At 47.4% G+C, this 70,453-nt stretch overlaps 3 protein-coding genes across 6 annotated transcripts in view; 1 reads left to right on the top strand and 2 right to left on the bottom strand.

Annotated features, from left to right (window-relative positions):
- The window catches only part of Ak8 (adenylate kinase 8), a 115,072-nt gene extending 112,012 nt beyond the window's left edge, over positions 1-3,060 (bottom strand). Inside the window, exons 1-2 of the mRNA XM_021194642.2 lie at positions 2,829-3,060; positions 89-173 (exon numbers count right to left, since the gene is read on the bottom strand). Coding sequence (XP_021050301.1) covers positions 89-173; positions 2,829-2,912 — 169 coding nt within the window. The 5' untranslated portion in view covers positions 2,913-3,060. The remainder of the gene's footprint in view (positions 1-88; positions 174-2,828) is intronic.
- A 371-nt stretch (positions 3,061-3,431) lies between these two features.
- On the top strand, positions 3,432-11,739 carry Spaca9 (sperm acrosome associated 9). Its single transcript, XM_021194594.1, has 4 exons — positions 3,432-3,543; positions 7,606-7,782; positions 10,008-10,210; positions 10,761-11,739. The coding sequence occupies exons 2-4, from the start codon at positions 7,639-7,641 to the stop codon at positions 11,095-11,097; spliced, it is 684 nt and encodes a 227-aa protein (XP_021050253.1). The 5' UTR covers positions 3,432-3,543; positions 7,606-7,638; the 3' UTR covers positions 11,098-11,739.
- Positions 11,740-13,846: 2,107 nt separating this feature from the next.
- Tsc1 (TSC complex subunit 1) lies at positions 13,847-64,134 on the bottom strand. Of its 4 annotated transcripts, none has more exons than XM_029536216.1 (23): positions 64,049-64,134; positions 53,322-53,384; positions 46,495-46,680; positions 42,871-42,974; positions 41,709-41,861; positions 40,673-40,817; positions 39,333-39,487; positions 38,884-38,957; positions 31,943-32,118; positions 31,086-31,201; positions 30,646-30,757; positions 30,254-30,372; positions 28,058-28,118; positions 27,540-27,644; positions 26,749-27,307; positions 25,217-25,260; positions 24,334-24,500; positions 23,308-23,490; positions 22,216-22,326; positions 21,486-21,608; positions 17,938-18,125; positions 17,700-17,861; positions 13,847-17,237 (listed from the first exon to the last, which is right to left on the bottom strand). In XM_029536216.1, the coding sequence occupies exons 3-23, from the start codon at positions 46,598-46,600 to the stop codon at positions 16,718-16,720; spliced, it is 3,483 nt and encodes a 1,160-aa protein (XP_029392076.1). In that variant the 5' UTR covers positions 46,601-46,680; positions 53,322-53,384; positions 64,049-64,134; the 3' UTR covers positions 13,847-16,717. The 4 variants fall into 4 exon arrangements, with proteins under 4 accessions (XP_029392076.1, XP_021049482.1, XP_029392077.1 ...); XM_021193823.2 differs by having other exon boundaries at positions 24,334-24,485; XM_029536217.1 differs by having other exon boundaries at positions 64,078-64,126.
- Positions 64,135-70,453: the final 6,319 nt, after the last annotated feature.

Genomic DNA, 70,453 nt, shown 5'->3' with positions numbered 1-70,453 from the left:
GCAGGACAGAGGGCTCTGGGCCATGGTCAGGATGGTGTAGGGTCGCTGGAGGGGGCGGGAGCTACTCCACACTGGAGCGAGTGCTCACCATTATCATTGTTCCTGCGCAGGTGGCTGATCATGAAGGTGATGGGGTCCTCCGGCTGGTGGATCAGGAGCTGCTCCAGCATGTTCTGTGGGCACAAAAAGATATCAAGAGGTTAACACCTGCAGGGACCCTAGCTGCCATGGGGACCACCTGTTGGGACATCTGCTGGTGTCACTGACAGCAAAAGCCTGAGGAAGCCCAAGTAGGCAGATCCCCCACCTCATCTCCCTTTGTGTTTCCTGCACAGTCTTCCCGAGGTCCTGCACAGCTGTCCCGTTGCAGTGCCTCAGTGAATGCTAGTCTTCTGCCTAGAACTCCTCTTGCTCCTTGACCTGGCTTCTTGGTCATCAGCTCTCAGTGCACCAGGTAAACCCCTGCTGCCTGCCCTCTGCTCCTACACAGGCCTGCATGTGTACCTGTGTTCCCTGCCTCTCCTCATTCCTGCTCGACACTCCATGGGTTCTGTGGTCCTCCCTGTCTACACAATTACAGTAAGTACCCAGTGCAGATGCTAGCCGTGAAACGAAGCCCTCACTAGTGGCTGAGTCTCTCCAAAGTGGGACAGAATACTTATCAGCCAAGCGGTTAAATAGTCCTGGATATTCTGGCCATTTAACCAACTGAGCAAACACGTCAGAGGAAGCAATTTTCAGAGTGGCACACCAGGGAACTGGAGAGCTGACAGGAGCTGGGCTGCAGGGGAGATAGGAAGGGCCGATGAGGACAACAAGGTGCAGGGTAGTCAAGAGCATCAATGGGGAGTCCTGTTCAGACTCTAGATCTCATCAGCAAATCCCTCCTCTTCTTGGGGCCTCAGCTCTCCTTCCACAGTCCCCTACCATTCGTTCAGTGGCACAGCTGGGCTGGCTCTGTGCTTAGAGATATTGTTGATCACTTCTTGACTAAGAGGTTACACAGGGAACACATCTGCATGCTCCAAACTGGTAAGGCCAAGAGTCCCTCTCAGGACAAGACAAAAAGAAGCCGAGTCTGAGGACAGTCTGTTAACACGGATGAACAGCAGTGGATCTGTGAATCCCACAAGAGCCACAGACATCTGATAAACCTTCTCAGAGCTGTACACACTACCACAGAAACCCGAGAGCAGGTGAGAGGGGGTGAGATCCAGGAGAAGCCTGCAGCGCAGGCTCAAGCACTGCGCCCACTGCTGCTTCACGGATTTGAGAAGACCCAGGTTACACGGCCCAAGCCAGACAAGAGTTGAGCGCCATTTTTAAAACTTCCCGGGCTGGAGAGATGGCTCAGGAGTTAAGAGCACAGACTTCTCTTCCAAAGGTCCTGAGTTCAAATCCCAGCAACCACATGGTGGCTCACAACCATCTGTAATGAGATCAGATGCCCTCTTCTGGGGTGTCTGAAGACAGCTACAGTGTACTTATGTATAATAAATAAATTAAAAAAAAAAACTTCCCAAGTCTAAGATGATTTGAAAATAAAATGATGATAAAGTATTCTTGGTTATTGTCCCACCAATCCAACAAGGAAACGGGCCAGGATCATGTATGTCCCCTCTCGTGCCCCCAGATTTGCTGTTTTATTTGTGGCTGGCCACTCTCAGTCTCCCCTCCATGAACACTTTCCAAAGGAGCATGCTCAGTAGACTCAGGCTCCTTGGCCTGGGTTCATGTGCCACCACGGTTCCCCTCTCTCTCTGACTCTGTCTCTCTGTCTCTCTCTGTTTCTGTCTCTCTCTCCCTGTCTCTCTCTGTCTCTCTCTCTCTCTGTGTATGTGTGTGCTAGGGTTGCAGAATAGGGTGCTGGAAATTGAGTTCTAGTTTACCTGCGGCCCCCCAGAATCACTGAGTGTTAGCTCATCGATCCAGCCCCTAAAAGTCATTTTCACCTCTGGAGAGCACAAGTCAACAACTGGAGCACACATAGGTGGGGATATGGTTTGGCCTGGGAATCAGGACAGGCTGGGAGCCAGTATAAGGGATGAGGGACGAGGGACAGGGGCTTTCAAAAGGCCAATTCTAAGGCTAGAGGCTATGTAGAAAATATGCTGCTCTAGAGGAGTCACCTGGGTAGGGTTGCCATCTAAAACTTACAAGGTCCCAACAGAGTCAAAGACACCCTCATGAGACAAAACACATGTGTCCTTTGGCTGACAGCTGAGACCATCGGTTCCGTCCTGGGAACTGGAATTTCCCAGGAACCTCATGCCAGGAGAAGGAAAAGACTGACACCAGCCAAGGGGTGGGTCTTCTGGGAGGAGTTCCTCCAATTTGTCAGACCACCTTGCAAGGAGGGAGTGGAACGGAGACAGATATGGGTCAGTGAGGTGCGAGATCACACTTGACTTGCTTAGTTATGCACCTCTAAATCTAATCCTCACTCTGGACCCCAAAACTAGACCCAGGGAGCAGATCACTGAACTTCTTGAATGTGTTCCTCCTCCCATTGTGATCACAGGAAATAAATCTTTCTCTGACTTTTTTTTTTTTTTTTTTTTTTTTTTAATGGCTGGCTTATCTCTTTAACTGGTCTTGGAGTGAGGTGGGTGAGCCTAGCTTGTTAGGGCTTCCAAGGCTTAGCTTAGGTAAGACTCGGGGCTCGGGAACCTCCTGAGGTTTCCCACACAATTCGAGGGGAGGCCCCAGAGACTACTGCACCATTTCACAGGTGGGGAAACTGAGGAAAGGGATTCCCACCCACCCCCCAGACCATGCTGCCGGCCCGGCCCGGTAGCCGTACTCCCTAGCCTCGGGCGCCCGGTCACCTGCATCATCTCGAAAATGTGGTAGTCTTCCCCGTACTGAGGCATTTCCGGGGGAATGCGGTGAGGGGCTGTGGTTGCATCCATGTTTGGGACAGCGCACCGCTCCTTAGTAACGGCGTTGCTAGGACGCCAAGTTATGCGTCATCGGTGAGCGCCTCAGCTGGGGCGAGGCCTGGTCCCGGGTTCCATCCACCGCGGTCCTGACCTGCAGTCGGCACTCCCTCCTCAGGGCAGAGGAGCCGCGGACGGGCCACAACGCAAACCCCAGAACGCGCGTGGAGCTACAGAGCAATGGGGGGTGGGGGGATCGGATGACAGAAACAGACCCTGGTTCTGGTGTAGCCACGGTGTGGATCTGGGCGCTGGAAGCTGACCCTGCTCCCTGGATCTCAGTTTCCCCATCTTTAAACGAAAGACGCTGAGGCAGACGTGGGACGGGTTTCTACAGGAGGAAAAGTCATCTGCGCCCAGATCAGGGAGGAAACTGGGCGGACCTCATGGTTTGGGCGGCCGGCCGAGCCATGTGACCGGATTGCCATAGCACCTGTGGTCACAATCGGCCGAGCCCGCCTGGCCTCTATGGCCTCGACCCCGCCCACGCCCATTTCCTGAGACCTTAGGAGGGCCTTCCCGCCCTCCGGGGCCGCACACCCACGGAGGCACTGCAAGCTTCTGGGCACTCTGTGAGGCGAAGGCCAGTCCAAGTCAAACCAGGGTAAAGGGGGACGGGGCGCCGGCGACGAGCTGGGTGGAAAACACTAGGGAAGTCAGGGAGAAAGAGGTGGAGGTGGCCTGGCCTAGAGGGAGGAGAGCTGCGTGCAGCTGTGGAAGAGGCAAGGGTGGCAGCGTGGAGGAAGGACTCTGTGTAGTAACCCTGAGGGAGGTAGGCACAGCCTACGGAGATAGCCACAAGTCCAACTCTGGATGTTGTAAATTTGAGAAATTTGCCGTGAGCCTAAGTTTCTACCCTGAGCAGTGGGGAACACTCGGGCATTCCTCCCACAACTACCCTGAAGTCCCTGACAGTGACTATAGGAAGTGGACGGTGATACATAGTGATATCTCATTTAATCTTCAGACTAAATCTTCATCTCACCTCAGTCACTTTGGACCACAGTAGTTCCTGTCTCACAAGTTTTATCTTTATGTATTTATGTGTATACGGGTGAGACAGAGGAAGAGCAGGGGCTGGGAAAGGGAGTTTCGAACCCTGGAGCTCGAGTTGCAGGCAGTGGGCCAATAGATCTAGGTGCTGAAAACTAAACCCAGGCCCTCTGGAAGAGCAGCAAGTGCTGGGAACCAAGTCACTCCTGCTCCTGTAGGTCACCTGTTTGCATGGGTCAAGCTGGAGGAGCTTTCAGGGGCTCTGGGGGCCACAGCCCTAGGCAGTGTCAGATGAAAACCTGCTCCGAAGACAGACAAGACACTACAGAATAAGACAGGCCGGAGGAGTTAACTGGGCAACACTGGGCAAGTCGTTTCCTCTTTTTGGATTCCCTCCCTTGCCAGCTGCTGGGCAGAGAGGAAGTTTCAATAGCTTGAAGAGTTTCCATCCAAACCCCCACCTTTTACAGAAACATAGGCTGAGGCTTAGCAAAGGGGAAAAGTCTTGCCCAGGGGCTGAGAATGAAATCAGAGGGAGCCTCAAGGCTGAGAGCTGGCGTTCTGACCTGAGATTATGACACCTGTCTATATAAAGCCACAGCGCAGCCCTCCGTCCCCGAGACCTGCTTCCTCAAAGGCGTCGGGCCTCGGTAGACTTGTCAGCTGGGGAAGCAAAGACGAGGCCTCCCCAACAAAGAAAGCAGCAGCCACGCTGCAGCTTGCACTGGGGGTTCAGTGTGCTTCCTGGACATTTTTGAAGTGGCTTTCGTCTCCGCTCATTTATTTTAAGCCCTAGGCGCTTTTCATACCGTGATCTAATCTTCTTTAGCAGCCTGGAAAAATACAAATCAATTAAAGCCTCAAACCTATGGGGTAATCACCTTTCCCTCCCTTCTCCCCCAGAGAGAGCAGCGCCTGCACCCAGGCCTTTCAGCCACTCTAATTTGGCTGCAGAGGCCTGTGGTCAGGGGCCAATCACTTTGGATAGCTAGTTACATCCCCTTCTGTGACATCCCTGACGTGTTCGTGTCACAAGTTGCTAGGATCAAGAACTGAGTCGGGTTTGCACTAGGGAGCTCGTGGGGCACAGCAAGCCAGTTAGCCTGGCTTCCATGGAGAACCTGGAAGCCCAGAGGATGGGCAGAGAGCTGAGCACAGTGGGGTGAGCCCCATGAGTGCTAGTTCTCATTGCTCTGGAATAGGAGTGGAAGTGAGGCCCCGAGTCCAGCTAGTGGGAGACCCTAGAAGTGGGTAACTTTGGATCCTTGCTAGCACCGCCCACCTGTTCCTCAGCAGTCACAGCCAACCTGATCCCTGTCACCTTGTCTCTAAGGAATATAAGAGAGGGAGGGTCCAATCAAAGAGCTACCCTGAATCAAGCAGGGATGTGACAGACCCCGGCTTGCCCACTTCCTGTGAGGGTTTAGCTTCTCCCTCAGATCATCTTTGTGGTTATTGTGGCCTCTTGTCCTGCACTGTGGCCAGCGATTGAGATGGCACATGCCCTGGTCTTCCCTAGAACACCATAGAGTAGAAGGCTATTCTAATACCATTGTCAGACCAGTATCTTGCAGATGTCCACAGGCATCTGCCCTGTAGATGCTCCTCTGGCCGACTGCATGGCCCTGGTCTCTGTGTACCCCCCCCCCGCCCCTCTCTGAGCTCTGCCCTGACTGCCCCAACTCCAGTAGAGTTCATCTAGGGCAGGGCCTTATATACCTGTCCATTGCTGCGGAGCCGAGCACCCGAATGCCTGTGGCACAGGGCATGAAGGATGAGTGTGTCCCCTGTCCTGGCCCTGCCTTATATCCCTGCCACCACCCACCTGCTCCCCTTCTTTTCAAGCTTGGGGTTTAACCCATCTATCAAGAAGGATAAGCTCCAAGCAGGCCCTGCTCCTCTTGAGACACTCAGCACACCTTTGTGGCAGTCCCCCATTGCCCAGATGCTGGGTAAACATAGCTCTGGGGTCTGTTGTGGATTAGCCCTGCACTCTAGGCTCTGAGCTCCCCTCCTCCTTTACAGCTGTCATCTCAGGACATATGCACCCCAAGACGGGGGTGGCTATTGCTGCCTATTCCTGTATGTTAGGGGACATGCTCAGACTTGTCATGTGAGGTCAGTATTCAGGGTTGAACAGGATGAGAGGACTTGAATCTGGGGCTGGTGGTTGCAGAACGGCCTCGATTAGTAACACTAACCACAGCACTGAGCAGCATCGGCAGAAGCCAGGCTGGTGAGGCACATTCCCTGTCTCCCCGGACATCCACCACTGGGCCTCTCAGACTTTCCTAGGTTACAACTTGAGTCATTTGTAAGCTTCAAATTCAAGCTGGAGCACTGGCCTCTGGATGGAACTACAGGGGGCCTTGAATCTCAATAGTCAAAATAGATACATTAATGCACTATTCTTTAAAATTCAAAATGAATGGCAAAAGATCCATTTAGAGTAAGCTATCAACACTTATTAAAGACAAGCTTGTTACTACAGATTTCTCTTATTCAGGTTTTTTTTCCCAGATTTTTGCTACAGGCTCTGCTAGGGGAAGGCACAGTACTTCTCTAAAATTCTATTATTTTAGTCTGTGGACTTTTAAAAAAGTATTTCTTTACTCTCTTGAATGGCTGCTGAGGTTTTTGGCACCCAACCCTTAAATTTTGTCTTCCTTAGTGCTTCACCCTCAACCCTTCCCTGGTGTGTCAGAATTCAGGGGAGGAACAAGAGAAAAACATGTGTCTCAGTGAGTGAGTCTGCTCCACAGAAAGGAGGCAAGGACATGGCGGGCCCCCAATAAACACGACTCTTAGCCCCGTTCTCACCCTGTGTCCACAGCAGTGAAGGCTGAGTGCAGGAAGGCTGGTAATGTATATGAGCACTCGCTTGGCTTAACAGAGTACTGTTTGGGACAACCCTGGGTCTTTAAAGGACCGGTCTCCTCTGGTCATCTCCAGGTTCTGTGATGTGCAGGCCAGCATCCACGGAGGCCATGTTCTGGTCTGTTCTCCATTCTTTTTTCTTTTCTTTTTTTTTTTAAATGGCTTTACAGCTTTATTGTAGAAAGGCAGGGAGAGAGAGAGAGAGAGAGAGAGAGAGAGAGAGAGAGAGAGAGAGAAGGTACAAAGAGAGAGGCTGGCCATGGCCATGTGGAGAGAGGGGGAAAGGGAGAGAAAGAAGGAGGGCTAGAGAGGAGAGTAAGAAAGGTGAGGGCTTAAAGAGCCTGTTCTCAGTTCTTACGTTCTCTGGCTGCCATTTATTTTGTCACAGGTGTATTCCTAGTTTCAATGTCATCACTAGGAAGCCACCAATGTCCCTCCCTTTATGTGCCTCCCTTACACTTCTCCTTGCATGGCTGGCCTCTTCCACTTCCAGCATCCTGGAATGGCCTTGGGTCATGTTATACGGGCTGGCATGCTGGAGCCTGGGCTCTGCGTGTACCCATGGAAGGGTGGTGGGATGTGGGGTAGTGAGGATGCTGTTTAGACATCAGGAAGCCTGGTCAGACTTGGTGCAGTGGTGAACAACTTGAAGGACTTAGAACAAGCATGTGGCTTCCAGACCCTGCTTCCTTTTCCACAAAGTAGGGACACATTGCTTTGGGAGGATGCTTCCGTCCAAAGCTGCATGGAGATTCTGGCCCCTGGGGCTTCAAGGCTCTTCTCTTCCTCCCAATAGACCCTTCCTGTCCTGTGAGACCAAAGAGCAACAATGAATGAGGTGAAAGAGTCCCTCCGCAGCATCGAGCAGAAGTACAAGCTCTTCCAGCAGCAACAGTTCACCTTCATTGCGGCTCTGGAGCACTGCCGGGAAAATGCCCATGACAAAATCCGGCCCATCTCCAGTATTGAGCAGGTGATGCCCGGCATGCGTGCATGCGTGTGGATGTGCCTGCGTGCATGTTCTCCCCAGCCCTGCCCATCAACCCAAACATGAACAGTGGAGCCCCAGAGAGGACAGGAATGTGTGAGTTGGAATGCGGACTCAGATTGATGGAGAGGGTCCCTCGGTTATCCCCCTCTACCAGACACATAACGGCGATTAAAGTTTGGCTTGGGCCACCCTGTAGCCTTGAGCCAGTGACCATATCTCACTAAGCCTCAGTTTCCCAACCTGTAAGGCATATCTAACGAAAGAATCCATGGCCTATACTAAGCACCCAGATGTCTGGGGTCATCTAGGCTAAGCGCTGTGGATTTGTTGATGAGCTGGTAGGGAATGGTCCCTCTCAACAGATTCTGCCACAAACTAGCTATTGGCCCAGCTCACTGATGGAGGGAGGTTCATCATTTTGTTTAACCCATTTCTTTCTTTCTTTCTTTCTTTCTTTCTTTCTTTCTTTCTTTCTTTCTTTCTTTCTTTCTTTCTTTCTTTTCTTTTCTTTTCTTTTCTTTTCTTTTCTTTTTTTTTGGTTTTTCGAGACAGGGTTTCTCTGTATAGCCCTGGCTGTCCTGGAACTCACTTTGTAGACCAGGCTGGCCTCGAACTCAGAAATCCACCTGCCTCTGCCTCCCAAGTGCTGGGATTAAAGGCATGTGCCACCACGCCCGGCAACCCATTTCTTTAAGGATAAGCTATTGTCCAAATTCACTCTGTGGGGTGGTGGAGGCCTTCCTGGACCTTAGGGCCCCCAGCCCACAGGGCAGTTAAGAACACATACACAGGCTGGACCCTAGAACTAAAATGTTAAGGCTACCGTAAGGAGTCAAGCCCCCCTGAAGGATTTAAAGGAGTCTAGGGGTGGGTGTGGTACAGGCTCCAAGTATTCAGGAGAAAGGAGACGGAGGAAAACAAAAATTTCTCTCTTTTTACTTGAAAAATGCTGACATGAAGAAATTCCACCCCTGCAACCACTGTCAGAATGGCCACTGCTCCAAGCTTCCGACCCTGAAGGTGCAGAGCCCCATGGCACACCACTGAGAGAGCCGTTGCTTACATTCCTCCAGTGGCTCAGCCTTCCAAGGGCATGGGGCAGGTTTTTAGTCTCTAATAGTGGCCCAAGTCCCACTTACCTAAGCACCTGTGTGGTGGGGCTTCCCACCTCAGGTTCAGAAGGGATCACCCTTGAACACCCAGGGTCCCCAAGGATGCCACTGTGTTGTGGTCACACTTTGAAGCAGCCCCACCCCAGGTGCCCAGATAGGTGAGCTGTAGGGAACCTCTGCCCCTTTCAAGCTTGGGAGGGGTCCCTTCAGATCACTAAGAGACAGTGGCCCTGTCTAGACACAAGGAAGTGGCTGTCCCCCTTTCATCACTCCAGAGAGTACAGTTGGCTGTGACATGGTTGAATCCATCACTCAGTCCTGTAGCTGAGGCAGCTTTTCCTTCAGATGAGACCACTCATCTCACCTGGACTATGCTCAGATGCAAAATCCCTGGATGGTCCCAAATAACTGGCGGAAAAATCCCCCACCAAGGAAGCAAGTGGGAGAGCAGATCAGGGAATTAGTGTTCTCAGCAGGCTGTGTGGCTCCTTTTGGCAAGGACCCCATGCTACCTGTACAGTCACATGGGGTCTGGAAGTGTACTTGCTCTATGAGGTCTGGTATGAACTTGTGCTCCCCACCAATCGTGTCCCCCTACACACACACACACACACACACACACACACACACACACACACACACACACTGTAGTTGTTCTCTGAATCTGCTTTGGTGTAGAGAGCACAGCTCATTGGTCTGTGGACAGTCATCTCCCCAGTCAGGCCTGTAGCACACTAGCTAGAATGCCAAAGGTTTATTTCTCCCCCACCTCAGTGGTTTGGGTAAGCAGCGTGGTGGAGCCCAGGGACTGTGTGAAGAGGCAAGTCAGTCAGACTACTTCTGTTGGCACCCAAGCAGGACCCTTTTCACTTGTCTGGACCTCTAGCATTTGAGTGTCTAAAAGTCCCTTCCTAGTGTGGAGGACTTAGGTGACGAGTAAGGGAGGTTAGACTTAGGAAAGTCTGTTTCTGCAAGGGTGCTGGGAACACAAACATTAGCTGTATGTCATGAGCTGCACATTCAAATGCGTTGATCTTGGGAAGCCTGGGGTAGTGTCCTCTGTCCCCCCAGCTCCTGACATGCTGGCCTTTGCAGGTGCAGAGCTACATGGAACATTACTGCAATAACTCCACCGACCGGCGGATTCTGCTCATGTTCATGGATATCTGCTCCGAGCTCAGCAAGCTCTGTCAGCACTTTGAGGCCCTGCACTCTGGCACCCCTGCCACCAACAGCCTTCTCGAGAAATGCAAAACCCTGGTCAGCCAAAGCAATGACTTGAGCAGCCTCAGAGCAAAGTAAGTCCATCTCGGGGCAGAGTCTCTGCTGAGAGGGCACGGACCTATGAGCCAGCTCTACCCCGCTGGCACAGGTCACAGTCTCCAGTTCATACAAGTCTTAGACCCCAACTACCTACTAGAATTACTTAATCAAAATGACCTAAAACTGGGTCACAGACACAGGAGGACAAAAAACAAAACTGTCTCCTGGGACTTAGGGCTAGACTAGTGAGATGGTGACTACAGAAGGGACACTGGAGCTATATCCCCTGGGAGTCCCTGTGATGCTGAAGGATCTCGAGTACCAGGAGTCCATTTCCATGGGCTCTTAAGATTTTAGCATGAGAAGGGTTAAAGGTGGTACCCAATATTTTACAAAGGACTGCTCCTGGTAGTGGGCAGCTCTTACCATCCAGTAACACAAGTACCTGGGGCTCTTGGCCTTGAACGTTATGAATCAGAACACATAAGGACAGAGCCTAAGTTTATGTGTGTCTAGTTCTTACACCTCTAGTCCATGAGATCAAGTTCCCTCAGTAAGTCTCACCACCTGCTCACTATCCTGCAGGTATCCGCACGATGTGGTTAACCACCTCAGCTGCGATGAGGCCAGGAACCACTATGGAGGCGTGGTCAGCCTCATCCCTATAGTCCTGGACTTTATGAAAGAGTGGATTGCTCATTCCGAGAAGCTGCCTCGCAAAGTGCTGCAGCATGTGAGTGAAATCCTGGGTAACCTGGCAACCGCAGCACCAGCCACTACCAGACCTGCCCAGACCACGGTTACCCAGAAGTGGTTAGGAAAACAAAAGTATAGGCAGCTTGCAAAAGAGAGCATCAAACCTAGTGGGAAAGACAAAGACGCCCAGAAACCTCCCTGGAGGCCACCTGGTGGGAAACTGTAACTACTGTCAATGTACTTGGCTTCCACTGGTCATCCATTCTCACTGGGGCCAATACACTATTGAGAATCTCTCTCTCGCCTTTCACTTCTAACATTTCCGCCTCTTGACCTCCGTGTTGATGAAAGGATCCCCTCTCATGGAGCTGCCCAGACAATATGGTGTTGGCAGGGTGTGCCCCAGAGGAAGGACGATGTGCTGATGCCCAGGCCTCCTGCCCGCACTGTGGCCTCTGGCTCTGTAGCATGCCAGCTGGAGGGGAGTCCGCTTAGCTCTTTGTCCCACAAGGGCAAACTGAAGATGAACTGGAAGGTCTCTCATGAACAGGTGTGTGGGGATTAGAAGGCTGAGCTCACTTGTGTTCAGGTCTTGAGACCAAAATAAGGGATGTTTGCTCTTTTAGTTGAGAGAGGGAGACCATGGCAGAAGTCAGAAGAATTGTTTTGTGTCTCATGAGCAAGACAGCAGCCTGGTCTTGATGGCAGTCTAGTCTACCCACACTATAAGATGTATAATCCTGGCATCTCAGCTTGACAGTTGTGAGGTCTGACTGTTGATTTTTCCCTTCACAGGGGACGACTTAGCTTCTGTACTGTTGCTTCCTCGGGGGGAGACATTCAAGAATAAAGTGTTCTACCACTTCTCTGCCTGGCTTGGTTTCCTGGGATTTACCCGACAAAAACCCTGTACTTGTAAGACACCAGAGGATACTGGGTAGTGGCCATACAGGCAAAGGGCCCTCCTGAATATCACCAAAGGTCTCTGCAGCCAAGCCAAGCACTTCCCTTCAGAGCAGACTGCCTCTAAAAGGCTCAGGTCACTGAGGTCAGCCTGCAGGCTTCTCCAAGGGTGAACTCTCTGTCTGGCAAGAGACCAATTCACACAAACAAAAACTGCCACCACTGTCTCCTGCTGTTAAGATGGGCAGTGCAGCTGGGCGTGGTGGCGCATGTCTTTAATCCCAGCAGTTGGGGGGGCAGAGGCAGGCGGATTTCTGAGTTCAAGGCCAGCCTGATATACAAAGTGAGTTCCAGGACAGCCAGGGCTACACAGAGAAACCCTGTCTCAAAAAAAAAAAAAAAAAAAAAAAAACAACAACAAAAAAAAAAAACCACACAGATGGGCAATGCAGTAATTGCAGCTTGCCATGTCCTGGGTGAGGCACTGCCATGCAGTTTGTACAGTTTCTGCCCACTCTTACCTCTGCCCAATACTTGAAGGGCAGGGCACCAGGCAAGCAGGTGGTGATGATGGCGTATCACAACAGTTGGCCAAGAGCAGGGTAAGCTTCTGCTTGGTTCCATCAGAAGGACTTGGGATGGAGACTAGGGAAGCCAAGCTATTGCTGGAGGTGGCCCTCTTCCCCACATTGCTTTTACGTAGGGCCATGAGTTTTAGACTAGTGAGCTGTTCTCCAGCCCAAGTCTAGTAGCTGTTACTAAGCGTTCACCCCTGTCCATCCCACCATGCAGTCTGATCACAGTGCCTTGGACCATCTCGTTCACCCACACATCCCCACGGCCAGCACAAAGTCACTCCATCAACACTGCGGAGTGCAAAACAATAAATCTTTATTTGTTCACAGTTAAACACAAGCAACTGCCTTGACATTTTAGAACATTCTAAAGACAGCAAACCTTTGATTCCATTCACTGAGACTGTACCATGTTCTCCTGCAGCCCATATTTATGGCATCTGATTTGGATTGTTTGACATGCTTTTAGGATCATATCTTAGTGGGAACATTTAAGCCTTTTGAGAAGTGACTTCCATTGAACTAAAAAGTTTTTTAAAAATCTGATTCATTTTCACTGATGGGAATATCACCGCCCCCCCCCTAAACTCCCAAGTTAGCCATCTATGGTTCATCCATGATTGATTATAAAACTAAACTGTGTCTTAGCAAAACTTGTTCCTCTGCAACATGCTTGTGGTCCAGTCTCATGAAGGGTGACCACTGAATCTTCCTAGTGCAAAAAAACTCCTGCCTGCCTGCCTCTGATTTGCCAGGGAGCCAACAAACAGCATCAAATCCTCCTCTCCCTTCCAACACTGTATGAGCTGAGGCAGGAAGAGGGATCAGTCTGGAGCCCTTGAGCCCCCCGGGTCTTATGAAAGACCACCCTCCAGTGGCTCAGGCTGCCCACTTATCCAGGGGTGGATAACAGTGGGGCTCTGGGAAGAGAAGGACACCTCTCCGCCCCCACTAATTTCATTCTAAGACCAGAAGTGGTTAGGGTACAGTCTGTTGTAGCTGCTGCTGCTTTTCTATACAGCATTTAAAAACTCAGGGTGATTCCAGAGACAGAAGCACTGCTCCCCTGAACACACCAGGGGCTCACAAACCAGGAAGCTGAATGAGAACAAGGGTGGAAGCAGCAGTTCAGGGATCTGTCCCCCCACCCTCCTACAGGCTAAACCCATGGCAACGAGGCCTCTGGTGGACACAAACATCCCCACACTAGCTGTGTTTCCAGTGCACATGGCAGTGGGTTTAAAGCATGGCCCTGGGGCTAAGGTGCAGCAGTTTCAGTCCCCAGGCTGCAGGGCCACTGGCCTTTGGCGGAGGCAGACCACATGCTGCAGTACAAACTGAGCCTGTGCAATGCCCACACTTCTACCAGCATGTCCTGTGTCTCCCATCTTACCATGTGGCATGTCCTTGCTCCTTAGCTCTGTCCAACCTCAGGGGTGTGCCCCCTGCCCCCCCCCCCCGATCCTCCACTGGCTGGGCACACTGCACTTCCCCCTCCCCTGCTGGCTGGGCATACTCAGTTGTCACACCTTGCTTTTTATGCTTACTGCCAGCCTGAGCTCTGTGGTCAGCTCGCAGCTTCTTTTATCCTTGACTGCTAACATTTTCTCATTCTCCTTTGAGCACTAGAGCCCACAGATTCTGCAAGTGGTCCTGAGTCTATCGCTTGTCACCTATGGTGCCACCACCCCCCTGGGAGGTGCTTGGTCACTGGCTACAGCAGCATGGGGCAGAGTGACTTGTCTGCTTTTTAAACCACCAGTGGCTACCAGACTTTTCCTGGGTTGTGACAGCTTGCCTTCTAAGAAGAGCGACTCCCTGCTAACCATGTCACACAGCTGGAACCTTCTGCAGCTTAGTCCAGAAGATTAAGCCTTTTCTCACCACTGGCACCTGTGCTGCCGACTCTAGAGATGCCACTTAGAGCCTGTCTCCTCATGCTCACTGCCATATTGCCCCTACTCCTAAAGCACATTCTTAGCTCGCAGGGAGGGATATTACATAGAGATATGCACTTAACTCTTCTCCTGGGCACTGATCTCTCCTACACTGCAGTGGCACGGGAGGGCCGCTTCTAACAGGTTCCGGACTGCATGAGACACAGCCTCCAGTTTCCTTGGAGCCCGCTAGCAAGCACAGACACAGCCCGAGTCATTACAGGATGAAGGCCATTCAACACCACCAACACCCCCACTTCTCCCCACACACTAGGCCGCCATGACACTCACCGTTCTACTCCTTGGCCCAGGACTCAGTTGCCCCTCAGAAGCTTTCTTGTGCCCATGGCTATTCCAGGTGACCCACTGACTCCCAGCTCATCTGTCACTGCTCTCTAAAACAGAAGCCTCCACCCAACCACCCACTGATCCTGGAGTCCTTTGAAAAGAGTCAATGCTTAGGTTAGGTACCTTAAAGATGTCTCAGGGTCACAGTCCTCCAACCTTATGTGGAAAAGTCTTAACAGCCTTCTAGAACTCAAGCCACACAGGATACTCAGGCTCTGTTGCTGGGTATGGGAACAGGTTGGAGGAAAGTGCAGAGGGCCGACGTGAAGTCCATGGAGATGGCAGCCTACATATTAGCTTACCTTACCATGCTGCTGCCTCTCCTCCCAAAACCTTCATCACCTGTACAGTCTAAGTTTTCTTTCTAAATGCTTTGTTCTCTGGCAGACCTTGGTGGTGGAGGTGGTAACTCTTGGAAACTGTAACTACCTGTGAGATCTGTCAATCTGCCCACTTCTCCAAGGGCTTGGGTGAGAGAATCCTGGGTCTTAAGCTTTGCTTTGGGCAGAGCTACATGAAAAAGCATGCCATCACTGTCACCCACACTCCAAGTGTCCGGGGGCAGTGGCTGCTCTGCGGCTCTTCCTGTGGGCTGGCTGTCAGTCAGCTATTGCAGTGCTAAGACCCAGGACAGCACTGCCATGGTGACGTGAAGTCTCGCCTTCCTTAGGGATGCTAGGATATTTACTGCCACACTCAAGACTTTCATCCTCAGGCTGGAACCTTTCCTAAGCAGTAAGATTCGTACCATTTTGCTGTTGTTGTTTTTAGCTTTGTTGTAGCCAAACCCTCTTCTTACAGAAGAGAAACAAGCAATCCAAGCTCATGGCTCCTTCCCGAGTCTCTCCTTGCCTGGGCCAGAATATCAGGCAACAACTCTTACACTTTGAGCATTTATTTCAGGAGCATTGGTTGAGTTTGGACTCTGCCACCACTGTGTTCTGACAGTGACCGATGTCACCTCTTGTGAGCATGAGGGCAGGCAGTGGTATAGGCCACCAGCCTTATCAGACTCTGAGTTGCTCTGCTGTTCCTAACAGAAATGTTTGATATGAAGCTCCAGGGAGGGTCTTTCCTGAAGTTGGAGTTGGTGTAAAAGCTGTGAGAACCTAGTACGGTGAGGCGATCCCTCAGCCGAGAGTGATCATCACATAAGCTCCAAGGAGGCCCTGACTTCCTGAGCCTGTCTGCTGCAGCATCACAAGGCAGCTGGACCCAAGGGGACCAAGGGGAGGCAAACAGGCTGAAGGGTGGAACTGTGGCCAGCCAGAGGCACATGTCCACATAAGCACGGGCATCCTAGGTGCCTCTCCTAGTGACCACTCCCCACTGTCTGCAGACTGCAGAACGAACACCTATACACCCACCCACAGGCAGCATGGTGCCAGCATTCAAGCAAATACCAAATAAATAAGAGGTAGTGGGGCAGAGGGGTAAGAGCTTTCCAGAGAGTTAAGGCAGTGTGGCCTCCACAGTGCCAACTGCACTGTCAAAGCAACTGGTATTCTCACAGAACCTTCTAGGACACGTATCAGAGCTGCCAAGAAAAGGCAGAGGTGAGTGAGCCAGTTTCTCTAGATCTGTGGCTTAGATGCTAAACTTCAGAACCAAAAGCAGTGGGAATGCTCCTGTAAAGACAGCTCTGTAGGCTATATCTTCCTGGAAGGGACAAACGGACTTACCTGCAGTGCCACTAGCTGCCTGGACTATCCAAGAGCCACCCAGCTGTCTGAACCTCAGGAAAGCAGAGTGGTATGTTGGACCCAAAGATGAAATTTGGCCTCATATTGCACAGGTTCAAATGACATAACCATTTGGTGGGAGGAGAGAATAAAGCACAGGCCCTCAATTAGTACACACTGCTGGGTAAATAAAAGAGGCTGGGGAAGGTGAAGGGAAGCGTCTCGATGCCAGACCCAAAACCCACCGTCCCACACTCTGCCCTCTGTCAGAAGGACCTCTGTCCCATTCCCACCGCACAAGCAGAGCTGCTCAGACCCTGGAAACAGAGAAGCCTAGACCGTGCATTCACACCTTCTGTTCTGTGCCGACAAAGACGCAAATTAACACTGACAGACCCTCTTCAACTGTGCTCGGGATGAGTCTCATTGTAGTCCATGATGTGGAGCTGTCCCACACTGTCTGAGTTTGGGGAAGATGGGTGTGGGGCGTCTAGACTCAGGGGAGTCTTGTTTTCCGTGCCTGAGTCCTTGCCCGGTTCTGTCTTCAAGGTCTCAGAAAGGCTGCTGCTACTCATGGTCACGTCATCCTCATCACACTGGCTCTCACTCTTATTACGGAACAGCTCCCGGGCCTTCATGCCCAGGAAGCTTTTGGAACTGGGAAGTGAGCCCACAGTGGCGGGGATGCTGCTGGAGGGCTCGCCCGTGGCAGGTTCCCAGCGGCTGCTGAACCTCTGGCTGGGGGGTTTCTCTGGAGTGGAAAGTTCACTGCTGCTGCTGCTGCTGCCTCCAGTGACTCTACCTCCACAGCTGGCCCGGGTGCCACCAGGTCTGGAGGTCCTGGTCTCACCGTTGTGACCAGAGGCCTCTTCATTATGTCCTACCAAGGAATCTGCACATCCATCACTACAACAGTCAAGCCTGTAAGAAACCCAGAGAGAATGCAGCTGATAACCACAGCATTGCAGAGGAAATGCAAAATTACACTTACATCCCAATTCCACGTGCTCCTCTCTAATTAAATATTTTGCGCGTGTATGTGTGTGTATGTGTGTGTGTGTGTGTGTGTGTGTGTGTGTGTGTGTGTGTGTGAGTGTGCCTGATTCCTGAGGAGGCCAGAAGACAGTAACAGATTCCCTAGGTCCAGGAACCAAACCAAGGTCCTCTGCAAGAGCAGTACCCTTATCTACCACGACATCCCTCCAGCCCCGCCCCGCCCCCTCTTTTCTAACAGCAGCCCACTGAAGCCCAGGTGACACCTGGAGTTATGCTGGATGACAATCTGCAATAGTAAGGGCAGATTGAGTACAGCCAACAAACAAGAAGGATGAACAGAGGATGGCAGCCGGGCTGCCGTGCAGAGCCCGAAGTGTTTGTACTTACCTCTCTTCTGCTGCCTCTGCTGCCTCTGCTCTGTCCTCTTCTAGTTTCCGTAGGCGGCCATCTTTTTCCAACCTGCCATACAAGTCTAGGATCTCCAGTTCCAACACCCTGGTGATCTTTCTCTGAGCCTCATACCTGCTCTCTGCAGCCAGCAGCTGTCCACTGAAAAACAGGGCATGGTTCAGAATACGGGAGGGGCCACACCCATACCCACACCCACATCTTTCCAGTGAGTCACCTCGCCTGGCTCTTGACATCCTCAAGATATTTCTTCTGTTCTAGGAGAAGGTGGTCTTTCTTGGACAGAAGAGATTCCAGTTCCAAAACTCGCCTCTGTGAGGCATCCAACCTCTGGTTCTGCTGGAGAAGGTGGCTTCTGTTTTTCTCCAGTTCTTTCCGATACGCAGTTTTCATCATTTCTACTTCCTATAAAAAGGTCTGGAGTCAGTACTTACAGATGCGTGCACAGGGTAACTCTACAGTGTCCTCAGCACTGAGAGGTACTCAGCCCTGACCCAGCTGAGTGAGGAGGACTTCCTGGCAAGTAGGCTGGCTAGGCACTTTTGATGTCTCTTCCTAAGGAAACTGTCTCAAACATCAAAAGACATCACCATAGCATGTTTACAAAAGCAGGCGACCATAACACCCTCAGACATAACGTCAGGACTCTGTGAGAGAAAGCTATATTTACTCTTCTTTATAGGCTGCATACAGTACCATAAAAAAGATGAAAAGTGAACCACAGCCTACAGGATCCTGCCTATCACAATACACTGAATAAGGCCTTACAGTAAACTAAGCCATCTGCACAGCTGCAGCTTCAGATTAATGGCACTGTGGCCATTTGCCTCCTTTCACCCTTTCTCCCTCTCCTACAGCAGCTGAGATGGTGACAAAGTAGACATGTTTGCTCAGGAGAAGCAGCATTTTTAGGCTTGGTACCTGCCAGCCAAGCCACATGGGAAAGCCACAGTAACTGTAAACTGATGTGCCCCCAAAAGGTGGAAAAGAGGCTTTCCTAATAATTGTTACTATGTGTTCGCACCACCCTCCCACCCCACCTCTATCATACAAGGTTTTTAAGAAAAGCCTAAATTGCAAGTTACAAGGAGGTGACCTTCCCAGAAGGCATTAAGCCTCAGTGCTGAGCAGGAAATCAGATTTTTCCAGAGTGTAGAAGGCAGACATGGCCGAAAGCATTGCCTTCCCAGCTGTGCTGAACAGTTCCAGGTAAGACGCCAGCTGAGCTCTGTTACAAGGCAGCACAGGCACACTCCACAGCTATAGACCCCAGAAGTTATAAATGCAGCACGTTCACCGCATGCACCAAGCGTGCCGTGCTCTTGTCATGCTTCTTCTTCAGTAACACAGCTCAGCAGCTGCTTATATAGTGTTTATGTTAGGCTAGGCATTTACGTGTGACCTACAGATGGGTACAGTACATGGGAGGATGCGCAAGGGTTTTGGGCCAACATCAAAACATCATCATAAGAGGAACTGGAAACTTGCAGGGCTCTAGACCCAACCCTGCACAGCAATAGTGATGCCTGTACTTATTTACAGATATTCACCCAAGGAATTAAATCAATAAACCCTGGATAGTCATCTCAGTTACCCGCACAGCCCGTGAGCTGCCTGCCCCTCCTCCATGGGTCTGAAGAACAACCACCCGGCACCCCATCCAGAGGCAGATCTTGGTCTACTCAAGGCCCGCCCAGGCTAGTAACAAGCACCATTCAAACCTAACTAAAAGGAAAGTAGTATAGGAAGCATCCAGAAAGGTTTTGAAAAAGGGTTTTCCCGATGACAGACACCTACCCATGGGAGGGGAATACCGTGGGGTTGGCCTATGTGGGGCACTTGGTATATCAGTGTGGCTAGCTGGAAAAAAAGGCTAACACAGGGTAAGATGGCAGGAGGAAGGGTTCAAAGTGCCTGGCTTCCTCATGTGACCCCAAACTGCCATCTTGATTAACTTGGAATTCACCTGGCTTAGGACTTACTGTCCAATAAAGCAATAAAACTCTGTATGATTAAACAAATGTTTTTGTCTTGTTTTGTGATGTTTAACAGAAGGCATCCCAGCAAGTCAGGCGTGGTGGCACACACCTTTAGAGGCAGGCGGATTTCTGAGTTCAAGGCCAGCCTGGTCTACAAAGTGAGTTCCAGGACAGCCAGGGCTACACAGAGAAACCCTGTCTCGAACCCCCCCACCCCCCCAAAAAAGAAAAAAGCAAGAAGGCATCCCAGCTAACATGAGTGTTATATGCTCATGTTTCTGTATGCTTCCTATCCTATCCTATCCATGAGTTTACAACTCATTAACTGTGAAACAGCTCCCAAGAGGGAACGTGACTGCTGCCAGTCTCAGGGTTCCAAATAACAGAAGCCAGGCCAGCTATGCGTCATCTCTCTGGAGGCATCAAAAAGTAGTTTCAATAGCAGTCAGACATGGTGGCATCACCTTTAATCCCGGTACATGGGAAGCAGAGACAAGTGCGTCTCTGTGAGTTCAAGGGTAGCCTGGTCTGACAGTCAGGACAGCCAACACTACACAGGGATACCCTGTCTTGAAAACCATGGCTCAGCAAGCTCTTTAGGGGTGAGTCCTTGGTTCTGTTACCCACATGCTCTCAAAACTATTCTGCCTCCAGGGCAATTAATAGTTGGATTCTAGGTAATTCTACTTTTGACATCCTCCAGAGTCTGAACTGGAGGCTGAGAATTAAGAAGCAATTCTCATGAATTTGTCTCCTTAGTTCTGAGACAACACTCCACTTGGAGACCACAGATGACCTTTGATAGACCAGAGGGTGCTAAAGGCATTTGATGGAAGAGCAGTGTCAGAACACCAGAGTATACTCTACCGAAATCCCAATCAAGTTCCTTTCTAACTGCCCGAGGCTGACTGTGCAGTGATGTGTCTGTCTCAGCACACTGACAAACACTAACTGGTCTCCATGCTGACACCAGGACCAAATGAACATCGGCATGAGCAGAGTCTCAGGAGAAGGAAGCAAAGCAGCGTGGATGTTGAGGCAGAGCACCCTGTACACACCGTGGACCCCGAAGGGATAGCAGACAGACTGACTGCCCCATCTTTCCCCCCACTCCTGCTTGGCAGTGCTTACATCTCATGCTTTCTCTGTGTGATGGTCAATCTTACCAACTTATGGGTACAGAATCACTATGGAAACAAAGCTCTGGACCTGTCTGTAAGAGATTATCTAGACTAGGAAACTGAAGTGGTGGGAACAATCTTAAATAGGGGCAGCCCATCTAATAGGCTGGGGTCCCAGAATGAATGTAAAGGAGAAAGTGAGCTGCATATGAGTCTCTCCCTGCTTCCTGACTGTGACAGTGTGTGAGCCCTGTTCACACTCCTCCACCATGTCCACTCCTGACTGTGACAGTGTGAGCCCTGTTCACACTCCTCCACCATGTCCACTCCTGACTGTGACAGTATGAGCCCTGTTCACACTCCTCCACCATGTCCCCTCCTGACTGTGACAGTGTGAGCCCTATTCACACTCCTCCACCATGTCCCCTCCTGACTGTGAACCAATCAACTTTTCCTTGTTTCAGTTACTTTTGTCAGTTTGTCCCAGGTAGGAGAACAGTAACTGACATTCATGTAGCCTGGACCTCTGCAAAGTAGCCCATCAGGGCACATACCTGCTACATGTCTTCCTGTGCCTGGATACTGCAGTGTGGTTGGGCCTGGCTGCTCTGCGGAACACGGGGCTGGGCAGTGCAGTTTTGTGTCTTAGTGCCCCGGCCACTTACCTTGGTGGTGTCAGGATGCTTGCTCTGCAGCTGCTCCAGGTACAGCTCATTGACCTCCCCGAGCACCAGGAGCTGCCTATTCAAGAACTCCATCTGCTGCTGCACTGACTCACTGTTGGAGAGCTGCCAGATGGAAGTGAGAGAGTGCGAGTTCAGCATGGCAAAACTAGGCAACAGACAGCTACAGTAACTATTGGGGAGCACAGTGCAAGGCAGGGCAGAATAAATCATTCCCACTGAGTCCATGGATAATGGAGAAGAAGGCGCCCAAGGGCAGCAGAAACACACTGGGGTTGTTCTCTGCACAGAAGCAACACGAATGCACTTCAATGCAGCTAGCCCAAGAACACTGGAGCAGAGGCAGCTATGTAAAGCCCCAGTGAACTAACCTCTTTCTGAATACATGACACAGATCTCACTGAATACCTATGGAAAGCCACAGCTCAAAAGCCTTAACAGACTTCATAAGCAAGGTACTGAAAAGAGTTCCATGGGATGTGCCTGGCCTCAGCTCGTCGGGTACTTTTGTTGTGAGGACCATCTGCATTGGAGGGTGTACTGCACTTGGGGGGTCAATACCCATGGGCCCTCCCCACTCGAATCAACGTCTCCAGATGTTGCCAAATGTTTTTGGGTAGAATCGCTCACTGCTGGATCACCAATACAGACATACAAGTAATATACCTGTCTGGTTTGATGCAAGAGTCAGCAGGTGAGGGTCTAATCTTACCTTCTGAGAGACCTGGCTGAGCAGCAGCTCAGTATGGCACACCTTGTTGTTAGCCTTCTTCAGCTCCACCCGAAGCTCCGCAATCATGTTTCTGCAGTCCTCCAGCTTTGTCTACCAAAGACAGTTGGCAGTGAGGTTACAAGAGCACCAACTGGCACAGCCACAGGCAGAGGCAGAGCTGGGGATGCTCTGCTCCTCAACTGCTCTCTTGTCTATCTATCAGACTTTACAGTTTAAAAGGAGAGATTCTGAGTCTCTTCCTACTTAAAATAAGGGAGGGAGGCCTTCCCAAAGATCTGATCCCTACAAGTCCAAAACTGCATGTCCAGACCATGCAACTACACAGAAATTGGCCCAGACTTTTCAGTCTTTTGAGGGGACGACAGCGACATCTGTGGGACCTTGTGGGAACTACCGATCAATTGATAGAAATTAACTATCCTAGGCATGTGAGGATAATGCCACATCCTGGCAACACTGGGCTTTTAATGATTTATGTGCTAAAAAAGCAATATGAGAAAACAGAGTGGAGGAGGAAATGAAGTGTCACTGTCTACTGATTCCAAAGCCAAAGCACTGTGTGATGACAACAGAGTCACTTGACTTAGCAATCATAGCTATTTAAAAGTCTAAAATATTTTAAATGTAGGCGTGTTGTTTCTGAGTCACTATGCCAAGAGGAATCAACCCCACAGAGCATTCAGATCCCTTAGAGCAGCAGCTCCCAATGTGTGGGTCCCGACCTATTTCCTATGGTCCTAGGAACCCAGACATAAATTTATTTTCATTGTTATTTCACAAGAGTAATTTTGCTACTGAGTGGTATGTCAGTTCCTAAGATCATAAGAAATATGTGCTCCTCCTACAGTCGTGACCCACATGGCGAGAACTGCTGACTTAGTTGTTTCTTTTGGCTTCAGGGTGTTGGGAACACTAGGGAAACACTGAACGGAGAAAGCTGGGGACTTCTGTTCTCGGATCCATTCCATATGCAATACACTTGTCACTTGAGAGAGAAGCGTTCATTTCAGGCAAGCTGAGTGAGGTGAGAGGGCACAGCTGACACCATGCCTTCTATCACCCGCCTGGTACCTGTAACTCCTGACTCTGGTTGTAGAATTCTTCTCGGTCATGCTGTAGCTGTCTGATCTGGCTATGCAGTTGGGTCACCGTGGTGTCACGTTGTTCTTGAAGCTGACTGTATCGGGCTTGTTCTTTCTGCAGACTCACCTTCCACATCTGGATGTCCTTCTCTTGTAACTTCAACTGATCTTTCTAGCAAAGGCAGAGACACTATCATTTTAGCTGTCACACAACATGGGCAGTGACACTCAAGGTTAACACATGTCACCAACATTGACAGTTAACACGCTGCTCTGGAATTCTAATCACACACTTATGGGTCTGGGGCCTCTCTACTGTCAAAAGTTTTCCAAACTGCACATTACCACATGAAACTTTCCTCAAGGAACTTCTCATGTTTACTACAGTCTTAGCTGCCTTCTGAGGAGGGCCTTGAATACACAGTGTTGTAGTCCTCTAAAGTACTGGGCCCTGACTGAGCACTCCGTGTGCCAGGCAGAGCAAATGTTTGTTGGCACGAGTTAACACACAGGCTACCACACAGACTGCCACCATGACTTATCTACAGAAAAGGTAAAGAGAAGGCATCAGAAGCAGAGGTAGGCAGGTCTATGTGAGCTTCAGGCCAGTCTGGTCTACATAGTGAGTTCCTATTCAAGGGCTATATGGAGAGACTCTGTCTCAAACAACCAACCCCCCAACAAAAACCTCAAAGGCTTAAGGTAAAACCCGACACTTAAAGTCCATATCTGGTTGGCTTTATACACCATGGCATCAAACACCTTCAGTTCAGTGCCATGAAACAAACGGCTTACCAGCAGGAAAAATAAACTCCTTTCGCAATGCCAAGCAGTCACAAAGGCACTTGTTCTTGTGGTTCTTGAGTGTGGGAGAAGTTATGAGATTTAGCCATGCACACCTGTTCCTCACAGGCTAAGTGGCCTGCCCTTGGCCACTCAGGGCAGAGCTGGGACCTCCATTGGGCAGCTGCTCTCTACACAGCAGTGCATGGATGGATACACCCTGACTGCTCACCATTGCTGCATTATGTTCCTCCAGAGCTGCCGCTCGGATCACCTTGCGCAGGAGCCTTCTGTTCCTGAGTGCATGCTGCTGCCGCTTGAAGCGCTCATACAGCAGCTGATTGTGCAGTAAAAGCAACTGGTCTCGGAGGGTCCGGATCTCATCTGAGGGAGGAGAGCCTGATTTTAAAGCAGAGGGAAGGTGGCAGAAAGGCCATTTGCACATAGTTCCATCAAGGCCCCCCCATGTGCCTCACTTAAGAAATAATTCTTGGGGTCTTGGAAGCCAGCTCCAACCATGAAGTGCTGTGTAAGCATGGGGGCCTGGTTTATATCCAAACCCATATAAAAAGAGGCAGCACCCTTGGGGCTTGCTAGCCATCCAGCCTCACTACATTAGCCAGCTCCAAGCCAGTGAGAGACCAGGTCAGTGAAGAGACTCTGTCTCCACACACGGGTACACACACTTCCAACACTCCCCAATCAGTCTGATAGCTCCTAGTACCACCATTCTTGAGAGATCGGAGAATGTTCTACCTTCCTTCCCTTTAAAGCATCAAAAGTGGCACCAGAAGAGGCCTTCTGAGGCAGGGCCTGGTCTCTCCGCTGCTGTCCCTCCCTGCTGTGCTTCCCCAGGAGACTTCCCAGCATGTTCCCACACGGAGTCCATCTTCTCTAAGCCAATGTGGCGCTCACTTTCTCACCAAAGGCCCAAGCTCACTACTTGCCACTCCCTAAAAGCACCAAACCCTGACTACAACACCTGGATCCTCTCAGCAAGCAGAGAAGCTGACTCGGAAGGAGCCAAAGGAAGTCCCTTCCTGATTAGAGCACAGCGCCCTCAGGACAAAGAAGGGGCTGCAAGTGGGCCTGGGTGTGTGCTGAAGCAACGTTACCTCCAAAGTGGGTCCAGTCAACAGACTTGCTGGGCAAGGACAACCTAGGAAAAGATTTCACAGGAAGTTATTGATCTGATCCTGAGAACAGGAGCCTGGACTTTCGGTTGTTGGTAGTGGTATTTTGAAAAAGTCTCATGCAGCCCAAGCTAGCTCTGAACTTGCTCTGCAGTCAAGGATGATGCTGAACTTCTAATCCTCCAGCCTCTATCTCTGACATGCTGGGACTGCAGGCACAGGTTACTGTGCCCCATTTTATATGGTGCTGGGGGCCAAAGGGAGAGCTTTATGAATACTAGGCAAGCACTTGATCAATGGAGCTATACCCTCAGCCAGAGCGAAGGGACTTTCAACTTTAGCTCATATTCTTGTGGTCAGAATCTGCAATGGCTTAGGAAAACTTTCAAACTCCAACTATACTGAGCTAAAGGGAGTCTTGGTGGCTGGGAATGGGCAGGCAATTCATTGTGTATAGCCAAGTCCCAGACCTAACACTGAACTCCCGGGCTTGGTGGCTGGACCCCAGGATCTCTCCAGCCACCCTCTGGAGGACACCCCTGACACCCCTCTCCTTATGGACACAGAATCACTCTCCTTGGACAAGCTACTGTCAGCCTCTTAAGATAACTGCAGTTCATTTACCTGACTCCAATACATCAAATTTCATTTTCTAAGAGGAGTTTTAAATATTACAATGCTTGTCAAATTTCATCTCAAGGTATTATATAGAAAACAGGTAAAAGCTAGCCAGGGGATAGTGATACATCCTTGTAATCTTAGCTTTTGGGAGGCTACAGTAGGAAGATCATGAGTTCCAGACTAGCCTTGGCTATATAGTGAGACCCTATCTCAAAACAAAGAAAAGACTATAAGATATTTGCTGAAGTTTCAGTTGCTAAGATGAGGCTGCTCTACCCTGCTGGAACCCATGTGCTCTGTGGAGCATCCAGCCTCCTGAACTTGGAGAGAATAATGACAATTTCATCTTTCACCAGTAGCACAAGAGAAAACAGAAAGCTGTGACTGGAGAAGGACATACTGAAATCAGTATTACTCAACTCTGAGCTATTATAATGTCAATTTTTTTGTTTTGTTTTGTTTTTTTGTTTTTTTGAGACAGGGTTTCCCTGTGTAGCCCTGGCTGTCCTGGAACTCACTCTGTAGACCAGGCTGGCCTCGAACTCAGAAATCTGCCTGCCTCTGCCTCCCAAGTGCTGGGATTAAAGGCGTGCACCACCACCTCCCGGCCTATAACATCAGTTTTATGTCTGCTTTCCAGAGAACAAATGTGCAAACACTCACTGGGGCATCCCCAACAGAACAGAGGCATGGAATGGCCTGCACTGAAGACTTATTTACACATGGACACTGTTCTCCTCACAGATCATCCCAGGCTCTACACACAAAAAAGCAACAGAAGAGGAGGCTGACTAAGAAAACACAAGACAACAAGCTGCCTTAGGTAGCTCTGCTCTGTCCTCATGGCCTTGTGCTGTCTGAAACGGTCAAGGCAACAGCATGGCCTGGCTTACCTGCTCAGCTCCTTGCTGTGTGCACCTGCTCCCTGCTCTATCAGTCTGTCCAGTACTTCCATTGGGGAGGTAGAGGGCACACAGTCTTCCTCAGGGTTTCCCTTCACTTTCTTCAACAGTTCCTCAGTCTTCTTGCTGACAAAGTGACAGGCAGTCTTTGGCAAGGCCACCTCAAAGAGATGATCATATGGGGTAAGCTGCCCACTTCCAAAGCTCACTCCCCTCTGAGGTGGAATTTTGCAAGGGCTGGGAGTGAGGATACTGGTCTCCAGAGAAGTCTGGCGATCCCTGTCCCCAGCAGGACTGGCATGAGCACTGCCAGAGGGTGGGTCTATGGGAGTAAAGGCTTGCTTTGGTGTGTCGGGCCCATGTTTGTCCAGAGAGGAGTGCAAAGGCTCAGGGTTCACGCTGGAGCCCTGAGTCCCAGAGGCTGCTGACTGAGTCTTCCGCTGAGAACCAGAGAGACTGTCTCGGTAGAAGGGAGAGTCAAAGCCCCCTCGAGGAACTCCAGGATCCGCCTCTGCAGTAGTGATCTCAGAAAGCTCTTTAGATATTGCAGCTGAAATGAAGGTGGAGAGACAAGGGAGCCCTGTAAACACTCAGCCAGGCGAGTGGGCTCGGGTGTGTGCACTACAGGGAACGTTCGCTGGCAATCCTTTCCCTGAACATGCTGGAACCAACACCACCTTTCACCCCAACACAGAAAAGTCAAGCAAGCCTGAATGATGACTCTCAAGCTCAGGTCTGAGACAGGACACTCTCATCACCTCGTATCCACCCACGAATGTTACCTTCTTCCTTATCTTTCTCTATACTGTCTTCCTCAGAAGCCAGATCACCTAGGAACTCAGGTAGATTCCTCAGAGGAACAGAACCTTTGCTTCCAGGTGGATCCTCTGCAGAGAGAGAGAGACAACTCATGTCACACTGGTTAACCCTGGAAGCACAAAGGCATGACACTGCATACATATCTACAACAGTTCTTCCAGATGAGCAGAGAAAGTTGGGACCACTACAGAAGATGGAGAACTTACACATCATTTGCAAAGGTTCCCATACCCCATAAAAAGCATGGTCCTCAGGCCATAATGTCCCTGATAACAGATAAAACGACCTAGTTTGACCTGCTCAGAGAAGATGCACTTCAGGCAGTAGTAGCTTGATAACCTTCTAATACTGGTGTTTCATACCCCTGGGAGAGAGCATAGGTGCTATCCCAGAAAACCCTTCTTCCACCTAGCTTAGCTTTTAAACTACAGAGTTCAATGCAAAGAGGCAAGCAAGGTCCATCATTACCCAGGGAGTTTACCTAATCCTCGGTCGTTTGACTGTCTGTGAAGGTAAGGCCTTGAGGAATCTGTTCTTTCTTCCTGAAATGGAAGCACAGTGAAAATGCTGGGCATGTTCTGTGTCACACAGTAAGAGAATTTAAAGGTTAGTTTAGTGAACTGTCAGGCTCCAAGACCCCTTTAGAATCTTAAAAAAGATCCTTGATGATCCCTGTCCCCAGCAGGACTGGCATCAGCACTGCCAGAGGGTGGGTCTATGGGACTTGCTTTGGTGTGTGAGGCCCATGCTGAAAACAGCTCAGTGCTAAGAGTACTGGCTGTTCTTCCAGAGGACCTTGGTTTGACTGCCAGGACCCACATGGCAGCTTACAACCATCTAGAACTCCAATCAATAAGTTACACAGAAGTATCGGATGCTTTCCTCGGGCTTCTGTGGGCACCAGGCACACAAACACTCATACACATAAAATAAATACAAATATATATATATATATATATTTCTTTTTGTATGGTTAAATCTACCAAAAATGTTTCACATGAAATTGAAACAGAAATTAAAGAAAACTTACTAACTTCAAAATACAACTATATCATGTTAATGCATATAGCACACTTTTATGGAAAAAAATGCATTTTCTAAAACAATACCTAAAACTGCCACATTTGTACTCTCACTTTTTTACAGTTGAATGTGCCTACATTTTACTCTCGATATACTTTTGTGTGTTACTTTGGTTGAAATGTAGAAAACCAGGGTCTTTACAGATATCTAGCAGTAAGATGTATATTACACATCTCATGGTTTCTAACCAGAGCTATAGCGCGGAACCTAAAAGCATAAACTCTTCCTACTGTATATTTATTCTTTGTGTGTGTGTGCACAGGGTTCAGAGGCCACAGGATGTCAGAGACCTGCATTATCACTCTCTGCTGCCGTCTCGAGCCTGGGTCTCCCACTTAACCTGGAGCTTAGATGGTAGCCAGCAAGTCCCAGTGATGCCCTACTCCAGTAGCAGGGCTGGGGACACAGGTCTGCTCAGCAACATCTGCCTTTTACACGGGTACTAGAACCTGAGCTCCGATCTTCAATGCTTACACAATTAGCACTGATGGCAAGTACCACATTTTTGCTGTTGTTTGTTTTGTTTTGTTTGTTTGTTTGTTTTGAGACAGGGCTTCTCTGTGTGGCCCTGACTGTCCTGGAACTCACTCTGTAGTTGGCCTCAGATCCACCTGCCTCTGCCTCCCAAGTGCTGCAGCTAAAGGCTTGCAGCACAATCAATGGCAGGCCATAGACATACCGGCACAAGTTTTTTAGGTTCCCCCCCCCCCCCCCCCTTTTTTTTTTTTTTTTTTTTTTGAGACAGGGTTTCTCTGTGTAGCCCTAGCTGTCCTGGAACTCACTCTGTAGACCAGGTTGGCTTCAAATAGGCACAAGCTTTTTTAATGACCTATTTTCACTTGCAGGTTGGGTTTTAAAATTGACTGTAGATATTGTCAGCTGTTTACCTTGAAGTGACAGGCTTGGTTTATCAGTTAAGAAACTGTCACAGGTAGAAGAAAATATGAGCAAAGTTCACATAAGAATAAAAATGTTATAATGAAAACCATTAGCCTGTACTAAATCTGAAAAAAATCAATTAAAAAGAAAATTCCTGCTAAATATTGAGGTCTGAATAAACCATCTGTCAGTCAGTTGTCTTTCAGATCAATCCTGCTCCACAGGAAGCAGAGCAGCCAATGCAGTCCCCACTCTAACAGCTACAAGGCAGGAATCCCCTCATCCTGCACTGTGTGAGAAATCATGTTTGAATACATTTCTTATTTTGTTCATTTGTTGGTTCTTTTGAGACAGGGTCTCACTGCTTCTAGACTGGCCTTGAATTCATAATCCTCCAGCCTCAGCTTCTGGAGTTAAACATGTGCCACAATATGCAGCTACATTCCCTATGGTATATACATGATTTTAAGGTTCAGATTTAATAAAAACTCACCATTTCTGCTTCTTCCTATAGAATCACGCTTCTCACCTCCCCCTCCTATTTCTAAGCTAGAAACACATTACGGGGGATACAGTGCCTTGACAGCATGGTCTGTAACTTGGCCTATGCTAAGGGGTCAGTATCTTACTGCTGTCTGTACTGTCAAGATCATGAGAAGGGCACCCAGTGGTCCACACTGGTTTGAAAGCTGATCAAATCCACTGAGGATCCCACCTTCCTGGGGGCTGTGGCTGAGGCCTGGGCTGCTGGACCATGCACACAGTCATCTTGGGGACAAGGCGGGGCTGGAGGAGGAGAGGTCGCTGGGGTTCCTGAAGGAGTTCCTTTTCCACCTGCTCAGAGACAAGGACAATACATAGAAAGGCTGAGCCAAACGAGACAAAAGACTGTTGTTTCTTTAACACTGCTGCCACTACGAATATGGTGATCCAGTTAACGTCTCAGATCCAGAGCAGCCTCACTGTCTGTCTGTTTCTTTACTCATTCTAAGAAGCCCAGAAACTAATACTAAATTTCAAAAACAAGTTTATCACTGCCACATAGCCCCCAGAGTCACAAAACACAGGCCCCAACCAAGCAATCAAGTCCACCTAAGATCCACATACCAGTGGTACCAAAGGCTTTACTGTACGGATGTGACAAATCAGCTGGGACATTTCCAGGAGACGTAGGAGGAGTGGTCATACCACAGACCGCAGATGGGCTCCAGAGACTAGCCTACAAGTCAAATCAGAATGTCAGCATCACAAGGGTGCACTGAATCCTGCACAAGGTTTCCAGTCAATGTTCAGCTTAGACACAGCATTTTCAACTACAAGTAGCATGTTGTGAAATCTACCACTGAGACAAGTTGCATTTCAAGTGTCTGGACTCCAAGGTGCCCCGTGGCCACAGTGGCTTTGCCTGCTCATGTCAAGGGTCCTTAAAGGGTCCTCCTGAAACTCACACTGTGTGTGCAATTTCCCCATTACATACTAAATCCTGACCAACAGCCCAACTTCACCAGAAGTTAGAGGAGGAGAAGGCATGCTGAGTGGCACCGTACTTGCAGCGGCTCAGGTAACAGCCGTGTCGATGTGGAACTCAAACCCTGAGGTAGCTGCCCAGGTGGACTGAACAACATTAGCCGAGAGTTGGAGGAAGGGGTGGAAGTGGAACCCCCTGAAATGAAAGGGAAGGAGACAGGGGTGAGTACAGGGTGCAGGTCACTGTGATAAACCACCTCTATCCTCTAGACCATCTGATACTATTCAATTCTCTGCTTAAAGTCCTTGGTTCCTAGCCATCCCTGGGAACAAAGTAACCTTTAGAGATTCTTGTGGTTTGTTTTTGGTTTGATTTTTGTTTTGTTTTGTTTTGTTTTTGAGACAGTTTTATTGCATATCCCTGACTGCCCTTGAACTGGCTACAAAGACCTTGTTGGCCTTTACTCAGAGATGCACTGCCTCTGCCTTCTGGGTGTTCAGATTAAACTGTGCAGCACCACTTCCAGCCTTTAAAGATTCTTTAAATAGCCTTTGGAAGTTGAAAGAACAGGCAGGCATGACTCTACTTATGTGTCGGGATAATTTAAAGGGTACAACATGTCTGACAGTCTGATGTGCAGCTTCCACTCCAGCTAAAGCCAAGAAGTGCTGTGCGTCCAGAAGTTCAAACCACTGGAAGCACAGAGACTGACTCTCTTACAACACAGGGACTGTCTGTAAGCACTTGGACACTTACTGTGTTATGTGCTATGGTCTAATCTGGGGATCTGCTACGTTATTAGGTAAGACAGTGAGAACAGTTAAGCCTGAAGGATAGAAATAATTCAAACAAAACAGAGGCAAACTCTGATGCATTTCAGGAGATGTCCCTAGGTAGTAAATGATGACGTTGCAAACACAGAAGACTGCTTTTTACCATAGCTGTTCTGTGTGTCCACATAAGGGCTGGTGGTGACATCAGCTGAACGGTGAGGGAAGCAGGCAGAGAGCTGGTGAGACACAGAATACCCATCTTCATACGAGGCTTCTGTAGGGTCCAGAGAGACTTTGGCACACTCTATTACAACATCATGAGTTTCTAATGTCTTCCACCTAGAAAAGGCAACACAAGTCAAGAAAGGCATGCATAATCTATCCAAGAGCATCAGTTAAATCAAGATGCTAGCTCAGTGGCAGCCACTGGACTGACTAGCAAAGAATGAGGCACAACCTTGCCAACTCAGACAGGAGACAGCACTAGGATAAAAATTAGCCATCAGTTAACAAGCCACTTCCCCTAGTCAACATGGTTTCATCATGTTAACAGAAAATAATTTGAGAGAAATAACATCACCAACAGAGACAAAGAATAGTCTCTTAAACTACACAGACGGTTCTTGGGGTATCTGCTTTGAAACGAAGGTAATCAGGGAATGGAGGAGCTGGAAGGCACCAAGGAACTAGGCTGATCTAAGGTCTCCAACCAAAGCCTAGGGTTCTTCTCACACATCCCTGGATTAGGAATACTGTGTGAGTAATTAGGACATGTAAAGCACTGTTAAAAGGTTCCTCCATGTAAGCCTCAGGCTCACCTCCAACAAATCCTACAGAACCACAAGAGACACTGCTGCCCCACAGCACAGCTTTAACAGAAAGAAGAGCAGTCAAAGGGAACTGTCCTCCAGCAGGGCAATCAGGACAACATTGTGAACAGCAGGCTTTCAACAGACCAGCTGCTGCTGCAGGCCTTGGAAATCTTCTTTATTGTGGTCACAGCTGTTGTCAAAACTTAACAAAACTAAATTTATTGTGTGTAAACCATACACCTCACTGAAGTCAATTTTAACAATTATGCCTTCAAATACTGAAGGACTCTCACCATCTTTTTGTTTCTTTGTGTTTTTTGTCTCATGTTTTTTTGAGACAAGGTCTTACTCTATGGCCCTGGCTCCCCTGAAACTCACTCTGTCCTTGAATTTATGGCAATACCAAGTGCTAGGATACACTGCCTCGAATATAATCTCTTTTTATTTCTTTTTTTTTTTTTTCGTTTTTTGTTTATAATCTCTTTTTAAAACATTTCTTTTTCATTTCATTTATTCATCTGGGGGCAATGCTAGAGCAATGTGAGGTCAGAGGGCAGTCCGTGGGGTTAGTTCTCTCCTGCCGTCACTCAAGTCCTAGGGACTGAATAGGTCCTCAGACTTAGCAGCAGGTACCTAAAAACCAACGGGCTGTCTCATTATTCTAGACTATCTTACAAAACTGCTCTGATAAATGCCCACAAATAGACTGATAGTGTTGGCATTCAAAGAACTAGAGGGTCTGGGAAGTTCTTCAGCAGGTAAAACATTTACCCCAAAAGAAAGCCTGGTAGAGTTGAGTTTGAACCCCGGTACCCACATTAAAAGCCAGATGTGGTGGCATTCAACTCTCATCCCAGTAGTCCCACAGCAAGATGGGGCACAGAGACAGGAGACTCCACCAGAAGCTCCACCAGGGCCAGTGTGCTACAGTGACAAAAACCTGCGAAGACCCTGCCTCAAAACACAGTGAGAGAACAGAACCCCATATACACACGTCCCCCCAAAACACATAAACTGAAGGATGTACTGTAGCTCTGTCATAGATGCTTGCTCAACATCTGCAAGGCCTCTGTTTAATCTCCAGCACTATAAAAACCTGGCGTTACAGGCAACATTAATTCTCTTGCGTTCTTCTTTTATCTCTTCTGAGTCTGCCAAATGTTCTACAGATGCCCCCGAACCAAAAGGACACTTAGACTGACCAAGCACAAAGTTGCTTGCAGAGCACAGAGCTGTACTGTCTGTGACCTACGTGTATGGTGGTACAGAGGGGAAGGCTTCTCTTTTCACATCCTCAGCATCATCACTACACAGTGATTTAGCAAGGAGCAAGTCAGTATACACACAAGATTAATTTTAGTAAAGGAAATAAGATTTCTTTTTTTTTTTTTTTTTTTTTTTTCCAGAGCTGAGGACCAAACCCAGGGCCTTGCCCTTGCTAGGCAAGTGCTCTACCACTGAGCTAAATCCCCAACCCTGGAAATAAGATCTCTTATAAAAAGAAAAAGAGCTACATGAATGGCAAGAGGACTTCTCAGGTAGACATCTGCTGCCAATCCTGACTGCCCAGGTTTAGGTGCGGGAACCCACTTACACGACAGAAACAGAAAATGATCCCAGCCAGGAGTGGTGGCGCATGCCTTTAATCCCAGCACTCGGGAGGCAGAGGCAGGCGGATTTCTGAGTTCAAGGCCAGCCTGGTCTACAAAGTGAGTTCTAGGACAGCCAGGGCTATACAGAGAAACCCTGTCTCGAAAAACCAAAAACAATAAAAGAAAAGAAAATGATCTCAATAAGCTGTCTGCTGACCTCCACACATGGCTCATGCATGCACACAGAGACAATAAGTAAATAAACATAAAAGAGGATTACATTAGATGTTTGCTCATGTTTGTAGTGCTCAGGATTAAACACATGCTAGAAGAGCACCCCGTTAAATATTTTACAGTTCCTTTGCGTGTAACAGCGTGCACCTAAGAGGTCAGAAGGTAACTTGGGGGGTTGGCTCTCCCCTTCAGCCATGTGGCTTCAGGTTCTCAAGCTTGGCAGCTGATGCCTTCAGCCACGAGGCATCTCACTTGCTCTAAATGTTTTATTTAAAGATCAAGTAAAGCATTCACTGTATTTCCTTTATACTTAAATACATTTATTAAACATTTTTGTATTTAGTTTTCTTGAGACAGGATTTCTCTGTACAGCCCGAATTGTCCTAGAACTCACTCTGTAGACCAGGCTGGCCTCAAACTCAGCGATCCACCTGCCTCTGCCTCCCTAGTACTAGAAGTTAATGTTCTAATGATTTAAGTAGACTGTTTATATTTTAATGTCTCTAAAACTGCAAACGACAGTCTTATCAGGTACACATTTGTTAGCTGGGATCTGTCTCACACCACATAAAATGTGTGTTGTGCATTGGATGGCATCTCAGAGTCACCGAAGTATGGCAGCTTATAGTCCCCACAGCCTATGATCCCAGTGCCAGGGAGGATGGAGACAGGAGACTGTGCCACCAGGACTATATGGGGAGACCTTGTCTCAAAAACACCAGAAACAAGTCAGTGCCATGCTATGGGTACCCGCACTGTTCTCTATGACTACTGTGGCTACTGCATCCAGCTCTGCTAGCTGAACTGCTTCCCCGACTCCTCGAGGTTCAGCAAATGCACTCTATGCTTCTTGTTTATGACCTTGCTCTGAGGACCAGGATCACTGCCATGCATTCTCTCCCTCCTCCTCAAGTTAACTCTTTGCTTTTCTTTTTCTCTTTTCTTCCAAAATTTAAACAATTATTAGGACTATGTAAACACCAATCCCCGCAGAGCTGGAGGGCTCTGATACGGTTTCTCGTGTTACCACAATGACCTGCCATTGTTCCCTTCCCCCAGTTTGTGATGTGTCTAATGCTGACTGAACTACCCTGGCCACTCTGGACCGATGCCCACTGTTCCTCTCATATAATGAGATGCAGAATCGACAAGAGTTAGTCCCCTCTCCTCTGTGGGCTCCCTTCTGGAGCTGCGTCAGCCTCTGGCTCACTGTTCTGACACCTCTTTGACCAGCCTCCACTCAGCCTCACCCTTCTTGGGCTCATTTGGTAGAACACTCTCCCACAGCAGCTGGGGATGAAATAGGGTAACTCTGAAAACTCCGAGTCTTGGCCTGTCTAAAAGAGCTCCACACCACAGAACTCTAACCCGGAGCCTTCTTGAAGGAGCTGAGAAGCTAACACTACCCTGACTTCTGGTTCATGTTAAGTGTCTGAGTATTTTTATCTTTCCACTCTCTGAAAGGTCTACTCTTCTAATGTTCTGAAATCTCACAAAGCTGAGACTGGGCAGCATTTCTTCACACTGATGGAGCTGTGCACTTGACCAACACCTTCAATCTAGAAGCTTCAACTTCAGGAAATTTCTCTTACAAGTTCTCCTATCGAAGTGTCCTCTTCTCCTTTTACAGGTGATGTCACTGGCTACTGGACTCCACCCAACATTCTAAATCTGTTCTGTCACCTGCCTCTGCCCTCTGTTCAACTGAGCCAGTCTCGGCTCTACTCCAGCTCCTTAGCTGAAATACTTATTTGGGAGTTCATTTAAATTTCAAAAGATATCTACTATGTCAGAATGCCTTTTCCTGTGTCACCCTGGCCCCACATAACAATGCACAATTGGCTGCTCTATGGCTTTGCTCTCAATGTTTTCTTCCTGGCTCCCTTTCCTCATCACAGCAGACAGAGCCTCCTTCCAAGACCAGATGGTCCACAACCCCAGGAACTGAGGAGCTATGTGCTACTACTGAGAGGGAAGGTCCCAAGCTAATATGGCTGACTGAACACTTTCACCCCACTGTACAATCTCCTGACGTCCCACCATCTATAATAAAGACCTATTTTCAAACATAAAGCATAGAGAGAAAAAGAAGACAGCGAGCACAGTATCTAGGTCTGGAGAGCAGCAGACAGCTATGTTCATCACTTAAGCAAAGTCCTAAGCCAAAGCTTAAGGAAAAAAAAAAGCTTCGAGCTCCCAGTCAGCTACCATATACTGAACAACCCTTAGGAGTCTGAAAGCTCACAACACAATCCCAGGGTTGGTATCCACCCCTAGATGCTCAGATCCACACAGAAATGCTCTAGATCAAGACACCCAACCTCACAAGCAGAGTTCCGGTCTTCCCACCCAAGCATGAGAGAACCACCAAAGCTTTATGAGAAGCCTCAGTGACTTAAAACGGACAAATCAAAACAAGTAAATGAGGGGTGTAGAAGAAATAGGCCATGAAGGAAAAAAATAAAAACTGTATCCGAGAGACAAAGGAGACTAAAACCAAGCACTCTGCAAACTAAAGAGAGCACTCAGGTGAAAGGCAACAGTGGGATGACTAGGGGAAGGCTGAGTCAATGACAAGGATGCCTGTAGGGAGTAGACTACAAACAGAAAGGAAAACAGTTCCTGATGTCACCACTGGGAGTGCACAAGGACAGACAACCAGAGGGGGAAAGTCACTCCCAAAAGAGTAAAGAAAATCTCCTAAGACTTAAAAGCTTGTATGCGGAACAATGACAACAGATCCATGCCAAGGTGCATCACAGGGAAACTTCAGAACATTATGCCAATAGAGATATATTCTGCCAGCCTCCGTGGAGGAAAATATACCATCAAAACTGTCAGCAAGCTGGGCGGTGGTGGCGCACGCCTTTAATCCCAGCACTCGGGAGGCAGAGGCAGGTGGATTTCTGAGTTTGAGGCCAGCCTGGTCTACAGAGTGAGTTCCAGGACAGCCAGGGCTATACAGAGAAACCCTGCCTTGAAAAAAAAAAAAAAACAAAAAACAAAAATAAAAAATAAAAAACCTGTCAGCAAAATGACAGTGGGCTCTGCCTCCAATCTCTGAAGGAGACTGACTCTCAGCTCAGCATTCACACCCAAGTCAACAGCATCTTCCTGATGGCTGGAAGATATAGTACTGCACAACCAAAGTGAGGTGCTAGGAGATGGCCCAGCCAAAAAAAGTCAAATAAAAGTGCTGTGCAATCCCCAGAACAACAAAAAGATATGAAATGCAGGAAATAGGAGATGGTGCCCAGAAAAGGGGCCAAGAAATAGCTCAGGAGAACAAGTCAAAAGCTAGGTCACAGCCAGTTTAGCCCAGAATAGACCTGCCAAAGACAAGAATGTTACAGTGCATCTGTAAGGTTCCTTCCTATCCCTATATCCTTTAAGCCAAGGGACAGCATCCAGTAATCTGAGAAAACTTGTCTTCCTACACACTGAGGAAGCTCACTCCTTACATCAGCACTTGCTGTACTCCACAGAAGGATCCTGCACAGACCTCCCCAAACACTAGAACAGAACGTCTGAAGAACAGTCCTCATGAGCAGCTTTGGGAGACACAGCCAGGGATAGCCTATGCTTCCCATGCCTCACTTGTGACCTCTTACAATGACTTCCCTGAAGGCACACTTAAAGAAGAGGAAGCCAGGCCCATCAAGGCTGACAATGTTCCCATCCTCATCGTCTGCAAGCTTGCAACTAACAGCAATCAGCTCTCAAAACACACAGCAAACTACAGAAAGAACAGTGAGAATAAAGGCAAGGCAGCAGCTGCTTCTGAGGTGGACAGGGAGCAGAGAGGAACAGCTTCTAAGACAGAATGAACATGTTTGTATGCTATTACAGCTTACTTTAAGCTGACGGAGGCTGCACCACAGAAGTAGACTGTAGAGGCACAACTTTATAAGGATTATCAGGCCTAAGTCAGGCTTTTTAAGACTGCAGAGACTGACACCTCCTAGCTCAATTCCCCACCACCCCCAAAGCTTCATCCCCTCACTGGGAATCGTAAATCTAGCTGAGAGGCAGAAGGAGCTGTGCTTCTTGCAACTCGGCAGGTCCAGTAGCTCCTCAGGAAACACCTGGAAATTCCTGCAGGGCCCATGGTGGTTGGGAAGGGAGGTATCAGACACCTGGCAATGCTTATGGAGAAAGGGACCCACGGAGGCTCATAACTCCAGATCTGGCCTCTCTGTAATCTCCTAGTTTTTGGCTTCCCAATTAACCTCCCAACCCACTCAAATACAAAAAGCAACCTTCCTGGGCTTCCAAGGCACAGGCAGTAGCTGCCACTGCCCTCTGCTGTGCTCACAGTCAGTAGCTCTCTGTGAGGAGAGTGCTTTAGATGCCAAGTTCCAGCCCATTGTGCCAGTGGAATATCTGTATTCCCACAGCTATCTGTAGATCACACTTTCAATCTCTTAAGAGACTCAAAAATTCTGTCACTAATTTAGTTTCTGTACCTTCGAGGGTCCAGTTCATGGTCCTTGGATCCAGTCACTAATTCCGGGTGAATTCGCACATGCTCCATCATTGGCTAGAAGAGTTTGGGTTGACAAATTATAGATGTGAAGTTGTGTGGCAAATCCACATGATGGAACATTATTTGACAACAAAAAGGAATGCAGTACTGATACATGTTACAACACAGATGAACCCTGAAATAAGGTGAGAAGCCCATCACAGGAGACCACACACTGCATGTTACCATGTGTCTAAAATGCACAAACCAGCAACTCCTGACTGGGACTCAGAAAGATGGTCAGTGGCTATCTAGGTTGGAAGTACAGGTGTCAAGGGTTTCTTATCAAAATTTCCCTGTCTATCAAGGAATACAAAAGCTATAAAAGTACCTCTTTGAAAGCCCTAAGGAGCAACTAAATGGGCAGGATTGTTGTTGTTTTGAACTCACCTTGACCACTTCTTCAAAAGTCTCCACATTTTCCTTCATACTGTAGTGAGAGCGCAGGAAGGAGACGAAGTTACAAGGGTACATCCCATAAAGGCGGTGAAAGAGGGCATAAACGCTGGCATGAAGATGGACCAGGTACACTTCTGTCACATGGCCTAAGGAAGGAAACCAGTGACAGTAGGCTCAGCTGGACAGACAAGAACCTGAGGATGCCAGCACGCTTTCTCTCGTAAGTTCTCCTACTGAGTTCCAGAAAGGTAAGAAAGATGTACATTTGGATACACCATACGCCCTTGTTCAGTAAACTTCAATCTGCTTCATATGACCTGAAAGGGCATTTGCTCATCTCTGCCTTCCTCCTCCCCCTCTCCAAGCATCCCTGCAAGAAAGACCCCAAATGCTCTCCAATACTGAGCTGCTCTGAGCACTCACTCTCCCTACAGTCTGTAGTGACATTTCGTGCCAGGTTCGGCATGTGTCTTGGAAAAGGGACTTCCTCTCCTCCAGGCTACACATAGTATTTGGTACAAAATATACTTGTAAGGGTTCGTAGAATGAGCATGTAAGAAACTTTTAAAACCAAGATAAGATCTTAGCTATGCAGATTTATAACTAAAAAGCAGAAATTAGTTTAAACTGCTTGGATAATTCCATTAACCTGGCCTTATCAAGATCCTATGGAAACTCCAGTTCTCTGAGAGTTTTCTTTCTCCCAAGAAGGCATAACCAGGTTGATGCTCAATAGCCTCTGTGCAGAAAGCTGCAGCGGTCAGTCCATACATCTTTCATCTTCTAATATGAGTATTTCAGGCTAGGATTACCAGAAATCCTGCAGTTCATAGGTTGACAGCTTCCGAATCACTCTGATGGGGTTCTACTGCCTGCAGCTATGATCTACTATGGGAAAATCCCATACACTGGACATATGTGTCCTAATGAGAACACTATAGGCGGTCTCTTCTTCCTCTTCCACACACAACAAATAGGTTCTCACAACTGAAGCTGTGACGCTGTGGCTGGAGACTTCAGCACAGGACACAAGCATTTTGTAAGCTCAGCTGTACAGCCCCCAGAGTTAGAGGCTGTGACTCAGTTTTACTAATGAGATTCAGGAAGTTGTACATCCTGTCTCCCAGTTTCTCTGACAATCCTTTCTGACCAACAGCATAAAGATAGTGCCTCACCAGCCCCACTTCCTATGTGTCCCACAGTGAGTGCACCCACACGTTTTCTCTTCTATGTAGTGAATACCAAATATCCTTCCTTCATGCACAGCACACGGCTCCTAACACTAAGGAAGCATTCCCTTGAGAAGCCTGATGAGGACACTGGAGTTATACCTGGTTTCTTCAGGCACCATGACGAGAGACGGCCAAAGATGTCAAAGAAGTCGAGAAGGTGCTGCTTTCCTGACTGCGGGATCATGGGGAGCATGGTGATCAACACCAAGACACCAGTTGTGAGGACCACAACATCCGTGTCCATCTGCAGAAGGGAAGGACGACATCAGGCTCAGCACTGGACGAGGGTTCAAATCCTGAGGTCACAGATCTCAAGACCCTCTTGTGCTCATTTCCTGACCCCTAAGAATTTGAGGGACAGCACTGAAATAGACTTAGCAAAACGAAGCACTGAGCCCTGCTGACAATGTGGTGAGACTGGGAACTATTTTCCATGCTCTACCATCTCATCTGAGAGATAGTTTAATTTGGCTTGAAACTCCTGAATCCCAAAGCCTCAAGAAAGACCCCTATCCCAGTCCCTGGATGACAGTGTAAGAGACAGCTGACACAGAACACAGGGCACAGGGCACAGGGCACAGGACAGCACTATCTCCACCCATCTGGCTAACCTCTAAGATGCTGACTCTGTTAACTGATTAAAGAACATTGGAAATAGAGAGCCAGTTTATTATCTCACTAGTACTGGGAGCCAAACCCAGGGCCTTCTGCATGCTGGGCAAGAGCTCTAATACTGAGCAACATTCCCAGTCCAATTCACTAATTTTTAAAGGACTAATACAGGCCAATCATGGTGGCTTAGACCTGTAATTCTAACAGCTCAGAGGCTAAAGCAGAAGGATTGCCTCAAATTGAAAATCAGCCTGGTTCCACAATAATATACAGATTAACCAGGAATACATGTCAGGACTCACACATAAACATAAAATATAAATAAATAAACAGATCAATCCAAGGCAAGGGAGGTGGCTCAGTGGGTCGAGGCATCTGTTACCAAGCCTGACAACCCGAGTTCTGTACGTGAGACCCACACGGTAGAGGAAAGAACTGACGACTCCTGCAAACTTGTAGTAAGTCACTTTTCAGAAACAAAGCTTACAGATGGATTTCCTTCTACACCTTACAAATATCCTACCTTGAGACATTTCAATAAAGAAGGCAGAAGAGGTGCTTGAGAGAGCTTATGCTTCCAAGATGGCTGTAATCTCACAACATGCCCCAGCAGCGAGAGGACGGGTAAACGGGTAGCAGCTTTGCCTACATACTCATTAATTTTGTCCAAGAGGTGCTGAAAATGTAAAACATCAAGAGAAATTTTCCTGGGCTGGTGAGATGGCTCAGTGGGTAAGAGCACCCGACTGCTCTTCTGAAGGTCCAGAGTTCAAATACCAGCAACCACATGGTGGCTCATAACCATCCATAACAAGATCTGACACCTCTTCTGGAGTGTCTGAAGACAGCTACAGTGTACTTACATATAATAAATAAATACATTTTTAAAAAATAATAATAATAAAAATAAAAAAAATAAAAAATAAAAAAAAGAGAAATTTTCCTGAAGTATCTGAAGTTAACCAATAAACTAAACTCCAAGGCCTCAAGTCTTCCTTTATTTAACACAAGCACCAAAAGATGGGCTGGAGATATGTTCACCCCATGAAGGCTAGGGCTCAATAGCCCCAATCTGACATTTCAAAACTGCATTAGTGAACAGTTTCCTTCATTTGGCTTGAGAGAACAGCTGCAGTTTATGAAAAGGATCCCTTAAGAGGAGGGAAAGACTGCATTACAGCTTCTCTCTCCACCCTTGCACACACACAACCCAAGGTTACAAGCCCTGGGCAGGCTGTGGAAGGCCTTACTACTGTAACAGCCAAGCATATATGCTCTAGCCTTAAATATAAAACAAGCCACTGTGGTGTTGCAGTCTGGCCCAGAGTAAGGAAGACCACAGCAGGTGATGTAAAAGCATGCAATCCTAGAGTAAGCAACTTCATCTGTAAATGCAAGACTTGGCTGGCTGCACTCAGGGCTTTTTCTCTGTTGGTAAATTCAAAAACCCTACTCAAAGCACAGGTTTAAAGATCTTTATTTCAAATGTCATTAATTTACTATAGTGCTAGAATTATAAGATTTCTTTAAAGAGTGAGATCTGTCAAAAAGCCTCTGAAATTGCTGCTACTTTGTAAATGTTCAGACTTTCCTCATCTGAGGGAACCTGTGGATGAGCTACTGTGGCTCATGGCCGCCCTCCTCTGATGGAGAATACACAACCATGCTAGCCCACCAGTACTCACCTTATCATGTGGCTCCTGCAAGGTGGTCAGGATGTGCAATACCGGCTGAGAATTGGTTTCCAGGTAATAATCCACCAACGTGTTGACAAGCATAGGCCCACGTTCTAAACAAAAAGAGCGACTCATCAAACTTCCTTCCTCTCCCCTCAGTGGCTGTCAGAAAAGGCAGGAGTCATTATCTTTTTACATCAACCAAAGGCACGATGCACTGGTTTTGCCCTTTTTTAAAGTCATGAGACTAACTGGATAATTCCAAGCTTATTGACCTAAAGAGCCACAAAAGCATAGGAAATATTACCATAATTAGATGGCTCAGGGGGTAGAGTGCTCACTGCACAAGCATGAGGACCTGCACTCAAATGCCCAGAGCACAGGAAAAACTGGGCACAAAGCCAGGCCATGGTACTACACGCCTTTACTCCCAGCACTCAGACAGGTGGCTTCTGAGTTCTAGACCAGCCTGGTCTACAGAGCAAGTTCCAGACAACCAGGGATACACAGAGAAGCCCTGTCTTGAAAAACAAATCAAAACAAACAACCAAAAACTAAAAAACAAACAAACCAATAACAACAACAACAAAACAAAAAAAGCCTGCCTTGAAATACTGGACTGAGCCGGGCGCGGTGGCGCAGGCCTTTAATCCCAGCACTCAGGTGGCAGAGGCAGGCAGATTTCTGAGTTCAAGGCCAGCCTGGTCTACAAAGTGAGTTCCAGGACAGCCAGGGCTATACAAAGAAACCCTGTCTCGAAAAATAAAAAAAATAAAAAATAAAATAAAAAAAGAAAGAGAAGTTTAATGGGCGGTGGTGGCGCATGCCTTTAATCCCAGCACTCAGGTGGCAGAGGCAGGCAGATTTCTGAGTTCAAGGCCAGCCTGGTCTACAAAGTGAGTTCCAGGACAGCCAGGGCTATACAGAGAAACCCTGTCTCAAAAAAACAAAAACAAAAACAAAAACAAACAAACAAAAAAGAAATACTGGACTGCACCTCTGAACCTGTAAGCCACCTCCAATTAAATGTTGTCCTCATAAGAGTTGTCTTGGTCATGGTGTCTGTTCACAACAGTAAAACTCTACCTAAGACAGAAGTTGGCACCAGGGACTGGGTTATTGCATGACCATGCTTTTATTTGAAAGAATGTGAATTTTAGGATGTTGGACTTGCAAAGCCATGGAATCCTTTAAATGGAGAATGGGCTATCCTAGTAGGAATATGGAAGACTTTGTTACTGAGAGTGATTTGAATTGTGGGGATCTGGCCCAAGATATGTGGCCTAGAGACTGTTCTTGTGGTAGTTTGGTGGAAAATGTGGCTGCTTTTTGTCACTGTCCAAAGAATCTGCCTAAATCTAAGGTAAAAAGACTCAGATTATCTGCACTGACAAAGTCTCAGAGATGCCCATCATAGACTTTGTTCTCTAGTTAAGTCTCATGAAGAACATTTTAAACAAGCATAGCAAAATGAGAAAGGGAAAATATAAAGTATATGGTTTGAGTATTAAAGGGGCACCAGGAAGTGAAATGGAGCTGAATCCTGTGTTCAAGGATATTAAATTGAATTAAGGGAGTAATGACCTTGGAGTAAGATCCCACCCAGCTAAATTTAGGTCCAGGCATGGTACAAGCCTTTAATCCCAAGAGGCAAAGACAAACAGATCTCTGAGCTCAAGGCCAGCCTAGAGCACTTCTAGGTGAAGAAACACATAAATCAAGGCTTGGTGGACCACACCTTTAATCCCAGTGCTTAGGAGACAGGCATGAAGATCTCTGAGTTCAAAGTCAGTCTATAGAGCAAGATCCAGGTCAGTCAAGCTTAGGCAGTGAAGGAGTTGGAAAACAGAAAGCTGGTGATGATGTAACAGAACAAGGGGTGTGGGCCATATGCCAGCCCTGGCAAGAAGTAGAACTCAGTAACTTTGGCCATGTGGCTCTGGCTTTAGAGTCAAGAATAGAAGGGACTACTGGGACAATTGTGCTGCTTAGCTGGAGCTAAGAAATTAGTGGTGATTAAGAAGAGACCAGCATCACTGAGGTGAAATCTTCTGGGAACTGTTTTCTGAGAGCATAAAGAAGTTGTGTTCCAGAGATAGACAAGGTTGTATCTCCTGCTGCGGATGGACTTGGTAATGTGTAAGAGTCACCCAGGTGGTACTGGTTTATAAAAGCATGAAGGAGTCATGAAGAACAGCTGAGGCTTGTCATGAGAGATCATGGGAGGCCACTGGGGAAGGTGCAGCCTCAGTTATAGTTGATGGCCCAGGACTGAAGAGGTCATGCAAAGGATTTGAGGCTTGGCATCATGAAGAGAATCTATGAGAGGCTATTGGTGATGCCTAGTTGCAGCAGAAGACTCTAGTGTATTGGAGATGCCAGTACCATGGGATGATCATCAAGAACAGCAGCAGCAGTGGAATGGATCAACCTGGGTTTAGAGTGCTACAGAGGGCAGAGCTGGAAAAGTGACACCAGCACTTTGAAGGAGCCCAGATCATGTGTGAATCCCACACATTGGAACAAGAAGCTGTAACAGTGAAGTTGCCTAGGAGACCCCAAGATGTTTGAGATGCCAAAGCCATGGGTTGAAAGATGAAAAAGGACTTGGAGCCGAGCAGTGGTGGTGCACGCCTTTAATCCCAGCACTTGGGAGGCAGAGGCAGGCAGATTTCTGAACTCGAGGACAGTCTGGTCTACAGAGTGAGTTCCAGGACAGCCGGGGGGTGGGGGTGGGGGGGCTATACAGAGAAACCCTGTCTTGAAAACAAACAAACAAACAAAAAATACAAAAAAACAAAAAACAAAAAGGGAAGGGGAGGGGAGGGGAGGGGAGGGTTGGGTTGGAGATCTGAAGACTTCGTTGACATCAGTCATGGAGATGCAGTTTGGAGTTTTGCCCAGGCGGTTTCCTGTCTTGCTTTGGGGATTACAGTTAAGTTACTGGATGAGTCTCAGAAGAGACTTTGAACTTTGGACTTTTAATATTGTTGAGACTGCTATAGACTATGGGGACTTTTGAAGTTGGACTAAATGTATTTTGCATTATGTTGTGTTTAGGTATGGCCCCCACAGACTCATGTTTGAAAAAGCCTATGGGGGCCAGGGAGTAGAATGTTGTGGTCTGTATATGCTCAGCCCAGGGAGTGGCACTATTAGGTATGGCCCTGTTGAAGTAGGTGTATCACTGTGGGTGTGGGCTATCACACCCTCATCTTAGCTACCTAGAAGCCAGTATTCTGCTAGCTGCCTTCAGATGAAGATGTAGAACTCTCAGCTCATATAGCACCATGCCTGCCTGGATGCTACCATGTTCCTGCCTTGAGGATAATGGGCTGAGCCTCTGAACCTGTAAGCCAGCCCCAATTAAATGTTGTCATTTATAAGACTTGCCTTGGTCATAGTGTCTGTTCACAGCAATAAAACCCTAACTAAGACCTAACAGTTTAAGACCCACCTGAAGTCCCAGCATTTGGAAGGCTGAGGCAGCAAGGTTTTACAAGTTCCAGGCTAATTTGGAATGCATAATGAAACAAGGTCTCAAAAGAGAAAGAAAGAAAGATGAAAACTAGCATTTGCCTTCAAGCCCCAACCCACACAGCTCCAGGTCAAGAGAGAAAATTCTCTACTCACCAGAATTGAGGGACTCCTTGAAGATGGTCGTCACGTCATCCCGCACACCCAGTGTGGAAGAGTCCAGCATGGAGAGCAGCTCCCCAATGTTGGCTAACTGGGCCATTCTCTCACTCAACTCTGCTGTGTGGGCTCCAGGACGTGTGCTAAAGGTTTGCACAGCTCTTCATTAGGGCCACTACCAGACTGCAAAATGGGAATACGGACAGTAGGATAAATGACTTATGTGACACCACAAAAACTAAAAACCTGCAGGAAAACAAGCCAGAGAACCCCACTCATCACAGCCTATGCTGGGCAGAACTGTGCTGTTGACAGACAGGGGAGTTCATCTATGGGCAAGCTTAGCAAGCCAATGGAGCTCTGCGACAGTCACCACAGATACTCAGTTGTTGTCTCTGCTTCTGGGTCCACCTGGCTGCTGGCTAGCATTGCTTCAATCCTGCCCCACTAAGGAGAAGAGCAGCTGCACATGCTCCTCTACTCAGGACATTATCAATGGCTGACGTTGGAAGAGCTGGGAAGAGCACCAGTCCAACAGCTGGAGTGAACGAGGGATTGTTTCAGATTGAACATACACTAAAATCTACTGGACACATCTGCATACAAAAAACCTGCTGGTAATAGGCAAGTGGTTGCACAGTAGGACTACTAAGACACACCTGCCAAACTCAGTGCTAGGAGGTAGAGCAGAGCATCCACCTCCTTACCTTTACATTTACATATAGAAAGCAGCTCTTTCCTAAAGCGTTACTAAACACATCTGTGACAGTTCTTAAAACTTCACTTTTAAAAACACAAAGTTTCTACTGCTTATGGGAAGTACTATGTGTTTTCAACAATCGTCCCTACATATGCCCCGGATACTGCTATCACATGATGGGCACACACATCTACATGATAGAGAGGGAAACCCAATAAATATTTTATTCTTGATCACAAAGCCCTCTTCAAGACCCTGGAGCCAACTGCACGAAATTGGTCAACAGATATGCACTCAGACACACACATTTACATATAACTGAATCTTTTTAAAAAGCTTAAAACTAAAAATAGAAATATTTTATCTTCTTTAAAATTAGATTAAGCTCATAAATGAAGATAATATCACTGTAGCCATTTCTGCTCAGTGACAGGATGCGGTGTGGAGCAGAGCTTAGCAAAGGTTGCTATACTCCTTACTGACTAGCTGGGCTCCACCACAACAGGTTCAGAGACAGCTTTGGGCCACCACCTTTAGGACACCTTCAGAAGAACACATTTACCTGGTTAATACCTGCACACTTACTGCCAGAAAGTCACAACAGATTCTTCCAGCTAGTAATGAAGAATGTAATGCACAAATTTCAAATATTCTGTCCCAAGTTTGGTTTTACTAATCCTGTAAGGTTAGAAAGATTCTGTATTCTGTGTAGGCAGAGGCAAAAGAGGCAGTACAGAATGCAGGAGCAAACCAAAATGGCATCCACTCCACCACTGAGGCAGTGTAAGGACAACAAGGCTCTCAGCTTGTTTTCAAATTGTAAATGACATTTTGGTGAACAATGGTGTGCGGAACCTTCTCTTCCTAAAAGTCTTACAGAAGGTAAAGATGAAGTTTTATTCTAAAGCACATCAGAATATTTTTTGGCAACAATTTTTTTTCTCTGTGGTTCTAAAATATACTTTTTAAAAAGTCTAACTTTTAATCCCAAAGAAAAATATAAACCTTGGGTTTTGTGTGAGATCTCCATCAGTAACCACAGTTCAAGCCCTTTTGACACTACAGAAAGCTCTCATGAAAGCTAAATCACGGGCTGGTGAGATGGCTCAGTGGGTAAGAGCACCCGACTGCTCTTCCAAAGGTCCGGAGTTCAAATCCCAGCAACCAGATGGTGGCTCAAAACCATCTATAACAAGATCTGACTCCCTCTTCTGGAGTGTCTGAAGACAGCTACAGTGTACTTACATATAACAAATAAATAAATCTTAAAAAATAAAATAAAAGAAAAAGAAAGCTAAATCACAATCTTTGAGATCAGCTCCCACAAGGAACATTAACTTAGACTTAGGGAATACAAGCCTAAGGCACCGAGTTGGACATGATAGGTGTGAGGAGAACTTCTATGTGCTCCATCAAAGAAACAAACAGTACTCACTGCATGTGCAAAGCAGAAGACAGCCGTTAGACACACCTCAGCCTGCAGAAAGTCAGCACCACAGACACAGTGACACATCCTCATGCAGCTATGGAAATGACATACTACAGAAAAGTACACTCTGGAGAGTTTGAACCACTTCTACATCCTACAGGACCAGGCAGCATTTCCTTTTAGTCATTATCTCAGTGAATGAGTGCCACACTACCACACAGGTGGCCCTGCTCCTGTAAAGGACTCAATGCTTACTCCCGACTTTCAAACCTGCTGCTCTGCTTTGTCTTAGGAATCTCTAAAAGAGGCAAACACTCTAGACGACATCCCTGATCCCAACCCTGGCAACCCCATATGTGTCTATCTGCAAACCTTTTCATTTTGTATCCCCTTTGCCGCACACCCAAGCATAGCCCCACCATCTTCTTCCTCTTGGAAACAAAAGCGCAGCAGCCTCCCTTACTCTGCCTGCAGTGTGCAGGAACTTTAAAGTAGGAGGATCAGGATGGCTCCCACTTAACATCAGCTGGCTTCCCCTGGGGAGTCAGGGTCCTATACCACCCATGTCATGCAGCCAGGTACTGCACCCTCACCTCTGCCTCCTCCCACTAAGCGACTGAGTGTCTCTCTGCATGCTAGCCACGCCTACCAAACTTGTCTTCTCTCTACTTCTAGACCCTCTCTCCACACCCTGTGGCTGTGTCTCTTCAGTTCTCTGCTCAGAGGACCATGTCTGAGCAGCCTCTTCTGACCACTTGATTTAAAGGAGTAGAAGTTGTTGGCACCACCTGAAATAAGAGAAACTTTCTAATCATGAGAAACCCTTAACCAAGTTGACCCTCTACAGCTACTGGTCAATTCTGACCACACAGAACATTCCAGTCCCAACAGCAGGAAAAGCAGGATCTGGCAAAGCTGACTTTCAGTCTCCATACTTATGACAGGCAAAAGTGCTAGTCTTTGAAAGGCTACAGCTCAATGTTCAACTACCTGAGTGGTTCACATCACACCTGGCTACAGGACACTACAGGTATGGACAAGAAGTGTAATCAGACTATTTAACAGTTCATACCTGCACATTCACTTAAATAAAACATTCAAGATGAAACATAAGTTTGTAGGTCAAAATTCTGTCAATTTAAGTATGAAATGTATAATTATGAAAATTAAAAACTGAGTTAATATGTGTTTTGTTTTGTTTTGTTTCAAAACAGTTCTGGAGATCTAGCCCAGGGCCTTGAATATCATAGGCTAACATTCTACCACTGAACTCAATCACCAATCCTAATCAAGAACATTTAAATCAGTTGATATATTAATTGATAATACAAATATTAAATGGGTAGTTTATTCAGATAACTACAAATAATAGTGTATGTTCTTTGAGCCAACCACTTGCAAAAATTTAAATAACAGGGGGCTGGTGAGATGGCTCAGTGGGTAAGAGCACTCGACTGCTCTTCCAAAGGTCCTGAGTTCAGGTCTCAAAAACCACATGGTGGCTCACAACCATCTTTAACAAGATCTGACTCCCTCTTCTGGAGTGTCTGAAGACAGCTACAGTGTACTTACATATAGTAAATAAATAAATAAATAAATAAACCTTTAAAAAAAAATTTAAATAACATATAAAAGCTATATCCTACCCTAATGATAATTTCTCAGACTCCTATTTGCTTCTCTGTGCGTATGTATCTCACAAGCATCACACTCATGAATGGAGGTCAGAGGCCACTCTGAGGAGCTGGCTCTTCTCTTCTGCAATGAGGATCCCAGGGATCAAACTCAGCCCTTCAGGCTGCGTGACAAGCATCTGCAATTGCAGAGCTGTCCCCAGCCTTGCACATCCACAGAAATGTCACACAATTATTTTTGAACCTTATTATTACAAACAAAATAACTTTTAAAAACTGCATTTAATTCATAGTCTTTTAAGAAGAAAACTACGCTGGGTAGTGACGGCATGTGCCTTGAATCCCAGCACTTGGGAGGCTCTCTGTGAGTTCAAGGCCAGCCTGCTCTACAAACTGAGTTCCAGGACAACCAGGGCTACACAGAGAAACTGCCATTCTGCCTCCCACCCTCCTAAAGAAGAAGAGAAAGAGGAAGAAGAAGAGGAGGAGGAGGAAGAGGAGGAGGAGGAAGATGATGCCTGGAGTGTTTTCCATCTTGCAGGATTAATTAAAAATAAAGAATCAACCATTTACCTCAACCTTACATTAAAAAACAAAAAAAATCCCCAAACCCCACCAATACTACAGCCTGCAGGGCAGAAGAGGGTTGGGTGCCTGAATGGTAAAGAGCCTGCCTGACTAATCTTAGGCCTGGGTTCCATCCCCACTACCACAAACAAAGCAACACAACAACAAATAAAAACACAAGAAGGGAAACAATGTTAAGAAAAAATAATAGAAAAATATTTCTTATTTACTAGCCAAATTTGATTCTCTCTCTTTTTGGGGGGTTCTTTTTGTTTGTTTGTTTTGTTTTGTTGAGAAAGGGTTTCTCTGTGTAGCCCTGGCTGTCCTGGAACTCACTCTGTAGACCAGGCTGGCCTCGAACTCAGGAATCCGCCTGCCTCTGCCTCCCAAGTGCTGGGTTTGAAGGCAAGCACCACACTGCCTAGACTCTCTTTATAAAAACACTTAGGCTTTGAGCCTACTAACAAAAAGTTGCTGGAGTAAGAACTACGGGTGGCCAGCACCCCCTAGTGGCTAGGGAGTGAAACTGCAGGCTGGCTGAGGCCTCCCAAGCTGTAAGTCCCTGGCAACCACCTACTACTGGGAACTTCCCTGAATGTGGCTTGATGACAGGACCCAGTGCACCTGCTCAGGGGGCACCACAAGCACAACAGACAGTGATCACAAGATAAACTGGCAATCTGTTCAAAAAGCACCTCAGCTACACAAAAATCTTACACTTTTTAAATCTGACTGCTACAATAATGAAATTGTCATAATGAAGTTCTAAAAGGAGGTATGGTAGTTTCAATACACTTGGTCCGTGGGAAGTCACACTATTAGAACATGTGGCCTTCTTAGAGGAAGTGTGTGACTGTAGGGTGGGCTTTGAGGTCTCTATGCTCAACCTCCACCTGGCTGCCTTTGGATCAATACGCAGAACTCTTGGCTCCTCCAGCACCATGTCTGCCTGAACACTGTCATGCCTTCTGCCTAGATGATAACAGATTGAACCACTGAACCTGTAAGCCAGCCCCAATTAAATGTTGTCCTTATAAGAGTTGCCTTGGTCTTGGTGTCTCTTCACAGCAATGGAAACCCTAACTAAGACAGAGGGCATTGCACCCAGTGTGGTGGCAAACACTAATCTCAGACTCTGCTGGCTGAGACAGGAGGATGGAGGTCAGTCTGGACTACATGGTAAGGTGAGAAGGGGCAGGATGAAGAACATGATTGAACTGAAAACCAAGAGTCCCCTCAGGAGTTGTCATTCTTGAGAGAATGACACATCCACTCTCAGTGTGTAGTGCCATCTACCACCTGTGCTGAGTCCTGGTTCTGAAGTATGACTATATACTTTCTGATCCTTGGATAACAGTGAGGCGGTGGTGGACTTAGCAGCTACCACTGACCATGGAATGAGTCATACTACTGTGTAAGTGTGAAAACCGTGAAAACCGTAGATAAGTGTCAGCCCATCTTCCCAGATTCCTGCACAGCACGCAAGCAAGACAACTGATACCTGCAATGGCTAAACTTCATTGTCAATTTGATGAGATTGGTAATCACCATAAAAACACACTTCTGGGCAGCAACATGAGGATGCTGCTATAAAGGGTTAACAGAACCCAGAAAATGTACCGAGTGTAGGTGGTGCCACTCTGTAGGCTGAGGCCCCAGACTGGATAAAGATGAGCAAGTGAGCTGAGCACTAGCACTGACCTCCCCGTTTCTTATGTGTAGATGCAATGTGACCAGCTGCCTCAAGCTCCTACCACCAATTAACTTCCCTGCCTCAAACTGTGACCAACCTTTCCTCTTCCTCCAACTGATTCTGTCAGGGATTTATCACAACAACTAGAATAGCACCTTTGCTAACAAACTAAAGATTGGCACTTGAGGGCAGGTAGATCACTGAGACTAAACTCATATCTGCACACCTGCCAGAGCCTCAACTTCCAGACGCCATTAATTCTTAAAAACCAACAGAAGAAATAATTTATTCAAAAAAAACCCACAATGCAAATCAGAATCACCTGCAGTCTACAAATGACAAGGCCAAGGCCAAGGGCCTAAGCTGCATAGCAGGTTACAGCCTAGAGATGGTATTAAGTTTGTTTACAGACTTCAAAGTATACTCCTGAGGCCCAGGCAGGGTTAAAAACTGGTTAAATGACTTGCTTTAGGCTTCAATGTAATTAGTGGCTAAAACTAGAATTTGCTATTCACACAATTGATTTTCATCTTTGAGCCCAATTTTTCTCCTGTAAAATGGAAATACACCATGTGTGGTTATGAAAAACTATGTATTAGACAATCAGAGCCTGGCATTCAACAGCATTTAGGGGGTCACTGGTGATCCCTCAAGCCATAGATGCTCTTGTGTTGGCAGGGAGTTAAGACCATAGACACTTAAGCCTCCAGAACAAGAAGCATCTGCACGCTGGGGCTCCCACGGACAAGGTGAGACGTTCCTTTCTATCCTCCCCAGCCACTAGACTAATGTCTACCTTACCTGTTCTGGGGACAGATGGTACATCAGTTTCCAGTGCCGTCAGCCTGGTGTCTTTCATGGTGACTGGAGGGAAAAACACATACATATGTATTTATAGTAACCTTAAAGGGAAGGAAAGCCTGAGACCTGATCAGAAGGGAGTTTAGACTGGTCCATACAACTCTGCCCACCATCCTTGGCAGGCAGTCACCTGCTTCCCAGTGCACCGACCTCCTTTGGAGAGCAGCTCTAGAACCCCCTCTCCTATGCACTATCAGCAAGAGGGTGTGGTGGCTCTAGAATAGCCCTCCTCTTACTAGCTCTATAACCTTGGGCTGTTCACCAAGTCACTAATGTCTTGCCCAGAGTTATTTTCCATGAAGTGAAAATGTCCTCAACCTCAACGCCCACACAGGATGCTGAGGACTTCACCAGAGTGGTGTAGTGATGAGTCAGCAGAGCACTTAGTGGGCCTGCATCACTATCCTTTCACAGGCCACACTCCCTCTTGGCCCTGCTATGTTGCCTTCAGAGCATTTAAATTCCTCAGTCAAGAAGGCCCACCAGGCACATCCAGCCACATACCTAAAAAATTCCGTGCCCCCTCCTCAGCTAACTCTTCATTCTTCCTAGGCCTTCTCTATCCTCCCACTGCCATGCCCGTCAGGCCAGGTTCCTGATCCACCAGCACCTGCACTGCTCCTTCCTACAACCCCATGAAGTAAGTGTGAGGAACTGCTGGACACACTGGGGAGCAACTGCAGCCTACTCCGCACTTGGCCCCAGGGACTGGTAAATGTACAAAGCCTGATTCTGCCTTCCAGCAGCACAAACTAAGTCTAATCTTACCAGACAGGAATAAAATATTCCAACAGCGGCATCCACTTTCCTTCCCCTCTACCCTACTTCTGTCCATGCTATTCATTATCCATGTCAAAAAAGTATGTGTATGAATATATTCTAGTTTGGTTTTAAACCATGAGCCCTTCAGAACTAGTGAGATGGCTCAGAGGGTACAGGCACTTTGATTCCTAAAGACCTACATGGTTGGTAGAAGAGAGCCAACTCCTTTCCATTGTCCTCTGACCTCTATACATGAACAGTGGTGTGTGTACATACATACATACATACATACACACATACATACATACACACACAACAAATAAATATGTAACTTAAATCATTTTTCAAAATATATGGGTCCTTAGGCCCAAGTTCAGGGATTATTTGATTGGAAGACTATAAACTCCATGAGGACAGGGGTCACATGTTTGAGACACCCAGGACTATCTTGGTACCTAGTACACAAAAGGCAAATATATCCATTCAGTCGGATCCCTAGGATACAACCACCGTCTCTGACTGCAGACATAGACTGCCATGGAGCAGAGGACAAGCTCCGGAGGAAGCACAGTGCTGGTCAAAGTCAAACAACAGGATTGAACACCTCTCCAACACAGTCTCTGCCCTAGTGACAGGGCAATCACAGTACCACATGGCACACATTCAGGGAGCCATGCCAACTGTCTCAGTGGCCACTGAAAGTCTGTGGCCAGTGCTGCCAGACCCTGCAAGTAAGAAATGCTACCTAGCTGCTTCTATTCCACTAAGTATCAGAGCAGAGCTGGTGTGGGAGCCCCTCATCTTCAGAGCCCTAAAATCATCAGTCAGTCAGTCACACTGCCTTCCTCTAATAAGGTAATCCCACTTGGATCTTCTACCTGAAAAGAGTGCTTAAGGTGAGGAGAACATTAGGATACAGAAAGGTGAGATCCTGCGCCTGCCCAGTTAAGTCCTAGACAGAATACTACTACGGGAACCCAGATGGGGCAAGTCTTAACATTAAGACTTCGTTTCTTTATCATTACGCTTAACAGTAAAGTAATGGGACTGAACTGACATCAGTTTTCCATGGTACACTAGAGTCTACCTTCCAGTATTCTATCTTTAAGGGCTCACTTATTCATTTATACTTACATCTTGACATGGGAAGGGAGTTCTACTGGGCATGATATTCACGTCAGTAAAGGAAGATGTAAACATGAGACTCTGTGGAAGTGAGGAGTGTGGATGGAAACCCTCATCAGAACCCAAGAGCAACATCACCTCCTACTTCTTTAAAAGAGGAGGGGAGGAGAACGCCCTCAGGTCTTTAGTTTTCCTTCCTTGATACTGGAAGTAAAAGCTGCTGACTGTAACTTCACTTCTATAAGAGGTCTTTTGGGGTAAAAATAAAAGGTAGGAATGGGGAAGACAAGGGCTTTGTGTGTCAGCATGGTGAGAAAAGAACACTGGTTGGTTTTCACAATTTATCTTAATTAATTTCAATCTTTAGACACATTGTCTATGTGTCTGGGATTACACATGAACTCTAGAGCAATGGCTATCATTAGCACCTGCATAAATCTTTTTATTACCTTTGTCAGGACAGTGGCTCAGATAAAATAGATTAATTGTATATCATCACCTCAGGGAGTTTTGTAACCACTGGTCTATAATGTACAAAAGCAACTTCCAGTATCCATAAGGGTATCTCTAAATGCAACCTGTCTTCACTGGCCTTGGTTTTATCTATAAAAACCTATAGGCAATTCAGACAGACTCCTGCATCATCAAGTATACTTGAGACAGAGCAAAAATGTCACATGGCTGCATTTGGTCTAGCTCAAGAACGCAAAGGAGAGACCACAGCTGCATTTGGTCTAGCTCAGGAACGCAAAGGAGAGACCACAGCTGCATTTGGTCTAGCTCAGGAACGCAGAGATGATTTAAGAGTAATGTCCTATCAACTGGACCAAATGCTCTCAGCACTAATGCACCCAAACAGATTAGACACTTAGTTTGATTCTCATTCATATTCATTCATATTCTCTCTCTCTCTCTCTCTCTCTCTCTCTCTCTCTCTCTCTCTCTCTCTCTCTCTCTCTCTCTCTCTCTCTCCACAAAAGGAAAAAAAGGGTAAATGAGCTGCTGATAAGGGTGTGATTTACAGTCTTAGCAACTGTAGAATCTCTTGAGGTCACAGAAGCCTGCACAAAACAGCTCCAACATGCCAGGCTGTCTACTTATAATTTCTGATCACAAAGCTCATTCAACTCAAAAGGTGACAAGCCCTCTAGTCAAAGGCCCACAGGGCCACAGCTAGGTTCCACAAGGCACATTTTTCCGTCAGATAATAGTTTAATTTGACTATTAGCATGAACAAAATTATATACCAAGAAACTGCATGCAGGCTAGGCATGGTGATGCACATCTGTGATCAGGCAGAGTCAGTCAGATTGTAGCAAATCCCAGGCCAGCCTGGGCAGTAGAGCAAAACAGTCTCAAAAACAATAAAACAAAATAAGTAAGATATACCACAGGCATATTTCAAGTAGTCAAGACATAGAGCTTCCCTAAACAGAAACAGTCCAGGGCAGCTGAGTATAAAAGTCCATGCGTAACTGCAGCACTAGGAAGCTGAGGCAGGATTATGAAAATCTCAAGGCCAGCCTAGACTACTGAGTGCAGATGGGTGAAGCTTTACAGTGGGATAGAGTGAGAACCTATCTCAAACAACAAAAATGAAAAAGAAAAGTCTAGCCAGGCATGGTGGCGCACGCCTTTAATCCCAGCACTTGGGAGGCAGAGGCAGGTGGAGTTCTGAGTTCGAGGCCAGCCTGGTCTACAGAGTGAGTTCCAGGACAGCCAGGGCTACACAGAGAAACCCTGTCTTGAAAAACCAAAAACCAAAAACCAAAAAAAAGAAAGAAAGAAAGAAAGAAAGAAAGAAAGAAAGAAAGAAAGAAAGAAAGAAAGAAAAGTCTAGGGTAGAGAGGCACAGGGCTTGATAGCACAGAGCAGTGCTTCTCCAAATGTTGTCCCCACATCACCAGCAGTGCCCAGGAACTGACTAGAAATGCTTGTTCTTAAAAGGGAGGGAAACAAGGAACTACAGAAAGGCAGACAAGTTCCTGAGCCTGAACCTTGACCTGGATCTGAGTATGAATCTTAGGCAATGAACCTTTGAGGTGATTCCAACACCACTAAAGATCAAGAACCAGGGATGGGGGAGGGGGGCTTCTAGGGAGATGTCTCAGCAGTTAAGTGCACTGGCTATTCTTAAGAGGACCCAGGTTCAGTTCCCAGCACCCATATGGCAGCTCACAACCATCTGTAATTCCAGTTCAAGGTCACTGAAGCCATCTTACAGTCTCCTTAGGCAACTGGACACATTTGGTGCAAATATACACACTCTGGCATACACACAAATTTAAAAAATAGTACTGAGCTAAATCTTGGTGGCAATGGGGTACGGTGAGGAAACCCCTGGGAAAAGAAAGTGGTGATGACAAGTGACAATAAGAGGAAAAAACCTATATGAAAAAAATCTTGGGAAAATGTAATGGGGCCCACCAGGTGCCAGAAAAGACTGAATGCCAAGCCCAATGAGCCTAAGTCTATAAATTTTTGTTTGTTTGAGACAAGTTGTCACTGCATAGCCCTGGCTGGTCTGGAACACTCTATGTAGGCTCAGAGCTCACAGAGATCCTCCTCCCTCTCTGCCTCCTGAGTGCTGGGACTAAAGATGTGCACCACCATCCCCAGAATGATTAAAGTATGGTACCTAAGGCTGAATTCCTAGTGAAGCATAGAGAATCCAACACAGCTTAGCTAGTGTGAACGAGAGTCACCTCCTCCTCCATCCCCCCCCCACACACCCCCCAGCAGCAGCAGCAGCAGGCTTGGTCCCAGTGCTAGAACAGTTTGGGAAGGAGTAGGAAGTCTGGTCTTGGAGGAGAGCTGTCACTGAGGGTGAATTTGAGGTTTCAAAAGTCCACATCACTGCCAGTTAGCAGTTAGCTCCTCGTTCATGTTCTCTCTCATTCATAGTCTTGCTTGCCTGCCTGCCTGCATGCATGCTGCCATGCTCCCCTCCATGGGATTCATGTGCCCGACTTCTCTGGAACCATGAGCCCCAAATTAAATGCTTTCTAGTATAAATGCCCTTAGTCAAATAAAAAGTAACTAAGAACCTGGAGAAGAATCTGCCTGGAAGGCAGGTGTATCTAAGTTTGATCCCAGGACCCATATAAAGCTAGATGCAGTGGCACACATATAGCCCAGTGCTAGAGGTAGAGGGAGGACCCTAAGGTGAATGGTCAGCAAGTCTAGCTTAACGGGCGGATTCCAGGCCAGTGATAGACCGTCTCTGAGATGGAGTTCCTGAGATGACACCTGAGGTTATAGTCTGACCTCTATGTGGTTGTGTGTGTGTGTGTGTGTGTGTGTGTGTGTGTGTATATATACACATGCATGCAGACATGCACACAATAAATAGAGGGGTTAGTAATGCAGCACAGTTGATAGAGTACTTACCTGCCATGTACCAAGTCCCTTCATTCAACTCCCAGTATAGCAATAAAATAAATACATAAGAAAATTTAAAAAGTAGGCCTCTCCTTCCTACCAGTTTTTAAAAGTTGTTGAAAAAGCCCAGTGTATAGGGTTTGCTGGGGTTGTGTTGTTTTGTTTTTGCCTTTTAATATGTGTGCTGGTTGAATGCATGTCTGTGTACCACAATTGTACATGGCACCTGCAGAGGCCAGAAGATCTGCTGGAACTGGAGTTACAGATGGTTGGGAATCCTTCTATGTGTGGATGTCAGGAATTGGGAATTGAACCCAGGTGTCCTCTTAACCACTTAGCCATCTCTCTGGTCTCTAAATGTGTGGGGTTTTTGTTTTTGGGGGGTTTTTTTTGGTTTTTGGTTTTTCGAGACAGGGTTTCTCTGCATAGCCCTGGCTGTCCTGGAACTCACTCTGTAGACCAGGCTGGCCTTGAACTCAGAAATCCACCTGCGTCTACCTCCTGAGTGCTGGGGTTAAACTCGTGTATCACCATGCCCGGCTCTAAATGTGTTTTTAAGAGCAGGAAGCAATCTAGAATGACTAGTTGGGCTCTAAGCAAGGTTCATAACATTTCCCACACTGGTTCCAAAATCCCATTATATATATTCATTTTAGGGTGATTGGGTACCAAATGCAGATATCAGTTCACAGATTTTTTTCAGACCTTAAAAGAAGAATAGATTTCCTCCCACCATAAAAAAGGTTTTAAAACTACTACCTAGCCAAACATGACTATGCATAACAGTAATCTCAAAAATCAGGAGGTGGAGACAGGAGGGTTAGAAACTCAAGGAAAGCCTCCACAGTAATTCAGAACTGGCCTAACAAACACAAGTAAATAAAATAAAAATCCTACTGACCCATGGGTTAGTTTAGGAGGTTAACAAACTCGGCAGTTCATCTCAATGCAACATTAAGACTTGGGTCTTGAAGCCAATCAAAGTTCATCTTCTAGCTCAGCAAGTTTCAGAAGTCTTTCCTATCCTCCTCAAGGTTATTGGAAGAATAAAGGGGATCAGGCATAAAAACACTTAGCTGTGCTTGGCATGTAACAAACTTTTATAACAATGTTACCGCTGAACAAAAGGTATTGCAGAGTACAGAGTGTTTAGCAGCACAGCCATTTACTAGCAGGTATTTGAAACACTAATAAAACCATTCTGTAACTTAAAACTTCAAATTTGCTACTTTTCTCGGTGAGGGACACAATGTAGCGTAAGTTTAACCCCCACAGGCAGAAAACCACGGGCATCTGTTCTCCATCACCACCCTGCTCTGCCCTATCACATCACCAACATAAAACAAGATCAACTGTCATGACCCTACATCCCTATTTATTTACATCATGACCTGTAAGATTCAGGTCAGTAGCTACCATGCCTTGTTTGGGAATGATGCTGTGCATGTAAGTCACTTGATTCATTAAATGTCAATCTAAACTCATGTAGCTATAAAATATATCTATTTCCTTGTATACCATGCCCCCCCAAAAGAAGGGACTAGAAGAAATTGACAAAGTCCTAAAGTCACTTTTATGTATATAAATATGCATGTTAAAATGTATACCTTTTTATTCTTTCTAATTAAAATTGACATTAAATTAATAGTTTTTAGCAACTACAGACTTAAGAAGTAAAAGGAAAATTAAAGATGGGCCTGGTGGCACACGCCTTTAATCCCAGCACTCAAGAGGCAGAGGCAGGTGGATTTCTTTTTTTTTTTTTTTTTTTTTTGGTTTTTCGAGACAGGGTTTCTCTGTATAGCTCTGGCTGTCCTGGAACTCACTTGGTAGACCAGGCTGGCCCCGAACTCAGAAATCCGCCTGCCTCTGCCTCCCGAGTGCTGGGATTAAAGGCCTGCGCCACCAGGCCCGGCGGCAGGTGGATTTCTGAGTTCGAGGCCAGCCTGGTCTACAAAGTGAGTTCCAGGACAGCAAGGGCTACACAGAGAAACCCTGTCTCGAAAAACCAAGCAAAAAAAGAAAAAAAAGAAAAACCAAGCAAGCAAGCAAGCAAGCAAGAAAGAAAGAAAGAAAGAAAATTAAGATCAAATTACTTCATGGGAAATCTCAGTGAAAAAATTTTTTTTTAAAGTGTGTTCAGTTTTCCAGAGTGACGCTAGTGATGTTTATTTATTTATTTATTTATTTATTTATTTATTTAAGTACACTGTAGCTGTCTTCAGACACTCCAGAAGAGGGAGTTAGATCTTGCTACAGGTGGTTGTGAGCCACCATGTGGCTGCTGGGATTTGAACTCAGGACCTTTGGAAGAGCAGTCGGGTGCTCTTACCCGCTGAGCAATCTCACCAGCCCCTCAGTGAAATTTAAATGAGTATGCACACCAAAAATATTGATTATACACACAAAACTCCATTACATAGTTATCAGCTGATGATCTAACATTTTTTAAACACACACGCTCAAAACAACAAAATGCTCAACTATTTCATATACTTTTCTTTCATGCCTGTAGCCAATAAGACTTGTCTTTAAAAGGGAGATTTATAAGAGAGCACACAGGGAAGCATTGTTTAAAGGTAAACAACCTCAATGTCCCATCCAGCCCAGGAGTCACTCATTTTCTTTGTCATTATAGAACTATTAACATAGAGTCAACACCAGTTCACATCGGTCAGAGTTATTTACTAAAACACAGGATGAGTTGGAATCACAGAAACCTGGCATTAAAGATCCCAGGCAGTTCCAGAAGTGAATATCACTCAGTATAGCACTGGAACTAACATCATCATCATCATCATTGTTGTCGTCGTCGTCATCATCATCATGGTCATCGTCGTCATCATCGTCATCGTCATCCCTGCAGCCTCAAACATTTTGAAGGAAGACAGAACAGATACACCCAGCTGTGTGCAAAGTTCAAATTCACCACAACTTCACAAATAGGCTAGAAGATAGCTTAAGAAAGGCCTCTGCAATAAATTATAAATGGAAAGAAGTGGGCTGGCCAGATGGCTCAGCGGGCAAGAGCACTCACTGACTGCTCTTCCTCAGGTCCTGAGTTCAAATCCCAGCAACCACACGGTGGCCCACAACCACCAGTAATGAGATCTGATGCCCTCTTCTGGGGTGTCTGAAGTCAGTTACAGTGTACCTATGTATAATAATAAAGAAATCTTAAAAAAAAAATTTTGAAAGAAGCAAATAGCCAAAATGTTACTTTAAGCCCATGATCAAGTACCTTTTTGGTACACATAAGACTTCTTCCAAACAAAAAACAAAACCAAAAAAAACTCATGCACAGAGTATCTATCCTCAAGGACAGAGTACACAGGTATACCTACTATGGGGCCAGATATTAGGTACACAGAGGGTCAGGTAAATTTGTTTGGGACTCTTTGCTTCTGGCAATTCTGTTCTCCTGTAACCATTACATCTTCAGGTTTGTGTTAGCTCTGCCCTGGTCAAACTGTTCAGTTTTCTCTCACAAGTCTGCACAGAAAGCGTCACTCCACAGCAGCAGCAGCAGGACCAGGTAGCTCTGCTCGGAAGCCAATGAGGAAGAGTGCCTCTAGACGGCAGACACTTCAGCTTACTGAAAACATGCAAGAAACTGCAAGGCCGCTTCCTTCTACCTAGGAATTTAGGGACATACCAAGTGTTCATGACACCAAGAGATGCATGAAGCTAAGAAAGCTGACATCATCTGCCCTAGCCCCATGATGTAAGGGTGTTTTTAGAGAAGATATTAACTTTAGTAAGAAGGTATTTTCTGTTCACATCCTCTATAAATACCCCTTACATTTACACCAGGTGGTTACAAAAGTCTGAACAGCCTCGTTTGCCTGATGTATGACTGTTAAAGGGGCATTTCCTTACAAAACTCTAAATCAGTTTTCCTATTTGCATATCCCAGGTTTATTCAGCGATGCTCAACTTAAAAATCACAGGTGGGTTGCTCAGTAAATCAAAGGCTCCCAGAAGATTAGACTCTGTGATGCTTCTTGGAATTTACCACTGCACTTCCCCAGCCTGTTTGAATGCAGATGACTCCAACTTGATCCTAAAGTTATAAATCAAAATATCTCAGAAGAGCATTAGTCTATTTTAGTACTTTTACAGCTTACAATACGTAAAGTGAAGTGCTAATTCCATATTCATTTTTTTAAATAAGGATTTTGGCCTTTTTTTTTTGCAATTAATACTACTGGTTTTATGGAAAAATACAAAATACTTTGTAATCAAATTTGGATTACCAATACACCGTGCTGTAAGAAACAAAAGCAGAAGACATACAAACCAAATGCACCCTGTTCAAAATCTCTCAACACACACACACACCCCTACCTTGGCCAAATGATTAACTACACTCACTTAATAATAGGCCACCTTTAATCAAATAACAGACAAATGGAACCAGTCGGACTTCAATTCCAGTGCTGTCTCAGAGTAGGGGGGTGTGACCTTGGACAAATTATTCCAATCTCTCCAGGCCTCAGTTTCTTCATCTAGAAAGGCTGCAGACTGCTTCTCCTTTGTCCAGAACCAAAGACAGGATGGCTACTAAGCACTTCCAATAGTGCTCGGTCACACAGGCACCCCCTATCCCCCCCCCAAAAAAAAAACCCCGATAGTTGCGATTACTGGCCGACCACACTCCCCGCCATCCCCACGTCTCTCCCATCCCAAATCCAAAACGCAAGAAGCCAAACTCTTCTACCCCACAACACAAAGAAAGTGCCTGGCTTCTCCAACGGTGTCTGGGACCGCAGGCAGTGGGTCCTCCAGTTCCTCGAATGAATGAATGAGCGTTCGGCAGTGGCTGGGCAGGTAGCTGTCGCTAACGAGCACCTCTGCCGACTTGGAGGTAACTGTCTTCCAGCATCAATTAAACACCCACAAGTACACCCGGAGCCAAGCACTCGGCCGCGCACACGCTCCCCGAGACAGCGGGCGCCGGGCAGCCTCCGAGGCGGCCTTCATTCATTCTCCACCCCCAGCCCCGGCGGCGGCGGCCGAGGCCCGCGCCGCGACCCCACCCCCGGGTCCCCGTGCCCGGCCCGGGGTCTCTGACCTGCGCGGCGCAGCCCCGCGGGAGCCTGTCACCGCGGCAAGCGAGGGGGGCGGGTTAGCGGGCCCGCCTCGGGCCCGGAGCGGCAGCCGGCCCTGCCATCGGACGGAGCAGGCCCGCCTCGGTTCCCCGGGGCCCCGGCAGCCCCAGCCGAGCCCCGCCGGAGCCAGCGCGCGATGAGGGCGAGGAAGGAGCTCCCTGAACCCCCTTCCCCGGACCCCCCGACTCGGCTAACGCGCTCCGCGGCGCCCCACGGCGTGAGGTCACGCTGCCAGAGCTGCCCCGAAAAGCCCACAAGGAAAAGAAGGGGCAACACCCCCGTACTCACCCACCGTCTCCTCCCCCTCAGCTGTTTACCTCACAGTCCCTCCAGCCTACAGGGCGCCGCCATCTTGGACGCGCAGCACCTCCCCCTGGCGTGAAGCGTCTCCGAGCGGCGGGGGCCTCCGCTATGAAAAAGAGTCCCTATTCGGGTCTCTCCTACGCCCCGCGCCCACTGCCGGATGGCCAGAGTCTCAGCCTCTCCAGACAGGGCAGGCTATACCACTTGTGACGGTACAAGCGGCCGAGAAAAATAAAACCGAAAGAGATTTTTACTGTGGGGGCGGGGACGGCGGAAGGATCGCGAAGGTGGGGGCCCACTGAGAGATCTTGTGACTCTGAAGGAGGCCGAAAGAAGTCCCGGCGCAGAGGGCGGAGCCACGAGAGCGGCCGAGGGGTGGGGTGGGGAGGGGCGGCCACGTGACGGTGACAGGAGGCGCGCGCTCGCGCTCGGAACAAGCACAGTCAAAAACAAGCTGGCAGGGCTAGGCGCAGTGGAGAGCGCTGGCCCGTCCGAGCCAGGTCCCTCTGCCTTTGGCACACCTGCCACCTTTGGGGTCTCCCTGTAGGCGTTCCTATTTCCAAAGGAGCCTCTGGGATCCGCTTGGATGGACGGCCTGTCAATCACAGCAAAAAGGATGGTTCCCCCACACACACACTTTTTCCTTTGCAGAAGAGAGTCTGTGGAGTGACATGTAGAGGCCAGCCTTAGTCAGAGGACACAGTTTATGTTGTAAAGTCAGAATACCTTGATTTACTTGCATGCCATGACAAGGTGTCAAGTCTTTTCAAACCTACCAGCTGTGGTGCAAAGCTTTCAGAGGGGTATCAGAATGTGTATAGCTTTCATTTGCTGTTGGTTTCCTTATTTGTATTATTATTATCATTATTTTGGTTTTTTTGAGACAGAGTTTCTCTGTATAGCCCTGGCTGTCCTGGAACTCACTTTGTAGACCAGGCTGGCCCTGAACTCAGAAATCCGCCTGCCTCTGCCTCTGCCTCTGCCTCTGCCTCTGCCTTCCGAGTGCTGGCTCTAAAGGTATGCACCGCTGCTGCTGCTGCTGCTGCTGCCGCCGCCCCCGCTGCCACAACCACCACCACAAACACGTTTTGGTTTGTTGTTGCTGTATTTTGTTGTTTTTTGGTTTGGGTTGGAGTCTAGGGTTTTATTATATTTAAACTTAAGAGCATTTGCTGCTCTTGCAGAGGACCAGGGTTAGGTTCCCAGAACCCATATGGCAGCTCCCAACCACCTATAACTCTAGTTCGAGGAGATGGTGCCCTCGTCTGGCTTTCTTGGAAACTAGGACTTCTCTCCTGAAACTAGGACTTTTCTTTTTTAAAAAAAAAAAGATTTGTTTATTATTATATTTAAATACACTGTATCTGTCTTCAGATGCACCAGAAAAGGGTGTCACATCTCATTATGGATGGTTGTGAGTCACCATGTGGTTGCTGGGATTTGAACTTTGGACCTTCGGAAGAGCAGTCAGTGCTCTTAACCTCTCCAGCCCCAAGATGCTCGTGTTCTTGTCCATAAGCTAATTGAGAGGAGGCAGAGGAGGGGCAGGCACCTTAATATACATAAAACTCAAAGTACTTTAAAGTACCACAAGACTCAGTGGCACTGTGGAAATTCTATTTACTTCTGTGACAGGGTCTGAGTCTCTGCAGCCCGGGCTGGTTTTGAACTAGAGATTCTCTTGGCTCAGCCCTTCCCACTGCTTGGATTACAGAAGTGCACTACTGTCCTAGTTTGCTTCCTGTTGCTGTGTGATGAAGATCATGACCAAAAACAACTTAGGGAGGAAAACGTTTATTTCTTCTCACGGCTTATAGTCCATCATGAAGAGAAGTCCTGGCAGGAACTCCAGACAGGACCATGGAGAATCAATGCTTCCTGGCTTGCTCTCGTGGCTCCCTCTGCTTGCTCCTTCATACAGTGCAGGACCACCTTCCCATACAAGACCCCACCCACAGTGGGCGGAGCCCTCAACCTCTTATAGGCCGTTCTGATGGAGGCATTTTCTCAGCGGAGATGACCCCTGCCCAGATGATCCCAGTTTATGTTGAGTTGACCAGATAAAGAACCTAGCGAGCACAACTGCCTACTCTCGACTGGATTTTACATAACAGCTGATTTTTGTGAAATAGAAGTAGGAGAGGAGGCTGCAAAGAGAGTAAGATCCCAGACACGGGGTGTTGAGGTTTATAAACCGCAGTAGTAAAGTGCGGCGGGAGCGAGCACCTCAACGGGCCCTGCCAAGATGTTCCCCTGAAGAATCAGCCAGGAGACAGACCTAATACAAAAAAGGTTTATTGGTGGGATGGAAAGGGGACCTGGAGAAGGGGGTGGAGACAGAGAAAGGAGGGGGACAGAGAAGGAGAGAGAGAGAGGAGAGGAAGAGAAAGACAGAAAGAGGGGAAGAGGCCAGCCGGGGACACGTGAGGAGGAGGGAGGATGGAGAGAGAAGTGGGGGGAGGGAAAGGTAAGGAGAGGTCTTCTTTTTGTCTGGCTCCGGGCTCGTACCTGGCGGGTGGAGACACAAACTGTTGCTAGGTAACTGTTGGGCGGAGCCTAGAGGAATTGCTAACACTCGGAACAAGAACAAGACCCTTGCAGCAAGAAAATTCTCGGTGAGTTGTGGAAATAAGTTTGGAGACTTATTGGGGTCTCAATTCAATACGGCCTGGGAGAAGAAAACAGGTGTCTGAAGAACCACATAGTGAGCGGGGCTGTCTGAATGTTGAAGCCCTAAATGGGTTTTGCTAAGGCTGTTAGACTCCTGGTAGGGGTGCTCTGGGAGAAATAGAAAAATGCATTCTTTCTGGGCTCACTGGCTGCATGAGCAGAGTCCAGCCTATATCGTGGCTTTCTCCCTTATTTCCATCTCTCGTGGGTGTCCTTGGAGCAGTAAATGACCTTTGTAACATGAGGTCTTGAGCCACTCGGGCTTCCTAGAAAGGTAGCAATAATGCCGGGATGCCCCGGTCTGCTATTGTCGTAGAGGAAGGTGGGAGACATTGTAGATTCCAGACCGAGTTTGGATGCAGGTTTCCCATCATAGTAACCGTGCAAGCCTTGGTCTCCTCACACACACAAGGAGTGGTGCCTATGTAAGCAGTGCACAGCCTCACTTGGCTATTGTCAAGTTTATTCAACCTGTACTCACTGTGGTCAGAATATTCATTTTGCACATTTCAGCTGCCCAAGCATAAGCCCTGGGGGAAAAGGAAAAGGAGGGCTTAGGATTCTCTCAACTGGTGTACAAGTCATTTCACAAGAGCAGATTCCTGCCTTTACATTTGCACCAGTGTAAGGAGTCAAGTATGCTCAGAGATTTCTGAGACCATCAGTGGCTGGGAGACTTACAGGCCTTAAGGAATGGGGGTTCCCCTCCTGGCCCTGCTTCCCTCAGCTTGCTGACCTCATGGGGATGGAATGTTCTCACAGGCAGATGGGAATGGTGAGGTGCTGAACTCAGGGATGCTGGAGAGGGGCTGTAGGCATGTTGTTACTGTTTCTATAGTATCTGGAAGAAGAGTGGTAATTGTTGCCAGGATATGGATCACAGGGACTGCTGAGGGGAGGAGAGAATACAGGCAGATTGACAGCCTGGCCAGTAGCTGTTTTACCCACCCAGGCTCTTCAAGATTGATTCCACACAGCACCCTAGAGCCTCCCTGTGGCCAGCGTGGGCAGATGGTGTTGATCTGATGCAGGCTGTGGGCATCTGTCACTTTAGTCCATGCAGCATCTTCTCTCTTCTGAGGCTGTGAATTGCCCTCCCACTTTCTACTTGTGGTAGTGGCCCTGGCCATCATAGCTCAGGCCATCAAGCATGGATCCGGCCTCACCAAGGCAAGATTCCCATCTTCTAGCTAAGCTGACGACCCCTGTTTGAACATGTGACTGGAACTTTTGTGTGGAACTCTCCTATCAGCACAACTGCCTTCTTCAACTTGTAAAAGACCATCCCATATGGGCTTGTGGACTTTCCATTTCTTCATAGAAGGAGTGAGCAGAGAGGGTCCCTGGGTCCTCACCTGAACATCTTAGTCACTCCTTCCAGCCAGTTATATGCAACTTACTCTAAGTGGCTTGGAGGTCTCAGAAAGATGGGCTAGAAAATATCAGCTTGGAAGAGAATGGGAAGAGGGTTGTGTTGTGATAAACTACACAGGCACAGAGGAGCCGTCTTTCACGCTGGGTACAGACTTTCTATTAGGACTATTCTAGGGTTACCCACACTTCTTCCATAACCCTTAAGCCATGGTCTCATAAGCCTTATAAACTCACTGGCTCACTACAGTGAACTTTGGTGGAGCCTAACTTTGGTTACTGAGACTCTAGAAGGAGTCTCTGGGAGGCATTGCTTTGTCTCCCACTCCCACCCCAAGGAGAAAGTCCTTGTAAAGGCACTTAACCAACAAAAGTGCTTCCCTGGGTATTTAAATATAAACATGTAAAAACTATTTCCCCTTTTTCTAGGTTCACTGAATTGGGATAGGAAGGCCATACAAGAATTCTAGCAAAAACAAGAACAAAAACAAAACCCCGACGGGCCTAGGAGATCATTTTTGGCGTGTAAGCATAAAGGTTTAGAGTTGACCCCAAGGTCAACATAACAAAGCCAGGCATGGTGACACACCATGAGGGTGATCTCATCCCTTGGGAGGTAGAAGAGGGTTGGGTAGAAAAGCCCCACAGTCTCTGGTCCCTGTGGAGTGGGAGCTGGCGACAGCTCCACAGTAGCTGGCAGCAGAGAGGAAGCCCTCAAGACTCTTGCTGGAGAAGACAAGAGCCCTGACCCAGAAGAATACAGATTTAATCACGAGAAACCCAGAGCCCTAAAGACAAGGGACAGCTTGTAGGACACAGGCCATTGCCAGTGACATGGCTGGTGGGTGGAAAATGTTACTGTGTTTTTCAATACATTATTTCTGCTGACACCAGCTTTGGACAAGAAGCGCAGGCCCACTGTGACCATGAATGATGCCTTCCCCTGGATCACACCTCCAAGTTAATAGCCATGAGAACCTCCATGATCACATAATGCCCCGAGCTAGCTCCACGGCCATGCCCACCTCTGTTTCTTCAGCCCAGCTCTGAACACATGAGAATGTGGTATGGGTTCGACTCCCACCAAATTTAACTGTTCTGTTGCTCCCAGTCAGTGAGACAACCCCTTTAAACATCTCAAATCAAGGTTAAAAAAAAAACCCAGATGTGGGGTAGGTCTAATTAAGAGTTTTGCTGCCCCTTCGCAGAACAACTGCCAGGAACACCAGGGGATACAACACCCTTTCCTGGCATCCTCGAGCACTTTCACTCACAAGTGAACACGGAGGGAAAACACTAGAACCAAAAAGGTCTTGGGGAGGAAAGAGTTGATTTTATCTTACATCTCTATGTAATTCTCCATCACTAAATAGAATTCAGGGCAGCCACCTGGAGGAATAATGCTTATTGCCTTGCTTTACATGACTTGTTCAGCTTTCTTTCTTCTACACCTGCATAGGGGTTGGCGCCACCCATAGTGGGCTGGGCTCTCCCACATCAATCATTAATCAAGAAAGCACCACACAGGCTTGCCTACATGCCAATCTCATGGATGCATTTGTTCAACTGAAGTTCCCCTCCTCTCAGTTGATTCTAGCTTGTGTCAAGTTGATTTAAAACAAAACAAACTAGTAGTTGGGCAGTGGTGGCAGATGACTTTAGTCCCAGCACTTGGGAAGTAGAGGCAGGTAGATGTCTGAGTTCAAAGTCTGGTCTATAGAGTAAGTTCCAGGACAGCCAGAGTTGCCCAGAGACAACCTGTCTTGAAAAACAAACAAAGAAATAACATCCAGGGACATAGGGACCAGCTGTGTGATGGAAAAAACCCTGGGGCTGGAGAGACGGCTCAGGGGTTAAGAAGACTGACTGTTCTTCCAGAGGTCCTGAGTTCAATTCCCAGCAACCACATGGTGTCTGATGATCAACTAAAAAGGGATCTGATGCCCTCTTCCAGTGTGCAGGTGTACATTCAAACAGAGCACTCATAGATTAAACAAACAAAAAAGGAGTCTTTTAGAAGTCCAGGGGAGCTGGAGAGATGGCTCAGAGATAAAGAACACTGTCTGCTCTTTCAGAGGTCCTGAGTTCAATTCCTAGCAACCACACGGTGACTCACAACCATCTGTAATGAGATTTGACACCTTTTTCTGGCATGCAAGCATATATGCAGGTAGAATGCTATATACACAATAAATAAATCTTAAAAAAAAAAATAGAAGAAAAGAAATCAGTGGTCCAGAAGCTGCCTTTGTTACACGTCATCGTGGTCATGCAGTCCCAAGGCCCTAGATAGGCCTGGCTGTCACCTTTCTTTCCCTGCCTCTACTGGGAAAATCCCTTATTGGAGGA

This window comes from Mus pahari, chromosome 3 (genome assembly GCF_900095145.1).
Source record: "Mus pahari chromosome 3, PAHARI_EIJ_v1.1, whole genome shotgun sequence".
Taxonomy (NCBI): Eukaryota; Metazoa; Chordata; class Mammalia; order Rodentia; family Muridae; genus Mus; species Mus pahari.
This window is presented reverse-complemented; position numbering and strand designations above follow the sequence as displayed.

Bases quoted from the DNA above. Each gene is read 5' to 3' on its own strand.
- Spaca9 (XM_021194594.1), top strand. From the start codon at position 7,639: ATGAATGAGGTGAAAGAGTCCCTCCGCAGCATCGAGCAGAAGTACAAG. The intron at 7,783-10,007 runs GTGATGCCCGGC...TGGCCTTTGCAG, and splicing joins CCATCTCCAGTATTGAGCAG to GTGCAGAGCTACATGGAACA. The intron at 10,211-10,760 runs GTAAGTCCATCT...ACTATCCTGCAG, and splicing joins TTGAGCAGCCTCAGAGCAAA to GTATCCGCACGATGTGGTTA.
- Tsc1 (XM_029536216.1), bottom strand. From the start codon at position 46,600: ATGGCCCAGTTAGCCAACATTGGGGAGCTGCTCTCCATGCTGGACTCT. The intron at 42,975-46,494 runs GTGAGTAGAGAA...CTTTTTGTTTAG, and splicing joins CAAGGAGTCCCTCAATTCTG to AACGTGGGCCTATGCTTGTC. The intron at 21,609-22,215 runs GTAAGATTAGAC...TCCATCTGGCAG, and splicing joins TCAGCCAGGTCTCTCAGAAG to CTCTCCAACAGTGAGTCAGT.